Raw genomic sequence first — 72,089 nt, forward strand, 5'->3', positions numbered from 1 at the left:
CTGGATACAACAATATGCCAGAGATTAAATAAAGATGCCTGTTGGATTTGTGGGCTATTACACACTTTCAGCTCATCTAAATTACCTTGATGGGTATACCCCCTTCAAGAAGATGATTGGTTAAAATTCCAAGAGCTCATGAAAGCATGACAAAATGAAAATACCATTTTAAAGCTTGCTACCAGACCTAATGTTTTCTAGTGGCCCATAAATGAGACTTTATATCAAAGAGGCCATGGAAAATTTCTCTAAATGAGACTATTATTTATATGTGGCATTTTGTTCAACCTAATTTATCCCAAATTGTAGAGACATCAAAAATAAAAAGTGATAGTGAAAAATATTTAATGATACTCTCAAATATGGGATGAAAATGTCTGGATGACACCCATTATAGGACAGCCTCTTTGCTGGAGTAAAAAAAAGTCTCAATTATTTGATTAATTCCACCCATAAACTGGGATGCATTAGTATAGATAATTGCAATTTTATGATTATATTAAAGTATACTGATTGGATTACCACGAATTAGAAGTTAAAGGCAGGAATAAGATGGACAACATCTAGTGACACCCAATGGCTATATGGCACCAACCACTGGCCATGGCTACCTCCAGGCTAAATAAGAAGGTATACATTGGGATATCCCTTGGTACCTGGATGTTAGACTAAAACTACTGAAGGTCCAGCCAATTTGCTAAACCTACAAAGTTGGTGGACAAGATGATTTTCACTGGTATGATCATTTGCTTTCTTTGTTACCAATATTGGGTTTGAAGATGTAATATGGTATATAGAATCCTTTAGTAAATTAGTAAATATATACAAAAGGCTTTAAATGACACAGCTGAGAGAAATTCACTAATAAATAATGAAATGCAAATTATGAGGAAGACTATCTTACATATATCCTTGATAATTCTGAAAATGTGCCTTCTATAAAGGTCTATAAGACTTTTGCTCCAAAATTAATAATATGTTGATTGTCTTAAGTTTCAGTGATGTAATTATGTCCTGGTTCTCTGGAACATCTTTATGGAGTATAATTCTCATTTTCTTGGCCAGTAGACTTTGTATTGGAATACTCTTCTGTTGTTTGAGTTATTGCTGTTGGGTTGATATTGCATGTTTATGCCTTATTTTCCAGAACATCAAAGGACAATGATTCTACAGCCAAATAACACTGGCCTTCCTATGTCTCTTTTAGACCAGTGAGGGCACAACTTCTGGTTCTCATGTAGGGAGAGCCTTCATCCCTTGTCAGTGTTGAAGCTTTGAAAGATGGACTTTGACCTTCATAAACTCTTACGATTAAGGGATTAAAGTCTCAAGGGGGAAATGAGGTAGGAGAAATAAAATGTTAGGTAGAGAGGACACAAACTGGGAAGAGAGGAAAAATATAGTTTTAAAATCTAAAAACTTCATAATCCTTAACGTCACTTTATAGGGTCTACTCTTTAAGTGAAAGCCCTTAATAGACCATACTTTTAATGAAAATGGTCTATCTTCACACCTGAACTTCTTTGGGTGCTTGGCAAGCCTAGGATCCTTAACAGAATTCATATCTTTTGCTGAGGCCAGGTATCACCCAGCACCCACCAATGAAATGGTGAGAACCCAAAGATTCAAAGAAAGGAGACCAGTTACCTCACATGGTTGGGAGTCCCTAACTACTTCCTCTCAGAGTTCCCTATAAAAGGGTTGTAAGGAAGCCAGGAGTGGTGGCGCACGCTTGTAATCCCAGCATTTGGGAGGCTGAGACCAGAGGAATGCAGTTTGCAGACAACCTCAGCTACTTAGTGAGGTCCTCCACAACTTAGTGAGACCCTGTTTCAAAATAAAGAATAAAAAAACAGGGCAGGGAATGTAGCTCAGAGGTCAAATGCCCCTGGATTCCATCCCCAGACAACCACCACCCCCACCCAAAAAAAAAAAAAAAAAAGGATTGTAAGGGTCTGTGAACATGTATCCCTTTTTCTAAAAAAATCTTTGTCTCTGACTGGCATGTGTAGAAATCCTTTTCTGACATAGAAACCAAGGACCCCAAAATCCTGAGGTGAGTTTCCCTTTCCTGAACCTGGATATTCCTCAGGACTCTCAATAGAAGTATTGTGTTTTCCATGACAAAGCCATTTAACAAGCTCCAATACCTATTCACTTTAAAAACAGAGAATCTCTCCTTCTATGAGGCCAGTATCACATTCATCCCCAAACCAAATAAAGATACCTCAAGAAAGGAAAACTACGGACCAATATCCTTAATGAACATAGATGCAAAAATTCTAAACAAAATACTAGCTATACGCATTCAAAACTATATCAAGAGAATAATACATCACGACCAAGTCGGTTTCATCCCAGAAAAACAAGGATGGTTCAACATACGCAAATCAATACATGTTATTCACCACATAAATAGAACCAAGAACAAAAACCACATCATCATAGCAATAGATGCTGAAAAAGCATTCAACAAAATCCAACACCCATTTATGTTAAAAACACTGCAAAAAATTGGGATAGAAGGAAAGTACTTCAACATCATCAAGGCAATATACTGCAAACCCAAAGCCAACATTATAGTGAATGGGGAAAAACTGCAAGAATTTCCGCTACAGTCAGTAACAAGACAAGGATGCCCACTATCACCACTCCTTTTCAATATAGTCCTTGAGACTCTTGCTGCAGCAATCAGACAAGAGAAGGAAATCAAAGGAATCCACATAGGAAGAGAGGAAGTAAAATTATCCTTATTCGCAGATGACATGATCCTTTATCTGGAAGACCCAAAGAACTCAACCAAAAGACTTCTGGAGCTGATTGACAAATTCAGCAAAGTCGCAGGTTACAAAATCAACCTAAAGAAATCAGTGGCCTTTCTCTATGCCAACAACGAATCCACAATGAAAGAAACAAAAACAACAATTCCATTCACTATAACCTCAAAACCAATAAAATACCTAGGAATAAACCTAACCCAAGATGTAAAAGACCTCTACAACAAAAACTATAAAACATTAAAGAAAGAAATTGAAGAAGACCTTGGAAGATGGAAAGATCTCCTGTGCTCATGGATAGGCAGAATAAATATCATCAAAATGGCCATTCTGCCAAAACTGATCTATAGGTTCAATGCAATTTTCATTAAAATACCAGTGACATTCTTCAGAGACCTAGAAAAATCAATCATGAACTTCATATGGAGAAAGAAAAGACCTAGAATAGCCAAAGCAATTCTCAATAACAAGAAACACGCAGGAGGCATTACAATCCCAGACTTCAAACTATACTATAGAGCAATAGTAGTAAAAACAGCATGGTACTGGCACAAAAACAGATATACTGACCAGTGGATTAGAATAGAAGATACAGAAACAAACCCACACATCTTTAGTCGATTAATCTTTGACAAAAGGGCCAAACACATACGCTGGAGAAAAGACAGCCTTTTCAACGAGTGGTGCTGGGAGAATTGGCTAACCATTTGTAAAAAGATGAATCTAAACCCCTATATCTCACCTAACACAGGAATCAACTCAAGATGGATCAAAGACTTAGAAATTAGACCTGAGACTGTGAAGTTAGTAGAGAAGAACATAGGTTCAACACTACAACATATTGGCACAGGCAGTAACTTTCTCAACAAAACCTCCAAAGCTCAGGAAATTAAAGCAAGAATAAACAAGTGGAATAACATCAAACTAAAAAGTTTCTTCTCATCAAAGGAAACTATCAATAACCTAAAGAGGAAGCCTACAGAATGGGAAAGGATCTTTACCAGCCACCATTCTGATAGGGGGCTAATATCCAGACTATACAAAGAGCTCAAAAGACTCTACACTAGCAAAACAAACAACCCAATCAAGAAATGGGCAAATGAACTAAATAGACACTTCACAAAAGAAGAGATACAAAGAGCCAATAGATACATGAAAAGATGTTCTTCATCACTGGCCATCAGGGAGATGCAAATCAAAACTACACTGAGATTCCAATCTAACCCCAGTCAGACTGGCAAGCATAAAGAAATCAAATAACAACAAATGCTGGAGAGGATGTGGGGAAAGAGGAACTCTTTTACACTGTTGGTGGGAATGCAAACTAGTTCAACCACTATGGAGATCTGTGTGGAGATTCCTAAGAAAGGTGGGAATAGATCCACCATATGATCCAGCTATACCACTCCTGGGTATCTTTCCAAAGGGGTTGAATTCAGAGAAATACAGCAACATATGCATACCTATGTTCATAGCAGCACAATTTGTAATAGCCAAAATATGGAACCAACCCAGATCACCATCAACAGATGAATGGATAGCAAAACTGTGGGAAATACACACAATGGAATTCTATTCAGCCATAAAGAAGAACAAAATTATATCATTTGCAAGAAGATGGAAAGCCCTGGAGAACATCATGTTAAGTGAGATCAGCCAAGCACAGAAGGAGAAGATACACATGTTTCCTCTAATATGCCCAAACTAGAAAACACAAAGGATACCAGTGGGACTCCAGATATTAGAGGGGAAATACTACCTAAGTTTTAATGGAAAGATAGGAGAGGAGAAAGGCCGATCTTGATTAATGAGGGTCTACACCTGAACATGTGTAAAATTATGAATAAGACATGTTTAACCTGGACAACCATTGGTGGGAGGGGGGAAGAGAAAACGGGGGCGGGGGGGAGAGGGCACCAAATATAGTGTAAATGTATACTATTTATGTTCAATAAAAAAAATTGTTTAAAAAAAAACCAGAGAATCAGAGTAGAAGGAACTGACCTCAACAACACAAAGGCAATATACAATAACCCACAGCCAGCATCATATTGAATGGGGAAAATTTATGAAAATTTTCTTTAAAATCAAGAACAAGAATGCCCTCTATCACCATTCTTTTCAACACAGTACTCAAGATTCTATCCAGAGGAATAAGGCAAGAGAAAGAAATCAAAAGAATAGAAATAGGAAAATAACTGAATTTATTTCTATTTACAGGTGACATGATCTTATAATTAGAAGACCCACTAAATCAAACCAAGACACTTTTAGAACTCATTAACAAATTCAGAAAAGTGTCTGGATACAAATAAATGTAAAAAAAATGGAAGCGTTTCTATACGCCTGCCATAAATCCACTAAAAAAGAAAACCAGAAAGTAATTCCATTCACAATAACCTCAAATACAATAAAACAGTAAGAAATAAATCTAACCAAGGAGATAAAATGCCTCTACAAAGGAAATTATAAAACACTAAAGAAAGAAGTTGAAGAAGATCTTAGAAAAAGAAGGATTTCTCATGCTCTTGTTACAGAGAACATGTTTTATATTCAGGTAGGTCATCTAGGGGCAAAACTGAATAAGAAGTTTATGAGTGACTGATTTAACACATATTTTAGACTGCCCTCATTTGGCATAGTTGTAATACTATACCATAGGTAATCGTTTCCTTTATATGGACCAGAAAGAATTTACATTAAAACATTATTCATATTTGGTGATTATTTTATTACCACATATTACTGTATACAATTTTATTTGATAATAAGAGCATTACATATCATACTTTAAACCAACCAACAAACAAAAACTATGTAGGCCATACAGAGGCAGTAACATTTTGAAGGACAGAGAAAAGTCATGAAAACTTTTTCCTAAAATTGATTAATACTGAAAAATGCTAGTTTGTGCATAGTAATGATTGAAAGATTCATAAAAATACACTGGAACTCTGCAAAACGTTTAGGTAGTATAAGAACAACCTAGTAAAGGAAAAATTCAAATCAGACATATCCATATCCAGAGAAAAGTATATCCCTTCACTATAGAAGTATATTAAGCATTCTTTCTTTGGCACTTAGCAATAGAGACAAAGGTATATTTGGTTTAATGTGACTTTATTATTCTTAGATAAATTTTAGTTGTTTTATATAGATACAATATACAAAAAATATACAATATTGCTTTAAAATTTTTAAAGTGTATAGTTGATTGTCATATTAACAATTTCAAAAACTTACATTTTAAACTTTACAATTCATCCAATAACATGAGGAAAAGACTAACAAAAATAGTTTATATAAAGACTTTTAATAAAAAGTTTAAACATTAAACTAGAATTATTAATCTAGACCACTGGTCTAAATCCTTAGTGATAACTCACATTGAGAACAAATTATGAAATGTTTAGACAAAAATTTTTTTACATTTAAAATAATCTGAAAGATTCAAAATTTTGGCTGAAAAACATAATTTGTCTTGCCTGAAACCATGTTTATATAAATTAACTTACTATGAAAATAAATGAAAAATATTGTATTTTAATACATCTCGGTTTGGGATTCAATCAGATCTCAAATAGTATAGGCAAAATGTGTCTGTACTTTTTAGATGTTAAAACAGAAAGAATGGCAGATGGTGGCATTTTTTTCCTTTAAAATACTTGAGGACAGTAGGTTGGTAGAGTGATTAATTTGTCTTTAGAACATGGGTTGTTATATCATAAGCACAACGTAATGTTTGAGAGCAAACAAACTGGGTATTATTTTCATAATACAAACTTAAAAGCAATTCAATTCATTACTTAACTTCTTAAAAAGATGCACTGATAAAATATGTAAAAGCCAAATTATTTGTGTGTACACGTAAGATATGGAATACTCTTAAATGAAAACCTGAAAATATTTTACAAATAACTTTGTTCATTATACCTATACAATGCACCATTCATTTCACTCAGTGTTTGCACTAAACACTGCTATCTTCAATCAAAACATTCCTCAAATATGAGAAAAACAAAGTTTCCACTGTTCTACAAGTGAAATTTATAAAGTCAATATAATATAACATAAAGGATAACAGAGGAGTTTTTAAAGACAATTTATACACATTGAAATGAGTGCTTTACTTAATTAAAAAGCTAGACATGAAGCTGCGTTCTCCTCATTGCAATTTACTTCTATTGTGTGTGTGGTATTGGGGGGTAGAACCCAGGGGCTTTCTAACTCTGGGCTGTACTCCCAGACTTATTTTATATATATATATATATATGTTATTTGAAAACAGGGTCTCACTAAGTTGCTGAGAGTCTCACTAAGAAGCTGAGGCTGGCTTTGAACCTGTGTGATCCTCCTATCTCAGCCTCCCATGTGGTGAGATTATAGGCATGTGCCACCACTCCTGGCTCTCATTGCAATTTAATAAACACAGTTGTATATTACAGCAGATTTTTTCACATTGCACAATACAAATATCATTGCGGATATTTTAATAAAGGTAAACAGTGGTATTTCTCTTTCTTTTGAAAACACTGTTGAAATATAAGTGCTACGGTCTTAATATGTATATAAAAATGTAGAAATAATTTGGAAAGATATGGAATTTTGAATTTTTTCAACATAAGGCACATAGAAACATTTAAAGCTTAGAAGCAACTAGAATATGTAGTAAATAATTATCATTTCAATCATTATTTGCCCTTTACCTGAAGTCAGAGGGTGAATAGTGCACTGAAAACATGCATAAATTCATAAAATGATTGGACTAAGGGAAACAAGTATTTGTGTGCAGAGAGAATGTTACAAATTTAAAAAAGAAAAAAGATATGTTTTAAATAAAATATGCAATCTACAGTGTAATGGGTAGGAAAAAATGTGAGGCACTTAGATTAACAGTGCAGGAGGAAAGCATTGAGATTATGTTTTTATGAAAGCACCAAACCTTTTAACATCGGAGATAAAAGCAGAGTCTAAAAATAGGAATAGCTGTTAAATTTGCAACTTTGTATTTAGTATACTAACGGGAATCAGGAAGTTTGAAACTCCAAGTATTTTACTTTTATTCTGACAGACATAATTTACATACAGAAAGTTTTCAGATTTAAAAAGTCTAAAGCTGCCCTGAATGAGTTCTGTGTGTTCTTTGGTGCTCCGTGATGGGAAATGAAGACGGCCCTCCCTTACTGTGTGGAGGCTGCATGCTGCCTATCTTAATGGCCATAATGTATAATGCAGACATTTACTTCTTAAACTTTTTTTTAAAGAACTAACGTTAAAAATTTTGTTTGGAATAACAGTGTGAACATGGTGCGTCAATGCCTCTAATGTGAACTTGATAACATCTAACCTGAACAGTTTATTATCCTGTGATCCTTTGAAAACTAATTTGATCCAAAACTCGAGGTGAAATTTGGGCTCGAAATTACAAGAATCCAGTGGGTGGCAAGTCAGGGAAAGGTCTAGCTTCTGAGGGATGATGAAGAGGCTGACGATGTGTGGCAGGCTGAGGGTTGTTTATGTCAGGTAGTTCAGTGGGATATGTTTCATTCAAAATTGTTCCATTCTGAAACTGAAAACAAAGATAGTAATGTACTTTATTAGTACAGATCTTCCAAGTGTCCTAAGCCATTTAATAACATATTAGTATATATCTAAAAAACATTCTCGATGTAAAATTTTGCATTCCTTTATTGCTTTTGAATTTTAATCTTTCAGTGAAGATATTTGAAGAACAAGTATGTAATAGTTACATATATAACCTTTTGTTTTATTCATTAATTTCACAAGAAAATTTGAAGATGATACTGATTGTCTCACTTCATATTTCCTTAAACAATTTCTTATTTGTAATATGCTTTTAAAGTGCTATCCCAATTATAGAATTGAGTGATCAAATAAAAATGCTATTTTCTTGTCTTCTTACATGGAAACTAGCCTAGTGTCAAGAACCTCCATTAAAAACGAGAAAGTGAAAAGATAAAGGAAGGAAAGAAGGACGTGGAGAAATATAGTTTTGATAGTTTTATAAATTATAGAACCCTGACAGTATAGGAGTGAAAGTTGTGGAAACTTTCAAACACTGTAATTATACCTTGAGTTACTTTAAATAAACTCTACTTTCTAAAGCCTTTGTAATGTTAGGCTTCACTAATCAAAACATTGATTATTTTGAAGATCTCTCAAAACATATATTTGACATATAGTAAAAATCACATATGTCTCTTCAAATGAGTGACAATTCTGTCAGGTCTTTAAATGAAAAGTAATATTGCTTGCTCAGGTAATATGGATTTTAAATGAAATTTTCTCATCATTCATGATACGATATATATTCAAACAACTACTCTCTTTTAACTATATTGCACAGAGTAGTGTCACAACAGAAACATAATGTGAGTCATACTCATAACTTTAATTTTCTAGTAGCCAAATTTGAAAAGGTAAAAAGAAACAAGTTAATTTAATACTTTAACATAATAAAGACAAAATTGATCATTTCAACATGAAATAAAAAGGACACAAAATGTTCAGACTCTTTTTTCAAGTTGAGGTTTAAAATGCACTGTGTATTTAACACTTACAATACATCTCAATTTGGACTAACTAAATTTAGAGTGCTCAATAGCCACATGTAACTAACTAGTGGCTACCCTGAAAGAGTTATGTAGGTCTATAGAATTATTGTTTACCACAAAAACGTTACATAAAGTAGCATGTGTAGGACACTATAAAGAACTCATGTGGTATGGGTTACTTTTTTAAGAATGCTGGGGAAAGGGGACACCCTACCTTAAAAGGATAAAATGGGGACTGGGAGCTTAACATACAAAATTGCAATCAGAGAATATTGAAGGGCCTAGGACTAGATTCCAGGGATAATCTAGGACAAAGGCATTCTAAGAGACCCCATTTACTTGTGATTTAACCCCACTTCAAACATGTATAAAACAACTGAGCTGTAAAGAAGTAATTTTTAAAATTTCAAATATACTTTAAGGAAGGTTTCAATTTTTAAAATGCCATATAATTTTTTAAAAAGACAAGAATGATGCTGGGCTTGGTGGCGCACGCTTGTAATCCCTGCGCTTGGGAGGCGGAGACAGGAGGATCGTGAGGATCGTGGAGGTTCGAAGCCAGCTGTGCTGGCTTAAGAGGACCTGTTTCCAAATTTAAAAAAAAGTATAAAAATAGGTCTGGGAGTGTAGCCCAGAGGTAGAAGGGTTTCCAGGAACCCCAGTACCACCAATAAAAAAGAAAGAAAGAAAAAGAAAGAAAGAAAGAAAGAAAGAAAGAAAGAAAGAAAGATCAACCAAACTGTATTATATAAATGGTAATAACTCTCCAATATACTCTATATATGGTACTTTAATAATTAATTTCACCTGGTAGTATATCTTACAGTAAGATCACATTCATTTTTCTCTGGTCTTTGATTTATTTCTCCTTCATGATTCAGATAAATGTGACATATAAGAAACATATGCAAAATTGAAGGCTTATAAAATGGTAGAATTAGATATACTATCTCCATAAATTCAAATAGATTAAAATCAATAACTGACGCACACACACAATTTTAACTCCTGTCTATTCATAAGGTAAGAAGAATTACCGAAAAGGCTTATTCAACTCTACAGGACGCTTACCTTGTTTAAGAAGGCCTGTTGGCCTGGAACTGCTGGACTGTACAGCATCTGGTCCACATGGGTGTGCTGAGGTTCTGGCTGGCACTGGTACATTGACATGGCCCCAGCGTAACACATCTGAGGAGTTACCATGGTGGGCTGTGGATTTACTCCGTGCTTTTGGTTTCCGGGAACTTGTAAACAAGTGACAAAGTCTTCTAAATTAGAAGTCGTAGGGTATAAGGAGGGTTCAAAATTGCCTACGGGAAAGTCTAACTGTGTACACTTAGACTGCTGGGGCAACATAGACTGGTTACAGGAAACAAAGTTCTGTGTGTAAGGCATAGTGTCAATCTCAGATTTGTAGGGAAACTCCTGGCTGGTCCTAGGCAAGTCTGAAAAGACACTGCACTGCTGTAGGTCTTGCTGAGGACAAGGACAAGGCACAGACTGCTCGGAGCTCCAGCTGGCCAACATGCCGTTCACTTGCATGTGTTTCATCTTCTGGCACAGCTGCTGCTGCTGAGGCTCCCCGGCTACTTGACTTTGGTGGTGCTGCAGCTGCTGCTGCTGTTCCAACTGCAGGTGTTCCTGTACCATACAGCTGGAGGTTGAAGCCACGGGCTGCTGCTGTTGGAAACCTGAGCCTGGGAATGAAGAATTATTTAAAGAATCTTGGACATACGTCAGGATTTCATCCGTTATGTCGATGTCTCTGAAGTCAACCTCACCAGAAGAGTCAGTTCTGAAAAATTCCTCATTCTGCATGCGTTTGATATCTTCAAAATCAATGCCGAGGTTTTTCATAATGCCGTACAATTCACTATTTTTATGATCTGTGTGGCCTCCAGAGACGGCTGGGTTCATTTCCTGAGCCTGTCCCATTTGCTCATGTTTCAGGATATTATCATTTCCCATTGGTGTGATACTGCCTTGCCAACTACTGCATTCACTTACAGATTCCTTAAACAAACTGCTCTCAAAAGCACTGGAAGCAGGATAGAGATAAATGGACTCATCTTGTTGAATCATGGCACCCAGGAGGGAACTGGGATGGAAAGAATCCTTGTTTGGGGTTGATGTGGTAGCACAATCTTTTCCACTGGTGCTGCTCTTAGTCCTTATTGGTAAGGGGTCCATTATGGGAGGAATAGGGCTGGTGACCTGATACAACACAGCTTCTCCAGTGGTGAACATAAAAGGCAGTGTCAGATTTCGCTTTCGCAAATGCTCCCTTCCTTCTTCATCTCTGCATTTGTGTACAAAAAGGTTTACATGTATTAGAAACAGTTTTATCATAAGCATCAGGAACAATATGTTAAAAAGAAGAAAAGCAAATAAAATATATACTTTTGAGTTTGAAAGCAGGGGATGTAGTTTATTATTTTAACCTAAATTAGTCTCATGGCTGGTGCTATATAATTGTTTCTTAGGAAAATATAATTAAATGATTTAGAATTTTCCCCAAACTTAATTAGTAGTTAATTCCATGCTTAAGTTATATTCCTAACCTGATATCCTGCAGAAAAAAACTGAATGTCAGCCGGGCGTGGTGACACAAGCTTGTAATCTCAGCTTTTGGGAGGCTGAGACAGGAGGATCACAGTTCACAGAAAGCCTCAGCTACTTAGTGAGAGACTAATAAATTAACGATTTATTTTTGGTTGAAGGAGAGAGCACATATTTGAATGACACATACATACCCATGCATGCATACTTTTCACACTCAAGTACTTATATGGGTATGTCTATACATTCATTTAGTATTATGTTCATGGGCTGGATGACTCAGTATTACAAATACTTAATTCTTCCCCAAATAATCTACAGTTTCAATGTAATTTCATTAGAAATTCTAGCATATATTTTGGTGAGAATTGACAATTAATTTCTAAAATGTATGCAAAAGTGTAAGTAGTAAAGAAGAGCAGAGGCAATTTTAAAGGAGAAACAACAAAACAAACTGAAGACATGCACTCAGATGTCAAAATATGTAATAAAGAGAGTAATTAAGACAATGTGATGATGTAAAATAGACAACTAGCTCAACGGTCTAGAAACAACCAGACGAAATCCTCTGACTGGCATCCAGTAGAGCGGGGAAAGGATGGCCTCTCAACAAACTGTCTTCTCACTAATTGGTACTGGTCCACTTGATACACATGAAGAAAAAACATCAATCTTCATCCTTACTCACCTCAAGCATTTTCAATGCAAATACTTGACAAAGGACTCATTTCTAGAACATATAAGAAACTTACAACTCTCCACTGGGCTTAAAGAACTTGTTCTAAAGGAAGCACTGTTTTATTCTCCTTTTATTTTACAATGGCACTAGCTTTTCAAATTTCCTTCCTAAAGTTAGAATATAACTTCAGAATTTTCTTTATTTTCTTTCAGCAGCTCTATATAGTCAGCTGCTCAATAGTCAGTTAATTCTATCTTTTCAATGTCTCTCACCTGTGCCTTCTTTTTTTTCCATACAATCAATTTGGATTTTCAGACTCAGTTGCCTTAGAACTTATTTTTAAGCTTTCATGTAAGAGGATTTATACACTAAATTGTTATCAAAAATGTGAAAACAGAAAATATTCTGTCTTTGTGCTTACGTTAGAGGTCTCTGGGTTGCAATGATATAGTCTGGTCTTCCATTTTTATAAACCAAACGTGCATTAGACTGCACCCACGTCCACCGATTGTGTTTTGCAAGAAGCCGGAAGACTGTCATACCACTTTCTCCGGTCTTAATCACTAAAATAAAATTTAAAAAGTTATCAAACTGCAAATTATTAAAGAAAATCTCTGAAACAAGGCCCCTCTGATATCTTTCTGGATACATTTATCACCAATTTTGATAAATAACTTGATAACTTTTAAAGGCAAAGAAAGTTCTTTAGAGTCTTTTTATTTTTATTTTAGATTCAGTGTAACATTTAAAATGTTACAAGGAAGACTAAGTACCAGTTGAAGGATTTTAGTAGCACACATGAAATACAAAAGGGTAGCTTGTGTGTGGAGGGGGAATAAATTGTTTTCATTTTAAATAGGTAACATTTTCCTATAGCTAAATATCTTATAATGTTAAATTTTAAATAAATTTTAATATATTATGCACTAATAATGATGCCACTAAAAAATTCTTAAGTAGAACTTGGCCCCGCCGGGCGTGGTGGCGCACGCTTGTAATCCCCGTGCTTGGGAGGCGGAGACAGGAGGATTGCGCTGGTTCGGAGCCAGCCCCGCTGGCTTAAGAGACCCTGTTTCCAAATAAAAAAATATAAAATAGGTCTGGGAGTGTAGCCCGTGGGAGTGTATCCCGGAGGTAGAAGGGCTTCCAGGAACCCCAGTACCACCAAAAAAAAAAAAAAAAAACTTGGCCCCAAATGGTTATTTTAATAGTAATTAAACCACATCTGGTAGCAGCTATAGAGAAGTTAATCAACATGAAGAATAGCTCTGGTTATTCAAAATGATATACTAAGAAGAAGTTTATTCAAAGAGTTTTCTTAAAAACATAACCTAGTGTAATAATTTGAAACATGTACTAAAGTATATGCCTTTTTTGAGATAAATTTATTACAACTTACTCCGGATATGGAATTCAGCACAATAAAGCATGTCAGCAGCATGAATAAATTGGTAGCCTGATCCTTTTGTGCATAGTTCCGTTTCAGTATATCCTAAAACAATTTGTCCTCTGTTTTGAAAAAATGAAAAAAAAGGGTAGAATACAAATTAATGAGAATTTAACATAAGTAACCAAGATAAATTTATTGGTTATATGCTATTTTCTGCAATATGTTTTAAGTCGTATGTAGAATTTCACCTCAGGAGGTGAAAAAAAAAAAAAAACTACATCTATCTAGACTGTTCTCTATTGCTTATGGTTATAAATTTAAGTTTCAGCCTATTTTTCTTCTCCTGAATAAAACCATGAAAACTGGCGTAGCTAAAAATGAACCTAACAGCATACTGTAAATACTAAAAACAAGTCTTTAAAAGATAACTAGCTAGTATTTCATTTTGGGGGAGTACAGAATTTGTTAAGTTACTTTTCTACATTTCCATATAAGATTAGAAAAAAATATATAAATGTTCAGTACCACTCTATTACATGATTTTTTAGAAAGTTACTAAACTTTTAGGGTTAAAAATACTTGTTAAAATATAAAACTAACAGTAAACATCAAAAGAATGAACTGTAAGTTCTATAAAAATACTAAATCATTAGATACTCTGTGAGTCTGATGCAATTCCCTTACTTTAATAGGATACACTAAAAGAATATGAAATAATAGTAAGATAACACAATAATTACTATTAGAACCTACACTAAGCCGGGCGTGGTGGCGCACACTTTTAATTCCAGCATTCAGGAGGCTGAGACCAGAGGATCGCAGTTCGAAGACAGACTCAGCTACTTAGTGAGGCCCTCTGCAACTCAATGAGACCTGGTTTCAAAATAAAGACTAAAAAATAGGGCCGGGGGTGTAGCTTGGAGGTCGAATGCCCCTGGGTTTCATCCCCAGACTCACACACACACACAAAAAAAAAAAAAAGAACGTACAATATATATTTTGCTGAAAACAAAATACACACTTGATGAAATAAAAGTGGAAAAGTTGTTTCACTTACTTGGCATCACAAGCAGTAGGTGTAAAGTCTAGTTTGTGTTTGGTTCTAAAGATGAAGTTTTTGGTTCGGATCTCAAGTATGGACGGTGGTTGCAGTGGTGTAGCTATTGCAAACAAAGCCAGCTGGGGAGGGAGTATTGAGCCATCTTTCCCCTTCTTGTTCTGTCCATGAAGGTACTTTAACCTTCCCTGGAAATTCATTGCCTTAAAAACCAAGAACAGTTCATTAAAATTGACAGCAGTAAATAATTTAGTTTCCAATGTTTCCAGCACAGCTGTTACCAGGATTCTTCATGCTACATAGAAGTTCCTGAGGTTGAGAACTGCTCTTTCTTTCGCTCTTCTCTCTGCAGGAAGCCCATTAAAACGACCCCAAAAGGCAGAGTGAGGAATATTCTAAGGTGATTGATCAGTGAACCACTCTTGCCTCTAAGGATGCTAACAGGAACATCTGTATCATTTTCTGAGCTTGCATTCACCCTATCATTTTCACTCACCACTGCACCTTGCCCACCAGCAGTACATGTTTCCTGAGTAAATGAATACTGATAAAGCAATCAAGTAAACATTAGTTCCCAAACATACATGAGCTATATATATACTGCACAGAACATAACAATCATCCCTACAGAAACAAATATAATTCTATTAAATTACTAAAGTGAATTATTATAAAATCATATGAAGAATACAGAGCTTTATTGAAGTGAAAGAATATTTTTAGAAGTCGTAAGAAAATAATTTAGACATGCCCATAATCAATTAGTTGACTAAAACATCACCATCCCAAGGGATGACTGTAACACAATCTGATAGCAGCACATGGTAGAAAAGACTGGTTTGCATACAGAAATACCACCTCGGAAATCTGTACTCATCATGAGCATCAGTATTAGAAAATTACCTTGAAGCACACCTCTGACTCTGAGTAATCAAAACTATTTTCAGAAATACACACATACTGCTTATAAAATTTAATACTTTTGCCTGCTTCAAATTCCCAATAATTCACAAAAGAAATATGCAACACTTTGTTCTCCTGAACTTGGTGGAATGAGCTGTGGGAACAGACCACTTACACTTTAAGCATCCTGCCTCCACTGTCTCTTCAGTGATATCAGGTACATATACAGACTATTTATCAAAATATCATTTCCTATCAGATGATGAGCATGCAGTCATCACTATGCAATCATTATTTCTATATGGCAGTTATTCTATATGGCGATTATTTCAGATGTGTGAAAAAAGACTTACTTTCCCCATCTGGTGGGTACTATACCCTAAGATGGTAAGCATCTTCCTATTAAAGAAGGTCTAGGTAATTCTGTTAGACCTAAAAAGTCCAAAAAATATTCAAGATATAAGGTTCCATGTTATTTCACTCTATTTTTGTTACAGTGTTCTAATGGTCGGGGCTTTACATTTGGGAGATATTTAAAATCTAAAATAATGATTTTTTTTTTCTTTCCTACTGGGGATGGAACCCAGGGGCATTTTACCTCCCGACTATACCCCCACAGTCCTATTTTTTATTCTTTATTTTGAAACAGGGTCTCACTAATTTGCAAAGGGCCTCATTAAGTAGCTGAGGCCTCCTGTAAACCATGATCTTCCTGTCTCAGTCTTCCAAATTCTGGAATTATAAGCATGTGCCACCATGCCCAACTTTGAAATAATGGTTAAAAAGTTATTTTCCTTCAACAAATTTTAGGTAGATTTTTAATACTGAATTAAAATATAACTAATGAAAATTTGCTTTATTCAACTTCCTGTTTTTGTTATTTGTGCCTTTATAGTGAAAGTAAAAGTGATTAGACTCATAGAATCATTAGAATCATTAGATTTTGAACCATACCAGAAACCCAGAAGAATTATCCAACAGACACCTTAGTCGGCAAATGAAACACCTCTCCATAAAAGAAGAATTCTCTGGAGGAAGCTGGTCTGGGGTGTAATAGACTCCTGGCTGGGATTGGCTATGGGTTTCTGTAGAAATAAAAGCAATAAAATTATATTTTCCATTCTGTTATAAAATTAAGCGTGTGAATATAATTTGTCAACTTATAAACTGGAATCAGTATTCTAAATTTAAAAAATAATTTTAAAAAATGATTCATAAGAACAAAAACTTATTAAATAATACTTTATTGCATAGAACTTTACTTAATATGTTTATTGAACTGTGGCTGTCAATAATTTCTATTTCTAACATTTTTTTGGTTTTCTTAGCACTTGCACAGATTTCTGCAAACACTGCTAACATGGAGAAAAGTTGCTTTGTACTTACATCTGCCAGTCCAATTTTTATTTGGCACATTTTAGTAAGAACAATTTATAGTCTAGTTTCAACTTTATACATTCTTCCCATCTTTCATGATAGTACAAGTTATTTTTATAAAATCTATTACTGAGTGTGGCAACACTTTTTTGTGTCAAAACACTCATTTACTCATATTCTTAGGTCATGAGCTCCTGTGACTTGGTTCTTGCCTATAGCTCTGGCCTCATACCTGTCCACTCTTCTCCTATCTTCAGCATGGATTTCTACGCCCTAAAGGTTCTCAGCCTTTTGCAGTAGCATATTCTAAATCCACCAGCACTAGATTTGATAAACATTCTTACCATCTATCCCTTGTCCAGCATCTGAACACTGGGAAGGGTTCAAAGCCCAGTGTAGCTGACGCTGAAATTCAGCTCGGTCTTCAGTATGGATAAGTTCATACACGCTCTGATGTATGACGTCAGACTACAGGAACAAAAAGAAGATAAAAGTAGTGATGAAAAGAAAATCATGTTACTTACTAAAAAAGTATCTTCAAACCCTGTCTAGAACAGTGGGTGTTTATTAGCGGTGATGAATACTAAGCACGTGATTGTCAAAGTTCATCAATCACCTCAAATTGAAAAAGTTAGAAAGACTAACATTATAACTGATTGGTCCCAACATTACTTGCCATCGCTTCTTAACATGAATGTTCTTGTTCACATAGGTCATCTCTCTATTCTTCAAGTGTACCATATTAAAAGCAGATTATTTTTCTTATTCATTTATTGATCTTTTAAATATGACCTCTTCCATTAATTCTTCTATAAAGGAAGGATTAACTTTAATAGAATTCATTTTGTTTGTCTTTCATTGTTCCCTAAATTTTTTTTGTATTACATTTTCATTATAAGTAGATTCCATAAGAATAAGAAGAGTAAGAGATTGTGATGATACCATATCAGAGTCCCTCCCCTCTTGCTGCCTCTCAGGATTTATTGCAGTGCTGAGCCCTCAGCCTTTAGAGTTTTTCTTGCCTTTTTTCTACAACTCATGGTAAACACTTTTATGTGTGATTATATTATGCATTCTATATTATTTTATTTCATTTCATCCTAAGCAACTAAAAAAGAAAGTTTGGTGGCAATACATTATATCAACTGCATTTTTACCCACTAGTGGGTCACAACTTGCAGTTTTAAAAATAGTGCCTTAATCCAACTCCGGTGTTGATATATTTTTTAGAGAATATCCAGGCTATGCATAGGTGTGTGAGGAAAAAAAGTTAAATAGCTAATCCACTCTTATATTTTCTTAACGGATCTAAATTACAATACTGACTCATAATTGAGTTATGTAACTCACTAAGCTTCAAACAAGGTTTTCTATGGACATTCATATATTTCCTTTAAAATCAAAGAAAACTAAACTTTAGACTTTGTATCAGTAGCCAGATTCCATTACTTTAGTCATCTACACTTAAATCTCCCTATGAACTTAATCTTTTAGCATTAAATTATCCATTTAGTACACGACTGCTAGAATCATCCTCTGAAATGGAAGTGAAAATACATATATTCCCTTTGACAAACATTATTTGCTTCTATAGTATATGTAATATAGACAAAACTACAGCCTATATAACAGTATTATACAGACAGTATTATTCTGACTGGCAGCCCTAATAGATCATTAAAAATACAAATTAATGGGTCACACTATGACCTACTGAACTAGAACATCTGAGAATGGAGCACAGAGATTTCATCAGGTTGTATCAAGCCCTTCTGGTTATTCTTATGCCCATTGCGATGTGAGAACCAGATATATAAGAATGGCAAGCATTCAAATGTACTTACAATATGTTCTCAAATCATATCAGATGTTCTTGCCCAAAATTCTTTGTAACTTCATGTATTCAGCATTCATTCAATGCTGTTACATAAGCAGAACACTCGTTTCCTCTACTGACGTCTAGTCTCTTGGATACAGTACGTCTACACCTTCCTAGGTTTCTCTGACCACACATCTGAGTACTAAGCATTCTTTATTTCAGCTTGAGGCCATTTACTTTAGAGTATTTTCCATAATCCACATAAATCAGAATTAAAGGTACAAACCACAGTATTCTACTTGTGCGATTTCATAGCAGCTCATTTGTTTCATAGTTGCCATGAGTCCTCTGCAATCCATATGTTATTTATTTATTTATTTTGCAGGTCTGGGAATGGAACCCAGAGACATTTGAGCTCCGAGCTACACCCCCTGCCCTATTTTTTATTCTTTATTTTGAAACAGGGTCTCACTAAGTTGCAGAGGGCCTCACTAAGTATCTGAGGCTGTCAGCGAACCGCGATCCTCCGGTCTCAGCCTCCTGAATGCTGGGATTACAAGCGTGCACCACCACGCCCAGCTAATCCATATGTTATTTGATGGCAAATGTTTTCTTCTCTGATTCCCTAAACTCTATCTGCTCAAAAGTTTCTCATATTGAATTAATTGATAAGTGAAAGAAGAAAAATAATAACCACAAAAATCATATAAAGTTTCAAGAAACCATAGTGGCATAAATTATTATTATTAGAAAATATATTAGCTGCAAATGTAGAATTCTATTATAGAATACATGCATTTTAATTGGCACTTTACATATACAAATGGTCAACTCTGTCCCTAAACTATTAGATATATAAAAGGTATAAAGTTTATTTTCTAATAAGTTATTTTAAATCACATAAAAGTATATTACTTGCTGAAAGCCCAGGTAATCTTGTATAGTAGAAGAAGCATAAAAGACCAAAGCATCTGTAGTGACAACCAATACAAAGCCATTCAGAGCCTAAAAGGGAAGGAAGTTGTAAAATTAGTAGTCGAAATTAAAATTGTTGCAAATACTGACTTTCAGATAAAGGTTATTACTTTCAACGGTGAAATACTTTTTCTCCAAAAACGATTAAAATTATTATAGCTCACAAACAGACACACTACACACCTTTGGGATGAGAAGAAGTCATTTGGACTTTCTGATGTGGCTGAGAAAAAATGGCTAAGTTTTAAGCTAAACCTCAGTAACTTCAATATTCTTCATGCCTCAGCTTTTTTCTTTTAAATATATTGTACCTATTGTTTCATTAAACATAAGCTACAGAGAAATCATTCACTATTAACTATCATACTGCTTTTTAGAGGAAGAGAACAGGCGATGATGCTTGATGCAAACCCTTAAAGAAAGAAAACTAGATAGAAGAAAAGAGATTTTGTACAAAGACATTTCCAGCTCTACAGTGATTTGAAACTGGGATAGTTTCAACGAACTATACAACATACCATTTTCATTGGAAAACAATGTATGTAAGACATATATTTAACTGAAATATAAGGCACATAAAAATATAAAGCAAAAAAAATTTGATCACTAAAATATAGTTACTGATATATTTATGTTATAATCATTTTATATGTGACACTTCTGTTTGTATGCTTCTTTTTCTCTTCTTGCCTGCTTTTGGCCAATTATGTTTTATTATTCTATATATTCTTATCTTCTTCTAGCGTGAAAGTTATTCCCTGTTTTTTCTTTTTGTTTTTGCTTTTGTTTTTGGGCTTATGGTGTTGAGGAAATCTCTAGCATATTAATAAGTCACACACTGCTGCTAAGTTGAAGTGTTACTTGCAACATATTTTAAGAACAATTTTTAAGTATTAAATAAAATGCAGTTAACTATTTTAATTGAACCACATCTCTGTAAAAGTATGTGTAAATCCAATGTCTTAAATGAAAAATCTTCAAAATAAACTAGGAGAGTTCTTCCTATTTGAAAAACTACAATAGGAGGTAGCTGACTAGACCTCTAGTTGATCCACTTATTTTTTTATTGGTGCACTGTAGTCATACATCTTAATGGGATAAAAGACTTGTGGAGACATACTTGCACACAACATCCAATTAGCCTTTACCTGATCCCCACCACATTCCCTCCCCATCCCTCCTTACATAATCCACTTTATCATATGCTAGTCATAGATATCACTGCTGCAGTTCAAACAAAAGTAGCATAAAATATAAGAATCCTAAATAAACTGGAAATAATTAAAACTGATTCCACTTGTAATTGTTTTCAATTACTATTTAGTATTTACTAAAACTTACCTGTAATAAGAATTCTCCTTCTTGCAAGTTCAGGCCTTCTCTAAATTTTGTTCTAGAATTATCCTGGTTTCCATTTCTCTCTGAGGGAGAGGATTTTAATGCAACTATAGAAAAAAAGAAAAAGAAAAAAAGACATAGAAGGTAGATTTAAAAATAAGCAATACTAAGGGTTATAATAAAAAACCTTTGAACACCAAGGAGACCATTTGAAATACTGTTTAATACTGGTACTAAAATGACTATGTAAATAATCAGTCTGCAAATGGGTGGTTTCAAATTCTATGCTAACAATAAAACTGAAGGATCTAATTAATTTGTCAATTGACAAATTGTTAAAAATGGTTCTTCATTGATTTCCCTGTGATTTTACCACATAAATTAGAAGTTTCAAAGAACTGCATGATGCAGTCATAGCACTCTTTCCCCATTGCTACTTACTTATGAGACTGATTCCTTATACTGTAACCTATAAAAATGAATTTTACATCTAAGTATCAGGAAACTAGGGGTGGTGAAGAGAACCAACCATATGCCTTATTAAGAGATTTGCTTCTAAGAAGTGTAAAATCTACTTACCTAGCTTTTGGGCAAAAAACTTTAACACTGTTACTAGGTTCATGTTAAATTTATACATGAACTTGCAGAGAATTAGCATCTTTATGATACTGAACTATTCTTTCCAAGAACATGTATGTTTCCAATTTGTTCCATTTTATTAATGTTGGAGTGCATTAGTGTCCACAAAAAAGATCTGCATCATTATTTTGATGTTTGTTCTTGGGTATTGTATCTTCCAAAATGGTGCCTTCTTCATTGAAGCTTCTAATGGCTTGCGGATTACATGTATGCAGAAAGTCTGATGTCATGGCGGAATGCTTAACTCCTGGAGGCAGGATGCTGTGATGCTAATTCCCGTCTTTCACTCTGTGTGTGTGTGTGTGTGTGTGTGTGTGTGTGTGTGTGTGCGCGCGCGCGCGCGCGCGCGCACATGTACAAGCAAGTATACGTGTGTGTATGTGCTACTGAGGAACAACTATAATCACAACTACCACTTTTACTTAAGTGTTTTATCAAGCATTTTCAAGTACCTCATTTTAAATCATGCGTCTAAGCCAGGCATGCACACCTCTAATCCTAGAATTTGAGAGGCTGAGACAGGAGGATCGCAGTTCCTGGACAGCCTCAGCTACTTAGTAAGGCCATTTGCAACTCAGTGAGACCCTGTTTCAAAATAAAGAGTAAAATATAGGGCTCTGGGTATAGCCTGGAGGTAGAATGCCCCTGGGCTCCATCCCTAGTACTGCAAAATAAATAAATAAATAAATAAATAAATAAATAAATAAATAAATAAATAAAATCATGTGGCTGTTTACTAAATACGCAAGCTCTGTGAGCCTGTTTCCTAATATGTGAAGTGGTAATTAAAAAAAAAAATCCTTCCTGAAGGGTTGTTGTGAAGAATAATGAGAATGTGTGTGAAGTCCCTGACACACTGCAGAACCACAATTCAGTAAATCATAGCTTCAATTATTAGCAGTGTTGGCCAGGGCTTAACAAATGCCTTGCTTTAAAGTATAATCTGCTAACTATTTCCCATTTTTCTGATCATTTTTAAACCTGTGGTATTTAAATCAAAGAAACCATTAAGCATATAAATGACTTGGAAGTCCTTTTAAGACTTCTCATTTTATTAGAGTTCTATGTGCCAAAATAATCTTGCTCAGTGGAAAGCATGATTTACTAATAACTAGATTTTCTCTCTGTTTCAGCAAAGCATTACATAGATTTCGATGTTTTCTGGTAAATTGTCTGTGCATGTGTCACACCAGAATCCTATGCCAAATTCTTGCCTTTGTAGAAGTTGAAAGATATCTCTGTGAAAGAAGAGGCCAGAAGCTTGGCCTCGGGATATAACAATTCCAAAAGGCCAGAGAACAGATTTCCTTAGGCCAAAAAATAGTGTGGGGTAAACTGATATGACAGTTAATCAAAAGGACTTTATTTAATCTTTTTTCACTGGAAGGCAAGAGAGAGAATGGCCTTTTCTTCTTTTCTATTCTGTAAGTTGTGTGTTGCTTGCTTTCTATAATGGCTGAATTTGCTTGAATGCATTAGAACTTCATAAAGCCAAAGTTAACTATTCTCTCACTTTCCAAAATGTTTTAGTATGAGGCATGACTTAAGAGTAGAATCAAGTAAGATTAAATGTTCAAGAGAATATAACAAAACCCAATCCCAAACCCTTAAATTTCAAAATAAATCTAAAAATGGATAATGGTAACTGTCAAATTTATTGTCTAGATTACCATTGGGAAATTTTCTAAAATTAATTTTTAATCAAACAATAGTCATTAATTGGAGGAAAAGAAACACAATAGGAGATAACTTCTTGACCACTGAGAAGCTGAATAAGAAATTAAAAAGATTAGTCATTACAGAGTAACTTATCATTTGCTCTTGGGCGTGGATTAAGGGTATTGGTCACTGTAATTAGAAGTTAGAAAGATCCTTCCTTTAAAAAGGGCATCTAAGTTATTGAAATAACTATAACCATGTCAAATATATTAAGTGACAAAATTTAGTGAAGTATTAAATAAACTTGGAGATGAAAAATTGATATCAAAATCTTATAAAATAACAATGCTTATAACTCTAAATGTTGGAAGGGCAATGTTTAATATTTATGACTGCTGTAAGTAGAAAAAAGAACAACTGCATTTTGGGAATTACCACTGCAGGGTTCTTACCAAAAACAAGTACTTCTGTTCCTGATGGTAGTCATTGGTAGAGAATTTAAGTAAGTATTGTGTAAAGATATTTTTATTACACTGAACCTCATTACAATGTATAACTGCAATGTGCTAATAAAATAATTTTAAAAAGATGAGTCTAGGCTGGGCGTGATGGCACAGCACGTGCTTGTCATAACAGCATTCAGGAGTCGGAGACCAGGGGACGGTGGTTTGTGGACGGCCTCGGCTACTTAGTGAAGACCTTCACAACTCAGTGATATCGTATTTCAAAAATAAAATAGACTAAAACATAGGGCTGGGGGTGTAGCTCAGAGGCAAAGCCCCTGGGTTCCATCCCTGGTACCACAACCTCAAATAAGAAAAAAAAAAGATGAGTCTAGGAAGAGCTCTAGCCTTTTTAAGTGTCATCCTAAAAACAATACTGTGATGGGGAGGGAAGAAGGGGAAAAAGGGCAGGATAGGAGGGAATAATTGCAATCCATAAAATACATAGAAGTATAAAAAAAATACTATTGTGACTTTTCAGAAAACTTATTTTATGGTGTGGCTTCTCAACCCAGACTGTAATTTTTACCTTTCTATGAACTTTTTCCTCTAGTTGATTATCTCATACCTACTACTTTCCCTTCTTAAAATTACTATAAGCTGGAGCTGTGGTGGCACACTCCTGTAATCTCAGTATTTAGGATTGCGAAGACAGGAGGATCACAGATATAAGGCCCGTCTCAGCAACTTAGCAGGAACCCCACCAACTTAGTAAGACCCTGTTTCAAAATAAAAATAATTCTTGGGGTGTAGCTCAGAGGTAGAATGTCCCTGGGCTCAATCCCCAGTATCAGAGATTCCTGTTACAGGGCTGCTTCCTAACACTGGAGTAAATGTAGTTGCTTAGATATAATAAATGACATTTAACACCTATTATATGTCCCACACTTTTGGTGTATTACCTCTTACTGAATGTCCACTTATGAGACTGGCAGAGCTGTTCTTTGACGATATTAAAAAACTGAGACTTAGAGAGGGTAAAGGAACTTTCAAGACACAGAGCAGGGTACAGTAGTATGGCCTGGATAAAAATCCAAGTAGCCTGACCCCAGTGCAGGTGATTATCAGCCACCTTCAGGCTTCTCCTACCATGCTAGCCATCTTTCACCTTTAGTTTCCTCATGTTCAAATGATGATAATTTTACATCTAGAGACAAATTCTGTGAGGATAAAGTAACATGTAGAGGATCTTGGCAGGTCCTTAAATCAACTGCTGACTTTCAAAAACAGAGACACTATATCTATGCTGAATTTTCACATCTAGAAGCCATTAATAAAAATTTATAATAAATTACACATCAGGGGATAGGGTTAACTGAGTATTTTCTCATCTTTAAATGGAAAACATTAATGAGTATCTAAGAGGGGTGGCATAATAACTATACAACATAGATTTCAAAGTACTTCAAAACTCCACGTTATATAAATCATGTGCAGAATCAGATATATAAGACTCATTTAAACATTATACCACTGGAATTAAATATGTGACTATTCATAGAAACAAAATATACCCCAAGAACAATTCATCAGCTGATTCTGCTACTTGGGAAATACCTGCTGTACTGTAATAAACATTTGTTAAAATCTTCCCCACTGTGGGATATGCACTACCCAAAGTAAGAGAAATACAGAAACAGTAATAGAAAAATAGGAAAATGCCAAGATCCTTTGGTTATTTCTCAGTGAGTGGGCTATGAAGTAATCACGTTACAAAAAGAAGAATTTAATCTAATCAGGTAGAATTTAAAGAGTAAATGTATCACAGCATTACGGCCAAGATAAGTGATATTCCAGATGGTTCAAGTATTATTCTGTCATGCATCTACTAAAACCCATGTTTCCTAATACGGTACTTCCTTATACATTTAGGCTCAGATTTATATTTCTCCCTACAAGACAAATACTTCCTCTTCAAATATTTTGAATTGTTTGAGACAAAATTCATGAGGAAGAAATATTAAATTGTGGTAAACTATATTTTGCACTTTGTTACTATAGTTTGCATTTAAACAAAAAGGTGACATAATAAATTTTGGCAAGGAAAATATATGCATATGCATTTTAAATTCCTAATTGTTGCTATAAATTCAATTTATTTTACAATAATATTTATTATCTCCTTTATTACTTTGGTATGGAGAATGAAATTCCATTCCTGCACTGACACAAGCATAAAAAAGAGCAAAGCAATGGCTTCTTATAAAACTGAATAAATGACAAAATTTTTATAAGAGAAAGGGTGAAAAAATGCAGTATTTCTTAAAGTGGAAAACATCTCCAGTAGAGTTTAGTCTACTATGAATGAGTATATGCAAATAATTTCCAAATAATACCTTAAATGTGCTTAAAGAAAGCTTTTTCTACATATTTAGGGTAAAAGATACTTGTTCCACCTTAATACATACAGTTTTCTTTTGTAAATAAAGAGCTTTTGCGGGAAGCAAGTAACTAAAAGAAAATGAGATTATATGCTAAGTTTCTAAAACACAAAGATTAGATCTCCATAGTTTAGTAACTTTTGGTAATACTGACAGATTTTTTTTTCTGCCCATAAATTCCTAATCACCAAAACAGAAAGTAAATTGTTTTTAAAAGATGTTTTTAAAAAATACAAATACTAGTTTATATATATTTATGCTCATAAATTGAGAAACTGGGTAGTTACTGCCTTTTTAGCAATCTAAGAAAACATTATTTCATGGTGAAAAAGGTTTTAAGTGAGTCCAATTCCAATTCTCAAATAGAAACTGACTTCAAAAGATGTTACTTTATGGTCTTCCACATTCAGTTATAAAGGATTCCTCTGTAACTATATGTTATATTTTTGCATTAATGGAACCCACAAGAGCAGTTGGCTTAGCTTTTCAGTGCAGGAATGAGTTGTATTTAACTTTTCACATATACAAAGGTGGAATTCAATTCATACATCATAATGGGGTAAAAAGCTTGCACACATCACCCAAACAGAAACCTAAAACTCTACATTTTGCATTGCTAACAATTCCCAGGTGATGCTGAGGACCAGTACAATTCTTGAGAATACTTTAAGGATTCAGAAAATAACTTAGAAATGCTCTGGATCTAATTTCCCCATATTTTCAAGGTATTATTTTTATGCCTAAAGAGTATACTTATAAACATGGATATTAGTAAATAATAACTCCAATACCAATTTTTCAAAGGCAATAACACAAAAGCACACTATGTCCACAGTTCATGTCTCCCCCAGAGCAAGCCATGTCTCCTATCCCTGAACAAAGTATCTAGATTTGAGTATGTGTCACTTCTGAAGAAAGATAACTACAGAGAGAAGTAAATTACCACATTTCTTACCAAAAGTCTGAAAAAGAGTTTATTAGCAATTTTCCATCTCTAATACAAAATCAATTCAACAAAGAGATTCTCAGATGATATTAATATGAGGTCTGAAGGTCCTTATGCATAGTCAACTTAGATGACAAAAAGTTCTCCACTTAAGTAAAATAACATTAGTCTGCAGAAAATAATCATAATTTATATGACAATAACAATTCCAATTATAAAATTTACTTCACAAATCTTTCTTTTTTGGACCATTCTGCTATAAATCTAAAACAGCAGGCAAGCATTATTATTTTTCATACTGCGAAGATAAAACAGTGAGGTTAAAGGTCTTATCAGAAGCCAGAAAGTTAGTTAGCTACATATCCTGCCTGAGAATGCTTCCATTACAATAAGCATTCCTTGTAGCCGTCTTGACAGAGACAGAATGCTATCTCTATGACACAGAAAACACACTCTAACTAGACATGATAAAAAATCCAGCTGAGAACAGAACCTTCTATAAAAACTGACAATAAAAAGTATGCCTCACATCATGTGGGAAAATTTCAGACTAGAAAAGATCAAGAATTCAAGATGGACAATTAAGTCAACAGATTCAATGGACTGTCTGTCTTCTCTCAACCCCCTCCCCCACTTTGGACACTAGAATGATTTTATGACTTTGATGAACCACCTAGGACCAGAAAATACCTTCTCTAACATTACTATTATTCTTCATGGACTTTTACTTCATTTTATCTTACATTTTCATGAACAGTCTTTTCTTTTACCCTTTAATCTAAACTTGACACACCAAATGAAGGCATCTTAAGTGAACTCATTGCCATCTCAGTCAAGTTTCTATCCATATATCTGTTTTCTCCACCTCACACTTCCGTGTGAAAGGAATTACAACTTTTCTTTGACATTTCCCCTCTTAACTCTATTTGTAGTACACTTGCAACATTCTACCCATGTCCATGGATTAAAACATTATTCTAACCATGTTATATTGACTCAAAATCTAAATCTCCAGCTCTGAGCAGATAAAATCTGAGCTACTGAATAAAATCCATTAATCAAAAAGTCAAAAGGCTGTAAGGGCCGGATTTAAAAATAACACATAAATACTATTACTGAAAAAAATGATCAGTGGTAATGTAACTGTTTGTTTATAGATTTTAAACTGAATATTTAATAATATGCTAATACTGTTTATAAACCACTATAACAAAAAGATGTGTACTTCCATTATCCAGTTTACATATGCCTCAAAAAAGATAAAAAAGAAAACTCTAGACATATGAATGTCTATAAATTTAAAAAACATTGTTGAAATTTGGCTGGCTTTACCATCCTAATGGCAGTCTTTCCTAAAAATCAAAAAAAGAAAGCTAAAGAAATAAATTTACAACTAACTAGAATTATTCTTGGTCAAACATCAAGGATACTAGAACCATGTGACATGAGGTTACAATCAAAGAGAAATTCATTAATCAGAAAGTTTAAAAGGTAGAAAGAAAGCAATATTTGCAATGCACAATGCAACCAGCTTAGGTTCAATCTGAATCTTAGATAGGTATGTGTCACTGTGATTTTTAAATACTTGTCAATGTAAACAAAATATTCAGGAATGAAAGTATATAAAATTATCAAGTATTAGATTTATTCATACATTCTAATGAATCATATAATATATACTGGGATATCTGAGGAAAAGACCGATTGACTCTGTAATCCCAAAAGGTCATAATAGCCGGGTGTGGTGGTACACGCTTATAATCCCAGTACTTGGGAGGCTGAGACAGGAGGATTGCACAGGTTTGAAGCCAGCCTCAGCCACTTAGTGAGGCTCTCAACAACTTAGTGAGACCCTGTTTCCAAATAAAGTATAAAATAGGTCTGGGAGTATAGCCCAGATGTAGAAAAGCCCCTGGGTTCCACCCCCAGTACCATACACAAAAACAAAGGTCATAATATTAAATGTCAGAGTCAAGATTTAAAAACTCACCCAATATGAATACTCTCTTATTGTTTTTATTCATCCATGATTAAATCTACTTGGATTTTGTTAAAGTCCATAAATTAAAATCTAAAAGAATTCTAGATTTACCTAGTTTTAGCTATGGAAGTTATTGTGAATCTTATAGACTTCTGTGCTTTAGAATGTGAATTCAGGAAAAAAAATACTCAGTTAAATTGCAATCTAAGATGAAAATTCCTATGGGCAAATGAACCACACAAAAAATCATTTTACTTAACAGTTTTGAATGTGCTAAAGTGTTATGCAAACAAACCTACTTGAGATATTCCTAGAATTAAAAAACCACATTTGCTGTGATACTAAGACTTCTGTAAATTACTTGGCATACTACTCTACAGTTCTGTGTAATTCAAAAATTATAGCAAAGTATATGAAATTATAAAATATCCATGAATGAAAGCAGAGATGTACAAATCCATTAGACTTTATGAAACATCAGTCCTTAAGAGTGCTTTATTATTTAACTCATTCTTATTACTCATTCAAGCTTATTCTTGGCAATAAATATATTTTCAAGAATCATGTCCTGGTTTAAAGAGATATCAAAACAAGACTGAAAGTCAGCCAAATGCATAAGCTGAAGATGAATAAACACAATAGCTCTTTCAAAGCCCAATGAACTGAGAATGCACAATGCCAGAGTCTGCAAAAGGAAGACCAAGAAAAAGAGCACTTGTGATTTATTTAAAATAAAGTCTACAAAGACCCACAATAAACAATAAGTTCAAAAAATGCTAGATCATATCTAACTTCATATTTAACATTACCTGGAATAAGTAAGACTCACATTTAATAAGTAAACTGTCATTTGTATTTGTTTGGTTAAACCCAGAAGCATTCTTTCTCTCACATATACTCCTATACTCTCAGTCTTTCACTCTTTTTTTTTAAACAAGGTCTTGCTAGGTTGTTGAATCTCACTTTATTGCTGTGGTTGTCCTTGAACCTACAATTCTCCTGACTCAGCCTCTTAAATATTGGGATTATAGGCATGTACCACCATGCCCATTTCATCTATATTTTTAGATTTCATGAACTAAAAAATAACTATACTTTATAAAATTGGGATTATATCAAGCCCACTGAATCAAAACTCTGATGTTTCCCTATAGTACATGGTTTTGAAAATAACCAGAAAATCAATTCCTTTGACAGTTGCAAACATAGGACTTTGGAATTAGAAACTCAGACCTGCCAGCCATACTTAATGGTAGTAAAAAGAAAAATAAACCTTAAGAATTAGTACTTGCTTAAATTTCTCTGCGAATAAAGGGGTAGACTGGTCAATAAATCCAACATCTATTGTTTGACAACTGTAAGTGACACCATATAGAAGGAAACAATTCTTTCTCTTAATATTAACTAATTTCAAGTGATAAATTGCAATCACTCAATCCTAGTCTCTATAAACTACTATTGATCACATTCATTAAGTTATTTAAGTTTTTAAAATACTTTCCATTTCAGAAATAATGAGATAACTGAGCTTAGTAGCTAAACAGTATCAAATAAACTGCTTCAAACTTCAAAAAATGATTAAGATCTGCTCAGGTATGTGGTAGTTATATTTTAGAATCTTTCAATTAATTACAAATGAGTAAATATGACCGCTACACTTACAATTTAAACACTGCTTTTCAGACAGCCATAGCAATATAATCACAGCTCCAAAATTTAAGAAGATCCATCCAAGTTGGATTGTTTAAACTTGCAATAAATAGGTGTATTTTCTTGGAAAAATATCTATTGTTATAGTAAAACTTGAGTTTCCTTTTTATAACAAGATTGTATGATTACTCGTTTATATTGTTCTTTCCGCAGGAATCTACACACCCCCTGTTTGCATCCTGTTATTCATTTTGAGCTTCCCTTCTCTTTGCCATACTGTTTCCCTAACAGTGTGTGTGGGGGGGAGGGGGGTCTAACTGTGCACAAAAATCCTAAGCACTGCATGCTCCAAGTCTCCTAGCTTGCATTTAGCATTTATTCAGTTCTTAAGGGTTATCTTCCAAATTTTGTTCTCTATGTATTCTGGTTGTCTAGAGAAGACTTTGGGATCATTTTGTTTTTCATAAAATTTTCTCCCTTACCTTCCATCTAACTCTATATTCCTGTATTGAACAACTGAAGGTACTACTTAGGATATATACACAGCACTGAAACCCAAGCAAACACATTTATAGTCTTCCTAAAATTATATATGTTTAGATTTTTCCTTCTGAAGGCAAAACAAATAATTTTTTAAACTATTTAAGGATAACCAAAGCCAGGCTCTGTGGTAGACTCTGTTGCAAGTTTGTTAAAATATCAATTCCTAGGTTTTACATAAAATGTATTAAATCAATATATAAGAAGCATGCCCTACAATGTGCATTTTGATAAGCTTTCCAGGTAAATCTTACACACACTGGTGTCTGGAACCACTAACTAAATGTACTTGATGAGGGAATGACACAAATAGGCAACGATATCCTACTATCAAATACACCAAATTAGAATAAAAAGAAACTAAGGAAGAGATGGAAAATACTTTTAAATATGTAGGAACTTCATGATAAGCCCAGTTACACTATAACATTCTTTATAAGGTAGATTTTGGATATCTCCTTTATTGTGGCATTCAATAACATGACACATATCTAATCATCCATATATGTTAGTTCATGTGTATATGTTTATATACACACATATATAATACTCACACAAAATATGTGTGCATATTTGTGTTTTCACACACGTATTTATCTGACTCGAGGATAGTAATTATGTTAGTAATTAAGTGTTGCACTGGTTATATAAGCAACTTCATTCTGTTCCATTATTTCTATAAGTAGGGAAGAATCTACATTTTTTTTTCTCCTTTAAACATATATAGTTGGGTTCCCCTTTATGAAGGATTGGGAAATGGAAGAGTAAATTGACTCAAGTCAATAAATCTTTATCAAAGGACTATAGCCACCCATCTAAGTAAGATTATTTAAGCTTACAATAAAGATGCAATTTCTTTCTTTCTTTCTTTCTTTTTTTTCATGGTACTGGGGATGGAACCCAGGGGCTTTCTACTTCAAGGCTGCAATTCCAGACCTATTTTATATTTTATTTGGAAACAGGGTGTCATTAAGTTGCTGAGAGCCTCACTAAGTAGCTGAGGCTGGCTTCACACTTGTACGATTCTCCAGTCTCAGCCTCTCAAGTACTAGGCATTCAAGCATGTGCCACCACGCCCGGCTAAAAATGTAATTTCTTGGAAAAATATTTATCGTGAAAGTGAAACTTGAATTCCCTCTCTAATAAGATTGTATGATTACTCATTACTTGAATAGAAACTTTTTATCTAAGGGTGAAGATGATATATTATATGCCACTGAATCCCCTCCCCATAGTCAAGCAGGGAGCATAACGAGTGAAGAAATGCTAATGTTCAGAAGAGAATTCCACGTTGCTGGGTGTGGGCTCCAGGTTACACTCTACAGCAGTGATTTCAAAACCTCACTATACAAATAGCTCCACGGCCTGTTTAGGATTCCCTAGGTCAGTGGTGAGGCCCTAAAGGATGATGATGATGCTTGAATGGGGACTATACTCATTAAACTAGATCTAAGGGAAAGTCTTCAGAGCACTGCTATATAAGAGTTTCTAGACAAGAGAAGTAATTAAGATACAGTCAGAAAAACACAATATAAGAAACCCAGTTACTTGAGTTCTAGTTTTAACTCTATCAAAAAAGACTATATAGCACATAACTCACACTCATAGATACATCACTGTGTACTGCATAAGCCATCTCCAAAATGAAGAGTTTGGTAAGATGAAACTTAAAAATTACAGATGCTTCATACAGATAAGAGAAAATTATGAAACTTAACAAATATATAACCTTCCCTAGAATCTCTCCTCTCAAATCAGTGTATAATGCATAGACCACTGTGTTATACTACTACATGGCTTTTGTCCAAAAGAAAAAGCATACAAGCAAGCAAACAAATGAAAAGATGCCCAGACTAAACACATCAAATGATGTAAACATATCTAAATGAAAACTGTTTTGCAATATTCTAAATGTGAATTACAAATTCAAGTATCTGCAAATATGTTGTCTGAGTGGCTAGTGACTGAGACCAGCACTGTCAGCATCATCTGAGAGCTTGCTGGGAACAGTCTCTGGCCACGCCCACACCCACTCAATTAGAATGCATGTGAACAAAATCCCCAGGTGACTGCAAATAAGCTGAAGTTTATGCAGCACTGATGTAGGCCATGGGGACTTTTACCAGTAATTCCTTTGCTATGGTTTAATATATTACATTTTAACAAGACCATTTCCTTAAGAAAAATCTAGTTTTGAGCAGGGCGTGGTGGTACATGCATGTAATCCCAGCATTTGGGAGGCTGAGACAGGAGGATCTGGCTTCCTGACCAACCTCAGATACTTAGTTTTGCAACTCAATGGTTCTATTTCAAATAAAGAATAAAAAAATAGGGCTGGGGGTGTAGATCTGAGGTAGAATGCCCCTTAGTTCAATCCCCAGTACCCAAAACAAACAAAAGTCTAGTTTTAATTAATGAAGATATAAGTGAAACATTAAGCAATTATTTCGTGTGCAAAAAATGAGATATTATTTTCAACCAAAAACTTCCACTTAAAATACTCTATGATGATGAAATGCTGTATGACTAAAAGGTTACACATATCACCACGCACTGAGCTCAAAAGCCCAGCCTTCACAGTGGAGTAACAGGTACAGGATATACCTGGGTGGACAAAGTCAAATAGTTTGTCACTGGCACAGTGGAGAATGAAACCCAATTCTGTTGACTCCCATACTTAAGAACTCTTTCAATCAAAGAAAAAAACTTTACTTATTTTTTTTTGCGGTAACCATACATTAATATAAAGAATTAGAAGTATTTTGAAAGGATAAAAGAAATGACATAACCATAAGAAAAGAAAATCCAGCCCTCATCTATCCCAGTACTAATGGGTGTTCTTTTCTTGCCATATGTGCTTATGTTTGTATCACTTTGAATCACACTGTGACATGTAACTACAATGCACTAATAAAAGTATAAAAAACTGAATTAGAAGAACCTAAATTAAACATATGTAATTAGAGAATAACTTCTAAATATATGCTTTTCAAATAGTGATAGTATATATCATTTCAGTGGCTCCGAATGAAGAATAAAACTGAAAAACTGATTTTAGGAATTATTAGAAATTTGTTCTTGTCACTTAAATTTGACTATATAGTAATAAACAAGATTTTTTCACATACTGCTAATTTTTATAGTTATCAACACCAAAAAAGCTATACTTAATGTAAGTATTTTGTAAGTTACTGTAAGAAAAGCAAACCCTGCTATCATACCATCAAAGAAACTCTTGGCTCTCAGGTAACTGACACTGAGCCTGAGGACCGAAAGTTTGTCCAACTTATTAATAACATCTTGTGGGAAAGGCAGCAGGCTAGCCAAGCGGTCCAACTCTGTGTTAAGTCGGTCTCTGTGTCTCTTGGAAGGATTTGACTTGATTCCTTCAGCCGGGATTGGCTTTACTCTGAAAAACAAAATACCATAAAAATCCTTAAAAAGCAGAAAGTAAACACTTATACTGCCTTATAACAGCTCCCAAATATTTCTCTAGTATTACAAACTTTAAAAACCGACTTATATAAATCTTTCCCAAATCTTCCTTTCATGTCTTAATTAAGAAAAACAAGAGAATGGAATAAAATTCATGATGTTTTATTAAAAAGCTAATGAAATAATCATAAGTAAATGCTATATATATATATATATACACATACATATATATACATACATACATACATACATACATACATACATAAACACACATATATTTGTGATACTAAGGAGGGAACCCAGGGGCATTCTACATTTTAGCTACACCCTCAGCCCTATTTTTTATTCTTTATTTTGAAACAGGGTCTCACTAGGTTAAGAGGGCCTCACTAGTTAGAGGGGGATGGCTGTGAAGCTGTGATCCTCCTGTCTCAGCCTCCCGAGTACTGGTTTTACAGGCACATGCCACCACGCCCAGCTTGCAAAATATATTTTATAAAAATTCTCCCATATACTTCATACATATGCAATGTACTAAGTCCCAGTTGACAAGTCAACTAGGATTCATTTCTCCTGCAACCAGAGTCATTATTAAAGAACAAAGAATAAATCTAGAGTAAAATATGTGAAAATCATACTTTTTTTGCTATCTTCTACAAAAGGCATCTCAGCATCATTTATATTGTAGATAAGCAAAAAAAAATTAAGAATTTATCTTTATCTTCCTCAGCTTCCTATAATTACTTATATACTTTCATCCCATTAGTAATAATTCCCAAGCTCTCCTCATATTCGAGAATGAGCCTTCAGCCATCTAAGATGATCCTCAGATATTAAAATAAGAATAAATTTGGACTTATATTTGTTGAATGACAAATGTTAGAGGTTAACTGATTATTTTTGTTGTGGTAACCCTTGCTTTCATTACTGTTTAGCAATGCTACTTGTTAGAAGAAATAATTTATGTAGAATTATGATGAAAATTAAATATAGAATTTTAATGTTTATTACACTGTCCCTAAGAAGTAATTTTAAGCACTTTATTTCTATATTTCTCTATTATTCTCTTAAGAAAGAATAACTAATTCTTTAGTTATTCTTATAACTAATAGTAAAGTGGTATACAGATAAAAGTCAGTATTTTCTCTAGACTGTACCATTGCATATTTAGTAGAAACTGGTACCTGTTTCTCTGGTTATTTTCTCCTACTATGCTGCACTGATAATGAAATTCAAGTCACACCTTATTACTGCATTTCTCCAACTAGCCAACAGAATTTCAACCTCCGCTTATAAAGCTTGTCCATCTCATTATACAATTCTCTACTGTTTAATTCATAACTTGTTAACAAATACCTATTCATATCTATCATGTCCTAGACAGCCTAGGAAATACTCTCTTACATATTCAAAAAGTATTATGGGAGCTAAGTAAAAGGAGAAACTACTTGAAAAATATTTTAAAGGTAGTACCTGGGATGGGTCCTAAAAGATGAAGAAGGTTTCCTGAGGAGGCAGAGCTGGGGGATGAGGCACTAGGAGAAGTTTCCTGTCTTAAGTGTGAAGCACAGGTGGAAAGAGAAAAAAAGAAGGCTGGGGCCACATTCTTCAACACACAGTGAGCAAATACCTCTGTGCCGGGTATGGAACACGTAGCAGTAAACGAAACATACAAAAGCTCCTATTCTCACAGAACTAACATTCCAGGTGGAGGACAGAAATAAACATATAGCTTTTCCAGCTAGGGCATGTTAAAAAAACAAAGTGAAATATGGAGTGAAGGTGGTATGGGTTCTGATAGCCAAGGAAAGTCTTTGGTGTGATGTTCTAGTACAGACATGTATGAAATGAAGGAGGGAGCCATCTAATGTACAAATGTTCAAAATGGAGGAAACAGCAAGCCTTCTCAAAGGCACCGTAGCAAACTAGACTTTGGTATCTCGAATTTCTCTTCAGCTTTGAGCTGGGGTCCTGTATTTTACCAAGTTGACCTTGGTGATAGATAACATAAAAAGAAGGACAGGGTTCACTAATGTTAGAATTCTACCATCAGATTTCTTTTCTTCCTTCCTTCCTTCCTTCCTTCCTTTCTTTCCTTTCTTTGTACTGGGGTTCCTGGTGAAACCCTCTAACTTGGGCTACACTCCCAGACCTATTTTATACTTTTTTTTTTTTTTAATTTGGAAACAGGGTCTCTTAAGCCAGCGCGGCTCGCTTCAATCCTACGCGATCCTCCTGTCTCCGCCTCCCAAGTGTGGGGATTACAATCGTGCGCCACCGCACCCAGGTTCATCAGAACTTTCTAACATACAAGTCTGACCATGTTCCTCCTCTGATTAAAACCTTCTGGTATCTCTGGATTGTCTATGTTCCATAACTCAACATACAAAACCTTTCAGGACCTTTCTAACCTCTCCCCTATGCCTTGGGCTTGGGCTGCCTTTTTCTCTAGACAAAGTCTTCCTTGCCCATTATACCCCAAAGCTAAGAAATTTATTATAATTTAAACATATACTTTGGTGGTTTCAGGAAAACTCCTAATTCTGTCTCCTTCAAATCTCCACTCAAGAATTGACCTGCCTTATAACGGATTACTCTGCTCCATGTTTCTGTGTATCTTATATAGATATTTTGTACAACCATTAAATTAAGAAATATTCTTACAAATAACTACATAAATTGCAAATGTATATACAATCCAATCCTGCACTCTTGTTGGCTTTCCAGTAATGATTCTGAAATACTGAGAAGAGAGTAACACAAACATTAAAGAAGACAGACTGATAAGGTACAGAGGGAAATAACCAGCAACTTAAAAGTCCTCCTCCATGTGGCACTACTGCCTATCGAGGGCGGGCTTTTTGTAGTACTCAACCCTGTAACAGATTCCAAGGCTATTTCTTTACACAATATAAAACTCTCCATATCTCTAATGTATTATCATGTTCCTTATGGAATATTTAGCATGCCACTGGATTTCCAAATGTTAAGTGTTAAGTAACCTAATTGTATATACTTGTTTGTTGCTCTTATTTCTGTGTAAAATAATCACTTTTGCATCCTCGGTGCCGAGTGTAACACTCGATACAGTGTAGACTCTCAATTCATGATTTCTGGTCAGAAGTGTTTGGAAAAGAAATGATCAGAGCCTGGCCAAAGGCAGTAATTGACGATGAGGGTGGTAATAAAGGACAGGCTTGAAGAGAGGCTTAAGTCAGACTCAAATAAAAACCATGCTGACTCCATATGGAAAGTAACAGGAGGAAAGCATGACTGAAGAGAGGTTGCAATGACTCTGGGATTTATAGCTTAAAAACACAACTACAGAGTTGGGTGTGGTGCAGCGCACCTGTGACCTCAGTACTTGGGAGGCTAAGATAGGAGGATTGCAGGTCTGAGGCCTGCATGCAGTAAGTTACTGAGACCCTATTTCAAAAGTAAAATTAAAATAAGGCTGTGGATGTAACTTGGAGGTTGACTGCCCCTAGGGTCAGCTGAAGTTCCCAATGGGAGATATGATACCAAATAAAGAGAAAAGATGCTTGAGTGACAGGACCATTAAGGTACAAGGTTGAGGAAGGTACAGGTAGGAGTGTGTATGCTATCAGTTATCACCGAGGTGGGATATCAGACAGACAAGAAAATAACTAGGATAGTGTAACTGACAGCCACAGAAGAAAGTCACATTTACAGAGAAATTAAATACATCTGGGCTGAGAAATTCTCACTGGACACAGCAATTCAGACTAAGTGTGTGTGTGTGTGTGTGTGTGTGTGTGTGTGTGTGTGTGTTGTATTTTTATTTATTTATTTTGGTGCTAGGGGTTGAATCCAGGGAGCTTATGTCTCTAAGCTACACCCCCAGCTCTTTTTATTTTTTGAAACGGTGTCTAAGTTGCAGAGGCTGTCCTTAAACTTGCAATTCTCCTTTCTCAGCCTCCCAAATACTGGAATTACAAGCATGTGCCTCCACAATTGGCTGCATTTGAAGCTTTTAAACTATCAGATCGTTAAAGCTAAAGTAATATTTTGTGAAAATATTTCAGATATACTCATATGTATGAACAATGCACAGAATAATTACAAATAGAGGATACTAACTTACTTAAATTATACTTACTTTTACTTTTATATTGTTTTCACTATACATGAAAATAAAAAAGGCTACATTTTAATTATAGTTGAACATCCCTATAAAATTAGATTTGGGAGATGTGGAGTTCAGACATCTCCTGAAATAGGCCATAAGATATCAGTGAGGCAAAGAAGCAACTTACTATTGTTTTTTTAAAATCTTAACCTCAAAAATCCTGCCCCAACCTGTCAACCAAAATTGTTGTGAAATCAAGGCTCTTTCTGACTCCATGCCATGGTTCCATTTTAGAAACCGTGCACAAAGAAAACCACTGGTGGTAACAGGTCCAATAGTGTGCCAATGCCACTCTGACTGCTTTATTTATAGCCTTTTAGCATCCCAACCTAAAATGTCTGTTAGCCATCATTTGTACCTGATGCTTGAAGCAAAGTAGAAAAAAAACAACAATTTAATTTGGCCATAAATTAATGTAGCTGTAAATATTCTATATAATATCTATCATAAAACCAGAAAATGATATGCAAAGATACAGTTTCAGTAATCCTATATAACTAAATTGACGTTTCCTTTCTTTTTTTCTTTTGTGGTAATGTGAATTGGACCTAGGGGCTCTATGTTATTTTATTACTTTGAAACAGGGTCTCACTAAGTTGCAGAGGGCCTCACTAAATTGTTGAGGCTGGCCTTGAACCTGTGATCCTCCTATTTAAGCCTCTCAAGTACTGGGGTTACTGGTATGAGCCACCACACCTGGCTAAAGTGACATTTTGTAAAAAGAGATGACCTCCTAAGAGTACTGATCTTGCTCTATTAGCTCTCTCCTCTGGATGATTCAATCTATTCCCACTGCATCCGCCTATCTACCAATAATTACAAATATCTTTATTTGCAATCCCTGAACCTGAATGTTTCTATTTAGATTTCCTATAACTTGGGTGCTCCCTTTTTAGTGCATACTATACTCTCCCTTGACCAGCAAGGGAATGCTGAGTGTTTCTCAATTCAATCCCTCTAAATTTTTTTTTTTTTTTTTATGATCCTGGGTACTGAACCCAGGTGTGTTCTACCTCTGAACTATACCCCCAGCCCTATTTTAATATTTTTTTAAATGAAACAGGGTCTCACTAAGTTGCAGAGAGCCTCGGCTAAGTTGCCGAGGCTAGCCTAGAACCTGTGATCCTCCAGTCTCAACCTCCCAAATAATGGGTTTACAGGTGTGTGCCACAATACTCAGGTAAAGCCCACCTCTTCATAATTTTTCACTTCCTCTACTCAGTTTCAGAACATACTTACTTGTCTGAATGAGGATTTTGAATGTTTAAAATCACAAATTATGTGCTTAGTATAATATTACAGAGGTGATGTATGTCATAAATATGGTCAAATTTCATTATTAGGCTCAGTATAGGTAGGTATTTTACTTCCCTGTATGAAGCAAAATACAACCAACAACAACAAAAAAAGACAAAAAATCAAAATAGACAAATAAATAAGCCAACAAACACTCTCAAAATCTGTAAGAACTTCTGAGAATTCTGGTTGGAAGCCACTTTAAGCAAGTCGGAATTCTCCTACCACTGTCCTGTCGGCTGTTTTCCATCTGTTATGGAGTCTTTGGTCCCTGTTTGCTATATGTAAGGAGAGACCATGAGGTATAAGCAGCACAGTTTCTGTAACAATACATTAGCAATATAAACCACAAAAATTAAATATGCCCTAGAAGGCACTATTCTTTCCACAATTAAAAAAATATTATGAATGTCCTCTTTTTTTCCTTTTCTATGCGTATGTGCTTTTTAAAAAGTGTTATCCCTTGAATCTATATAAATATTATACCACACTTACTACAATATGAATAGAAAAATTTTAAGTGGTGAACAACTGTTAAATTAGTACATCTCAAATACCTAATATGTACATGGTGCTAGGAAGCTGTGAAGCTACATGACAAAAGAAAGACAACCCTGTCTTTAAAGCGCTTACTTTTTCTACTAGGAAGAAAAGCCTTCTGTAACAAAACACATCAAGCATAAGATAGTATTCCTGAGTAACAGAGGTGAGAAGAGTGATGCTTCAGATGCTGAGATAAAGATGTGTGTATCTAAAACGGGTCTTAAACAGAAGCAGGAAACTTCCAGTTTCATAATGGGAGAATATATAGCTTTCTACAACTACCTTGTTCTTCAGAAAATCATGCTGAAATAAGACAAGGACAAGAACACAAACCCTGTCTCCAATCAGCCTATGAGACAGCTAAACCTAGATGTAAATAAATATGAAGATGGAAAACAGGAAGCAAAGAAGTTAGCAAAGGCCTGGAACTAGAAGGAAAATGTAACCGTAGCATACTGCTTAGCTCAGCAATCAAAAGTGCATTGTCAAAAATAATAAAATATTGAAAATAAATTTAATTCAAAATTGTGAGGATGGCGAGAGGAGAAGGTTGACAGACGAAGGAGTGATAAAATTATTAACTGCCACAACGATATGTCAAAGGATAATGCCTTAACATGCCAAATTTGAGAGCACGATGTGTTTGTGTACGTAATGAATATATTTAAAATGTGTGTGCATTATTTTATAGGAATACACTTTTAAAGAATATTTCAGTTAAGAAATATAAAAGAACAAATTTAACTAAACGAAATGAGAAAGAACACATTCAAAGGTAAAGAACACTCCTCCAGTAGAAAATCTGCAAACCCATATATTTCTACTACCACACATAAATACAATCCTAACATATAAGTTCAATTACTTCTCTGTCTTCTTTTACCTGTGAAGTTAACAGTATTTCTTAAGCAAAAAAGAAAAGATAGAGTCAGGTCCATAGACTGCCAATAAAAATATAATTAGCAATTTTTTAACATAATGTGACACTATGAGTGTATAATATTTGGTTCACTCTTAAAATTATATGCTTACCTTTCTAGCCCAAAATTCCAATTACAGGAATTCTTTCAAAAGACATGAATAATTTGCATACAAATCTACATATCTCAAGGGTGTTCTGTGAAATGCTAGTTAAAATACTGAAAGGTTGGAAGTAAACACAATTTCCTCTCAAATGGATAAGTGAAATGAATTATGGAATAGAATAGTATGTAGCAATTAAAAACAATGCTTTTAGCTGGGCATGGTGGTACACGCTTGTAACCCTAGCATTTGGTAGGCTAAGACAGGAGGATCACGGTTCAAGGCCAGCCTCAGCTACTTAGTGAGGACCTTGAAACTCAGTGAGAGCCTGTTTCAAAATAAAGAATAAAAAAATAGGTCTGGGGATGTCACTTGGAGGTAGAATGCCCCTGGGCTCCATCCTCAGTACTGCAAAAAAAAAAAAAAAAAAGCTTTTAAGGGAATAGGAATAGGTAGGTAGCAAATCAGTAGGAGAGGAAGAAAAGACTCTACAGGGGAATGAATATAAGCACAAGATGGGCAATACAAATTATGAATGGGAAATGGTAGATGATGTATTTCAGTCACAATACTATTTAAGGAGAAAGAATGAACAGCAGGATATCCTGACAAGATGGCTATACCATATGCATCGCAGATCTTGTTCACCTAGAAAGTGCTGTGAAGCTGGTAAGAACGCCTTTGGAACCAAGAGGCCTGGGTGAAAAACTCAGGTTTTTCATTGTACCATCTGACCAATTTTCAATCTGAACCTCAGGTCCCTATGTAGAAAACTTGAACAATACCTTTTCCTTAGCACTACTATAAAGTAAATGGAGCATGTAAAACATCGTGCTTAGTGTTTGAGTCAAAGTGAGTGCTAATACAATGTTTGTTACATTAAGCCGCTATGCCAAAAATTTTTTAAAAATTAAAAAGCATGGAAATATTAAGGTACTGATGTCAAAGAACTGCTTAATTTCTAATTTCTTTAACTAATAGTTGAATAAGCATGTGGTATGTAAGTTCATTCACCAGTGAAGTGGCACGTTTTTAACTGTATCTGTAATTGAGAACATAATCATATACTGCCTCTTACTGTTTCATGGGAGAATTGATTGTTCTGTGAAAATATAAGCTAAAGCTATCTAAAGAAAGGAGCTTATGTTTCCATCTCATCTGTGTCTTTAGCAGTCTTCAATTTATAAAATGCTTTTTTTTCGGTTAGTTTTCTATGATACTGAGAGTGTAGGAGCAGACTGTCCTACTTTATTCATCAGAGACTTGACAACAGTGAGGAAATTAGCCTTCATTTACTTTACATTCAGTGCTCTTGATTTTAGGTTTCCTCTTTTTGCCATTTAATGTTACTTATAAAAACATATTGAGGTATTTCATAGCTACAATTTGCAAGAGCATATCTATAACTATAATATATAAGATCTCTAGTTAAAGCTGTCTGAGAGAACAATGAAGATGGAGGAATAGGTAAATAGCAGAGACAACCTATATTTTATTTCAGATGCTATTTAGAAAATGGTATCATACTACATCTATAAGAAACATTTAATGAAACATTTAATTATATAATATAAAATTCAGTTATTTATATGAATGAGGTTCATGATGTTTAAAGGGAATGAAATGAAATTTAACAAGAAAAGCAAGACAGACAACAACTTATGTTAATATCAGTATGTTAATAGAGTCAAATATTTCCTCACTATGAATTTTAACAGAGGACTGCCTGATGCTCAAAAGTAATTTTCAGTCCTGACATCCCATGATGGCTGGCTTAATCACGACAACTGATGGTGTCATCTTAAAGTATAGATGCCATTTATTCAACACCAACTTTTTGCCACCACTCAGAACTAACTTCTTAGAAATATGACAAATTGAAATCATATTAAATCTTTTTCTGTATTTCTAAAACTTTAAAACACATTCAATTATTATGAGTGATTCTTCTTAATTTTGTAGCAGTTTTTTCAACTCTCTTCATGAGACAAAGTAACTAAACAAATACATAGAAACACTTTCATCTCCAAAATGAATAAAAGAACAGGATTTAAATAAGAATGTTTGTTCTTTTTTTGATCAGGTTTACTAAACTTGGGACAGCATTCTAAGAGTTATAATAGATTTATTCCTAACCTTATCTTTGAAATTTTCTTCTTGAAGGGTAGGAACATGGATTAGATGTAAAGTTGCTTCAGTTTATTTCTTAACTTTCATTACTCCAAAAAGAATGGAAACATCTATTCATAATCTATACAGGATACTTTAGTGGAATTAAATGTAACATTTAAAATGTATTGCCTACTAATAAAGATAATTTCCAATATGAGGCCTGCCACTAGAGGGAGTTTATTTTGCTTAATAAATTCAACTGAAGATTGAAAGAGCGTCAAGTTAAAATTATGTCACTTATTTTATTTCAAATTTTTATGAAATTTTATATTTAATATCAATATTTTAACAGTTCTATAATTATGCTATCGTACATTTTCTCTGGGTATAAAATGAAATAGCTATAACTTAAAGGGTTGTCAAAGTTAAGTAGATCTGGATGGCATTTTCAGCTCATACAATATCTTTCCCAATGAGCCACAAAAGAGTAATTTAACTCAAAATTATATGAAATTTACTATTAAGTTTAATTGCTTCATTCTTAGAGTAAACTTGGATTAACTGCATTTTTTATTCAGTTAAAAATAACTTACTGGGTATCCCTTTCACCTGATAATGTAAATGCCAGCACTAGTCATTTCTTATAGAACAAATGCTCAGTAAACATCAGATAAACATCTACAATAACTAAATAAAATAAAATTCAGATTAATAAGGAATTACTAAAAGGTATGAAGTACAAATATATTGGCTAGAAGCCAAAAATATTAAACTTTTTAATGAATATAAATGTCATTTACATCTGTGTACAAAGCAATGTATGTCCCTTTATAACATTATTAAAGCTTAACATCTTAAAAACCCATCAGGGCTTCAAATGATATAGATATATAGATAGATATCCCATGATCCTGTGTTACAAATTATGCTAAATAATTTGGTTAGTAAATACATGGAACAAGCATTGGAGGAAAGCCTCTTAATTTTAACCAGCAAAACAAAGCCAAATTAGACAACCGTTTTAATACACAAAGCCATTCTACAAATATAAAAAGTATTGCATACCAATGTCTCAGAACTGCCAAAACAGGAGGTTGCTGACTCAGCAATATATCTGTGGAACTGTACCATATTTTAACTTCCAAATTTTAATGTCTATTTATAGATAATCATCTTTAACTAATGTCAATTTATAAGTCTAGATCGGAAAACCTATGATAATTGAAATTCTCAAAGTAAATTAAAATTATAGAATAATAAAACTCTTAAACTAGCCACTAGAAATACAGTATAAATCTCGAGCTATTATTTTTCTGGGTTCAAAAGTAGTGACAGTTAAGTCAAATTTTAAATAAAATGAGTATTTCCGATCCCTCTGAGTAAATGTTTAAGTGTTGTTAAAATTGATAAGAAATTGAAAATGCTGATGAAAAAAAGAAACAATAACAAAATAACACATCAATACAGCTAGCTCACAAAAGGATATGTCTTTTTCTGAAAAAAAAAAAAAGCTTTAAGTATCTGCCATCTCACACAAATATTGCGCCCAAACAAACAAAACGTCCAAGTTTGTAATGACAGTGTTAGAATTAACACATTTCTGAAAAGGGGGAAGAAGGAATTACAGGCAGATAGTAAGAATAAAAACTTCTCTCTCCGTAAATCAAGTTCTGAAACTTTTATCTTAACGACCCTAAAACCACTCCAAAAGAAGAAAGCTTCCCAAAAGGTGTTTAAGAATCGGAACCCTCCACTCTGCCTGCCCACTGCACACTCCTGTCTCTTCCCATCACTCTACACCTCACAGATACGGTCACTACGAAAATGCTGCCTAATAAGTAAACAACACCACGCAACCAAAAGCCAATGTCTAAAGGACAATAACAACAACCAAAAGCAAACCTTCAGAGGCACTTGGCGCCTTCCTTCAAGACTGCACGTGTTTAGTTCTTGAAAACATCCCACCCTACCAAGCTTTCTTACCAATTATAGGAATTAAAACTGTCCTCTAATCTAACCCATGGGGAAATTTAGACCGGAGAGATGTCAAGACAGGTTTCTGCTAACGAATCCAGGAGACCCACAAGGCACTAAAGAGTTGTCGAAAAATTAGGATCAAAAAAGAGAGAACGGAGTTGCAATTATGAGAAGGTGCCCTGGTGCCCCGAGGTGCATTTTTTTTTTTTTTTTTTTTAATGGAAACGGGAGGATCGCGGTCCTCGGCTCTCGGTGGCCTTCACCTCTGGACCGAGGGCCGAGCGGGCGGGCGGGGACCTAATCCCGGCTCGCGGGGATTTGGGGGCGGGGTGGGCGCCGCGGACACTCACGCTTTCTGTACCGGCTTCCGCCGCTTGCGGCTGGCATAGGTGATGTTGGCGCCGGCGCTGCTCATGGTGCCCAGCTGCGCTCAGCCCCGCGCCCGCACGGACGGCCCGGCCTCCGGGGCTCGGACGCCAGGTGCGCGGCCAGGTGCGCGGCGGCCGGGCGCCGGGAGCCGGGCGGGACGCGAGCGAGCGCGAGGCGCAGGTGCCGTCCACGCCCCGGGCGGCCGAGGTGCGGCGGGGAGGAGGAGCCCGGGCCGCGGGAGCCGGCCTGGGGCTGCCGCGCCCGCGGAGGGAGGCGCCGCGCCGCTCCCGGGCTTCCCGGTGCCCCGAGCGTCCCGCCCGCCGCCAGCCCCGGGGCCACCGGCTCCCGTCCGGCGGCAAGCCTGCTCGCGGTGTGAGCCCGCAGCCCCCGACACGCTCCCGGGACCGGGCGTCGAGCGGACGCCCCCGACGCTGCCTCCCGCCGCCACGCACACCGGTCGAATAGCAGAAGCGTCCCGGACCCTCGCCAGCCGCGCCCCGCCCCGCCCCGAGCCACCGAGGCCACGCCCACCGGGTCGGGCCACGCCCACCACATCTCCCTGGAGAGCCACGCCTCCACCGAACACGTGATGACGTAGGACGTAAGGACGCCATCTTCGTGAGGTCGGGGGAGGGTGTCTAGGTGAGTTTAAGAGCTGGGCTAGAGGTGTGGCACAGGTTATGCCTAGGCAGAGTTCTTTGTAGCTAGACTACATCCAAGACAGGCCACGCTCTGAGCTTAATTTCACTTTTGATAGTGAGTCATCTAACTTGGTTAAGAATTATAGTGAGCTGGCAGATGATCTGTGGAACTATGAATGTTTTACAGGGAAAGGCTTCGGAAAACTACAAGTGAATGGAGACCTGAAGGCTAGGAAGAAGTCTTCTTGGCTTTTTCTTTTTCTTTTTTTTTAATGTGTCTTTATGCTAGAAAATACAGTATCATTTCCTCAGATTTTAGTATTAGAAGGAAGGAAGCATGGGGATGTTTAGGGAATGAAATGTTGGGGGATTCTAAATAATCTGGTATAATTGGAGAGCGGAGTTGGAGTAAGTCTGGTAGAGTTGAAGAGAAAAAAAACCAAAGATAATATTCAGGAATTCTATGAACAAATCATAAAGCCATGATGAAAAGCCTATATTTTATTCTGTGGGTAGCAGAAGCCTTTTAAAAATATTGATCAGGGCTGGGTGTGGTGGCAAACGCTTGTAATCCCAGCATTCTGGAGGCAGCGCTCTTCGCAGCCAGCCTCAGCTACTTAGAGAGGCCCTTCACAACTCAGTGAAACCCTGTTTCAGAAGTGAAAAAACTAAAAATTAGGGCTGGGGGTGTAGGTTGGAGGTACAATGCCCCTGGGTTCCATCCCTGGTACTGCAAAATAAGTAAATACACACACACACACACACACACACACACACACACACACGATCAGGAAAGTGGCATTCTGGTGTCTTGGTAAACTCTGGAAGGGAGTTGCAAGCTGGAAAACAGGAGAGAGAGACTGAACACAGCAGAGTAGTTAGGAAGCTTATGTAGCAGTTCAGGTAAAATTCCAAGAAAGGAACAGTGGGGCTAAGAGAAGAGAATAAATATGTATAGAAGATGACAGAAAAAGATAAGGAATGAGGGGATTGGAGAGGACAATTGAGAATGAATCCAAGAGTTCTCACTTTTTATCTGCTATTAACCAGTAGTACAGAGAAGTATGTTTGCTTGTGGGGGCTCAGCGGGCACTCAGATTAAGATGAAGATTCTTAGAAGATATCATACCATACCCATTCCTACTTCTTAAAATATCTTCAAGCCTGTCAGTCAGGCTTGTGAGTTTGCCACCTAAAATTCAGTGCATTAAAACTCAACTTGTGGTATTCTTCACCTGTCCTCACCTTGGCCCTAACATTCTCCAGATCCATTCTTCAGCTCAACCTAGAAATCATCTTGAACTCCACTATCATTACATCTACATCTCCTAACAAATACTATTGAATTTTGTTCTCCACAATATCCACAAATTATTCCCTTCCACCTCTTTACCAATAATAACAGTAAGATAGTGTCCAGCTCAAATGTCACACCCTTCCAGATTCCCTAGCTAATTACAATGTCATTCTCTTCCATATATTAATCTGTTCAAAGATAGAGTGGGAATAGCTACTCTGTGCCAGAAATCATGCTACTGCTGGAGAGTGGCAAAAAAAAGGGAAGAAATATACCATGTTCTCAGGAATGAAGGATATAGAGAATGCCCATAAATGTAACAGGGCAAAAAAGAAGGTATTCCTGAGAAAATCATTGAGTTGATGTCTAAACAGGAATACCTAGGGAAAGAATATTCAGTATAGGTAATAATACTCTGGTGTCAAGGAGATTAGTAGGTGTGGTAGATAAAAAGAAGTTTGGTATGAGCTGGATGCTGTGGTACATGCCTGTAGTCCCATTATTTGGAAGGCTGAGATAAGAGAATGGTAGTTCAAAGCCAGTATAAGAAACTTAATGACATCGTGTTTTATATTTTTTTCTTTTGTTTTTAAAGAACTGGGGGTGTAGCTCATACATAGAATGTACTAGGTTAAGAACCTAGTACAGAGAGAAGAGAGGAGAGGAGAGGAGAGGAGAGGAGAGGAGAGGAGAGGAGAGGAGAGGTTGATTAAAGAGGGAGAAGTCAAGTGGTATAGTTAGAAGCAATGCTCCTTAGGAAACCCTTGCAGCACCCCAGGGAAGAGGTGATAAATGTTGATTCTAGAGTGAAGAGTAGAAATAGGGAGACATTAATAAAGTTGATAAATACTTGAGAGGTATTAGACAAGAAGATATGTAGGCAATGAAGAAAAACAGGTATCCAGGATGTGTGTTATGTACATATGCAGAATTAACAATACCAATCTCAGAATCATGTACAGTGAAGGGGAGGGAGCAAGATAGGAGCTGGGGGAAGCTCACCAAATGCTGTGTGCATGTCTGTCCCTAGAACTCTGGACATCATTATGATGTATGATTACAGTGCACCAATAATTTTTTAAAACTATGTAATAAAAATAGTTTTCTGGACTATGTATATTCCTGGGAAATAATAGCATACACTAATGGGGGTAGGAATTCTTAATCTAGCCTCATACTTCTTATGTTTGAGGTGCTTTCGAAGCATCCAAGAGATGTCCAGTAGGCCAAGCAAAGAAGTGATATAAGCTAGAGACAAATTCAGAAGTCAAGTACATGTAGACAGAGCATGGAAGTGCCATGTAAGGCATAAATGTACTAGAAAAGAATACCTAGGACTGAGCCCCAAGAAATGAAGAGTTCTATAGTAGAACTCTATCTAATAGCTGGATAGAAGATGTTAGTCCTATAAAACAGATTGAAGGAGTCCCTAGCGTGGTAGTAGTAAAATAAGGTGCCTACAGTGTCACTGAAATGTTGGGAGCGTTTAACATCATTGAGTGTTGAGTGATTTAGATAACACGGGATATGAAAATGTCATTTTGAATTCTCAACATGGGGGCATAGATGACTACAATGAATGCTGTTTTGGGGGCAATGGGCCTGTAAGTCACATTGAAATGGATACTGAGAATAGTTAGTAGAGGGAAGTGGAGAGGGGAAAATGAGGCTTGCGGAAAGGAACACTTAAAATAATGTTATGTGCATATATGAAGATATCACTACAAATCTCACTAACGTGTGGGAGGGAGAAATGGGAACAGGATGGGACATGAAGGGAAACACACCAAGTGATGTGTGCCTGCTTAGGTATCACTCTGAATCTTGCCATGATGTATTAATAATAGCACACCAATAAATGTATTTTGAAAATCCAAAAGAAAAGGAAATGGGGATTATTGAACTGCAGATGATTTTTTTTTTTAGTTCTAGGGATTGAAACCGGGGTCTCATACATGCTAGATAAATGATTTACACGGACGTACACTCCCAGTTCTTTCCATTTTTATTTTGAGACAGTCTGGCTAATTTTCCCAGACTCACTTCCAATTTAGTGAGATTGTAGATATACACAACTATACCCAGCCAGATGATTTTTGAAAAAAGGTTACCAGGGCTCGCTTCAGCAGCACATATACCAAAATTGAAACGATACAAAAAAGATTAGCATGGTCCCTGCACAAGGATGACACGCAAATTCATTCCATATTTTTAGATAATGGAGGGAAAATCTCAGCAAAGCTAGAATGGAAGGACAGGAGAGGAAGAAGGTTGAGGTTGATTAATGGAGGAGCTACATCTGAATATGTGTAAAAGTATGAATGTAGTATGGTTAACCTGGACACTCATTGTTGGGAGGGGTAAAGGGGAAGGAGGGGCAGACAGCACCAAGCACAGTCTAAATGTATATTATTTTAAATATGTTCCACATATAAATAAAAAATAAAAATAAATTAAAAAGGTTACCAGTGAATGGAAAAGACACAAGAAAGTAGGTAGGAGTGAGGTTTTGTTTTATTTTGGAGCCAGGCACACCTTTAATCCCAGGTACTTGGGAGGCTGAGGCAGAGGAATCCCAAATTTGAGGTCATCCAGAGCAGCATAACAATACCCCCATCTCTAGTTATAATAATAATAATAATAATAATAATAATAATAATAATAATTTTGCTAATAATACATTTTGTTTTGAGTTTGTAGTGGGTGATGTTTCTGAAGGTGAGAGAGACTGAGTGTATGAGCAGGATGAGGAGAGAGAAGGAGCAATGGATATTAGTAAAAGTGAAGGCAGGAGGGAATGAATGCCAAGACATTAGGACTATAGTAGATTCCATAACAGCAGAAACAGTCCTTCAATGCTTTGTGATTGAAAGCCACCCATAGCTCCTTATGGGTAGGTATTAATAAAAATGCAGAATCTCTGAGTCTTTTTTTTTTTTCAGTATCAGAGATGGAAGACAGGGGCATTCTACCTCTGAGCTACACTCCCAGCCCTATTTTTTCTTTTTTTTTGAAACAGGGTCTCACTCTCACTGCATTGCAAAGGGCTTCACTAAGTAGCTGAGGCTGGTTGAGAAAGGCAGTCCTCCGTCTCAGCTCCCAAAATGCTGGGATTACAAGCATGCATGATTCTTCTTAACGAGTAAGAATTTGAATTTAACAAGCTCTTCTAGGTGAATTGACTGGAGCAGCAGCTGGAGGAAAGAAGGACGATGAGAGATATATAGTAGACTGGTTAATTTTAGATCAGAAAGACGAAGATGTAATGGTGAAGATGTTTTAGCCTAAGTTGCTAAGGAAGTGGCTAATAGTTTTTGTTTTATTTTTATTTTAGAAGAACATAAATTATCTGGGAAGTGGAAGTTAACATTAAAACTTTATTTGAGATATGTGATAATAGAAAATAAGTAAAGTGTGCACCATTTGGGAGAGCTTATAGAAACTAATATCCTAATGGGAGAGCCAGCTTTAAGTTGAAGGCAAAAAAAAAAAAAAAAAAATCTGAGACAGGAGGATCACACAGGTTCAAAGCCAGCCTCAGCTACTCAATGAGGATCTCAGCAACTTAGTGAGACCCTGTTTCTAAATAAAGTATAAAATAAGTCTGGGAGTATAACACGGAGGTTAAAAAAAAAAAAAAGACCCTGGGTTCCACTTTCAGTAACACACACACGCGCGCGTGCGCACACACACACTCCCAAAGAAGATAGTATAAGTGCATGCAGGGAAATATGCTTTTTTAAATAATGGATTAACAATTCTAGAGAGACAGAGCCAACTCTCTATTTCTTACCTTCTCTTCCATTTCTTCATCTCTATATAAAAATACAGGGTCTGTCTGAATTATATAAAGTATAAGAGTAATTTTCTCCCAGTCTTGTAACTTTAAAGATAAAAATTGCACATCAAAATATGGTTTATTGGTTCTGTAGCTTATCACTCTTCTTCAAAAAAGGAATGTACAAAATCTAATGAACTAATATTTTAGTAATTTATAAAACATGTCTACTCTTTTAGGATTGTTAGCACTTGGTACAATTGTTTTCTCTCTTTTTACCCGACTTTCATACCTTGAATTTTCTATGTTTGACTTTAGAACTATTTTCATTATCCAGAAGTAAAGTCATGTTACATTCTTTTACATAATCTTAGTTAAATAATGGATTTTTGTATAGCCGTGATTAAACTAGAAAGTTAGTCAGGTTTCTAGAATTCACACTTTTCTAGTATGTTAATAAAGCTAATCTTTAGTGAAAACCTATATTAAAAATAAGCTAACCCTCTCTAGAAACTATTGCTTTTTACTTCTGATGACCACTGCAGAATATGGTTCTCAAAGTGTGGTTTGTGGTCACCCACTAAGATTTTTAAGTTTTGTATGATCAATTTTTAGGTAGCAACATGATTTTGTAATTATAACAGTTTGCTTGTAGAAGTTCATGAACATTTGACTGCCTTACCCCAAAATAGCCACCCTTTTAATTAGCTGAAGTGAGCCTACCATCTGAGCTTTCAGACACAGCTGTATGTCCAAGGGTCCTATTTTTCCTTATAAATAAGATGAGAAAAATAAGTTAGTTTTAGAAATAATATTATAAGTAGCAGTTGCTCTAAAATAAAGAAAAATTACTAAATGTATGTCACAATATATACATTCCTTTATTTTAATGAGCAAATTCTATTAGCTGCTTTAAAACACCAGACATTGTGTAATATGGTGACATCAGACATGCGCCTACTTTCTTAGAACTTAGAGTACAATGAGACAACAGTTAATCCGTAGTTGTATAAATAAATGTATAATTGCAATTTTGATACTTTTCTGAGCCTCTGTAATAGGTAGATTTGGCATAGGGGAAGTTCTCTGAAGAAGATTGAGCTGAATCCTAAAGCAGGGGTAGGGATCTTGTAGGGAATGTGGGGAGGAAGAGTTAATTTATGAAGATAGAAAACGTGTCACTTTATTTATTTTTTTTCCTCTGCAATCCTGCAACTCCTTACTCCTGGCTTTCAGAATTATCTGTTTCACTCATACTCTGTTTCTGTGTCTTGCATCACACATTCTAGCTAGATCAAACATTTTAGAGAGCACAGACCATGCATTCTCTTCTGTGTACTGAGGTGGCTAGATACGCCATGACAGACTCAAAGGATTTGAAATACTTTAGCTTTTCAAGGCTCACACAGGGACGTCAATTTGCAAAAAACGCAAAGCACTAGCTTGAAGTTGTTCAAAGATTCAACATTAAGTTGTATCTATTTCTTTGGATCACAGTGTTTCAGTCAGCGTTCCCACTGCTGTGACCTAAAATACCTGACAACCATAACCTAAAGGAAGGAAGATCTATTTGTTCTCAGTTTTGGAGGTTTCAGAGCTTTCGATTCATTTAGACCAGGTCATGGCTACAGAGGTCAGGTGATGGTGGGGGAGAGAGAGAGAGAGAGAGAGAGACAGACAGACAGACAGACAGACAGACACTGAGAGAGACCTGTGGCCATATATTTAGTCCCCCAAGGCATCACCCATAATGACCTACCTACACTAGCCACACCCTACTTACCTAAGTTATCACCCAGTAAGTCCATTCATCCATCAATGGGTTTATCCACTGAGGAGATTATAACCTTCATAATTCAATTATATCACCTCTGGAAAATTTGTATTGCCATATAAGCTTTCCCAAAGAACATTCTGTAGCTAACCCATAACAGACATTACATCTTTTTGTGAGGCTGAGTTTCTATAAGTTGCTATGATAAAATTCAATTGACCAAGTGGAAATTATTATGGAAAAGGAAATAAAGCTAATAGTCCAATCTGATATAAAAGTTTGAGAAATTGTAAGGTGCCCAGTAGGTGTGCATATTCCATTAAGAACAAAAATTTAAAACTAAATGTATGTGTATTACTTTTTAAATAGCTGCTAAGTTTTTAGAATAGACACACGTTTGGGCCTAACTACTTAATAAATGGAGCTATTAGGGTTTTTTAAGTTGCACGCCATGAAAATATTACTGAGCCACTAAGAATACCAAGAACTGAGGAGATTTTGAACCTTGAAATATCTAAAGGTGAGAAACCCCAAACTCAAGGTCACAAGGAAAGAAATCCTTGAGTCTAAGTATTCTGACTTCTATTCCTGTCCAAAATATATTCATTTATCTCACTGCAAACTAAGTCCTTAAAAATAGTTTACACATCATGCCTTGACTAACACTGAAGACTCTAACTGAGATATAAATATCTTAGGACTATTTCTAAATATTTAATGATTTTTTTTACAACAATACTATAATCAGAAGCCACAAACAAGTAATAGATGTTGAAAAATTCCATAAGTATGTTTTAAGCTGATTGTAATCAACTCAGACAAGAGATTTACAATAAAATATAGGAATAACAGTCAAAATCATTTTTATTCACTTAAGGATAATGCTTTGTTGTAAAAAGTTAAGATTTTTAACATGAAAGAACATTGTTTATAAAAATGTCAACATACATTAAATTTAGATTTTAAATTTTACTTTCTGGACCTTTTATTCTCATAAATGTAAAATTTGATTCTGGAAAAGCTTATAAAAAGCATTATGTTTCACATGCTAAGATTAATATCTGATTTATTAAACATTTTATTAGAACACACATATATAAAAATAATTTCATATAAAGCTATTTAACTTTAGAGATTATAAATATAATTGTGCTCTACATAGGAATATATAGCTTCTGTATTTTAAATTGTAATATTTAAGAAACTGAAATGAAGATTAAATACATTTATTTTAAAGAAAAAATTATATTAACTTGATTTTTTAAAAGCTTAATTAAATGTAAATGACTGAAATGCCAGTCTACATTTTAAATGTGCTAAGCCTTAAAAGACTAGCACATATTCACATTAAAACTCCCAAATAATGTACTCTTTCTTAAAAGACAGATGTCTAACTTGAATTTACTTCATCCATAAATAATAGTTCTTCACCTTTGTTGCATATTGTAATCATTTAGGATTTTTTTTTTTTTTTGCAGGTCTGGGGATGGAACCCAGGGGCATTCGACTTCCAAGTTATACCCCCTGCCCTATTTTTTATTCTTTATTTTGAAACCAGGTCTCACTGAGTTGCAGAGGGCTTCACTAAGTAGCTGAGGCTGTCTGCTAACTGTGATGCTCCAGTCTCAGCCTACTGAATGCTGGGATTACAAGCATGCGTCACCACTCCTGGCTCATTTAGGATTTTTAAAAGATACTGATGCCCAGGCTCTCCTTTTATAGATCGTCATTTAATTTGAATTCATTTAGTTTGTATCTTTGAAATTGTTTTTATTAGGGTAATTGTGGTATTATGATATTCTTGAAGATGATCCTTATTCTCAGGAAATGCATGGTACATTTAGGTATTCGTACATTGTGAAGGGCTTACAAAAATTTATTGTATTCTTTCAACTGTTCTATATGTTGAAAATGTTCACAATACAAATAAAAGCAAAAACAAAGAATGCAATAATTAAAAGAATGCAATAATGCCCATTAGTTATTTCATTGGGAAAGGAAGTCAGGACTGATATGTTAGGCACACAGTTTTATAAAAAGATAACAATTTAAATAATGCTCTAACTTTTGACATTTTAGGAAAGAGATGGACAAGAAATGAAAGAGTATTCAAATGAAATTTCTGTATGTCTCCAGTTTTGGAACAAAGAAGCCCCAATTCCATTTTGTAGCATCTGTAGACTAAGGAACATAGGTAAAATTAGTGCATTTCAAGAATTTAGGTGATTTATTCTAACTACAAATTATTTATTTTTGTATCCTTCCATCAGTGTGTGTGTGTGTGTGTGTGTGTGTGTGTGTGTGTGTGTGTGTGTATATACATATATATATATATATATATATATAGTTTCTAATAACTTACATATACTTTTTTACCTGTTCTTATACATTGGAAAATTTCAACTTGATCCACTATTTTGTATATAATCACTGACTTTTCTAATTCTTTGCAATACATAAGTGATTAGCATTTATAAAGCGTACCTACTAAAGTAATAGCTTTAAAAAAGATTTTGGAAAAAATGTTAACTTGTAACACAAGTTAATTCTTTTCACATGAGTGCTATGCAAAACAGGTACTCTTAAATAATATCCTTAGAACCCTCACAGTCTAACTCTATTCCAAGCATCTGAAAAATCTGCCCTTACCTGACTGGTAAGTTGATAATGATAAAGGGGATCTGGTTACATATTTAAGCAAGGGGATGTAGTTGAGGGTGGAGTGTCCTGTAAAACAGCATGTTCTCCGCCCTTCCCTCCCACAGGAGGCTGGAAGAATTTCCCTTGTAAAACTTCAAACTTTAGTTGAGTGGCTTTCCTGCCCAAACATAGATGAAATTCCCATCTGCCTTTACAGAGGTAAGGAGTTCTGATGGAAATGGCTTAGACAGATTCTATGTATCCCCAGTTCTTGGACTCATCTCTAACGTTCTTCCCATCTGTGCTCTGAGTTCAATCCTTTCCGATTATCCAAGTCTATATACATAAAGAGTCACAGAGTGCTGGGGTGTACCTCAGTGGCAATGAGATTGCCTAGCATGTAGGAGGCCCTGGGTTTGATCCCCAGCACTACAAAAATAGATAAATAATCACATGAAGCAAATGTGTTTCAGGAAAAAAGAAATGCATATAAATCAAATAATTATTTTGGAGTACAGTGGTATTTAAAGAAATAACAAGTAGACTCTTTTATAATGTAAATGATCCATATCTAAATTCTAGAAACCAAGATTTCCAAATGCTTAATTTCTAAGATATTTATATTTTAATTTTCCTTATTATTTACTTAAGATTTTTATTTTGTTAGTAGTCATATTTATGAGAAACTCTTATATGACATTTTAAAGCAAATCAACACCAAAAAGAAGTAAACAAACCCTTGTTAAAGTAAAAACAGCAACCTGAATCTTGCTAGAATGTTTTGATGCACATGGAAAATATATGAAATATATAAAATGAAATATTTTACTCTATTTTTCTCCAATAGCTCATATTCAAGTGTTAACTTCTGCAAAAGTGGTATTTTCAAAATGATGAGAAAAATGGAAGTCAGTATCCCCTAACCCCAGTTATAAAATTTGCCTTATTTGGGGGCATAAAAAGTTGCTATTCTGATAGAATTTCCTTAAGTATTTATAAACATGCCCTACATAAAATATTAATAAAGGAAATCGCCTTAGATGCAGCAGATTGTACTTTAAAAGTCAATTTGTTTATACTCAAGATATTAACCAGTTATAAAGTAGGTTGTGGTTTTTAGGCACACAAGTTCTCAGTCTTTGTCACTAAATGCCCTTATTATCAGTCAATCTAAAGAAGACATTTTTTCAGCAGTAACATGAAAAAGAACTTGAAATAGTATGTAATAGATATAACTTAATAGCCCTTTCCTTATCTTTTAACAGCCTTTCAAAAAGGAAAAAAAATATCAGTATTAGAAACTATTCTGTGTGATTATATCTTAAAGGTTGAGTCTCTAAGTAGCAATTTGTTTAAATTTTTTTGGAAAATTTACAGTTTAGTAAGTGACTAGAATAATGATGGCTAATTTAGTAGTAGGCTTCTTTAAGCCAGTAATTTTTGAGCTCCATATTACTCATTTCCTTGTTAACATGCTCAGAAAAAGAAATAGGTGGCAAATATGTATCAACACAGAATTTTTGATTTTCTGTATTTTATACACTGCTTTTAATGTATAGCCAAAGAGTAAGAGAGAAAAAAAAAGTCAGAATGAATGTCAAATGTTTAAAATGTCATATTTTTAATTAGAATCATCTATGCCTCATCATTTTACCTAGAGAATAATGAAAAATATTGTTTTCTGGCACTAAATTGTATAGTATATATAATTATCTTTCAAGAGTGAAAACATTCGTTCTTTATAAAAAGTAGGCTCCAGTATCAAGAATGTTCAGTTTTTTCTTGGGTTCAATGAGTTTTTTCAGGTGAGCCCCCAGAACTCTCTGAGATAATAAAAACTTTCATATTTTATATGTTGAATAGCAGAGGTCCTTTTGTTTAAAATTGTATCCAAGTATTATAAATTTAAAATTCTCTTTCTCTTATTAACATGTTGAGAAAACAATCTCTAATATTGATATAACCTAAATTACTCAAGACTCAGCTTGTTATTGGTCATTTGATCCTTAACAACCACATAGATTATTTATTCTGTGTGGTTTGTTGGTTGGTTTGTTTATTTGTACTGGGGATTGAATCCAGGGCATTCTACCTCTGGGCTACACTTCCAGCCTATTTTATTTCTTATTTTGAAATAGGGTCTTCTGGAGTGGCTGAAAGTCTTGCTAAGTTGCTGACACTGGCTTCAAACCTGTGATCTTCCTGTCTCAACCTCTCAAGTACTGGAATTACAGGTGTGTGCTATTGCTCCTGCCTCTCTATGCTCTTCATACAAAACTACTAGCTTTACTTCCATCAACTACTTTGGCCAATAACGCTACTTCCTTTTTAAAGAAAGCAAATGAATCTGTTACAACTAACTATAGCAACAGTATTCACCCTTCTTTTATTCCTTTATATGAATGTAATCACTTCATTAGCTTTAACATAGCATTTTAAAATCTAAACAGAAGAGTATATAGAAAACCATAGTATATTTTTCTTTTAAGGTATAGATTAGGAATTTTTGTACTTAGATCATTAAATTTACATATAAAACACCCAAAGTTACTTTAAAACATATTTGAGATGAAAGTGCTGGTGTAATTCAGCACCAAAAGATATTACAGATGCATTAACATACTTTTATATCATCAGATTATCATATTTTCATATTTTACATTTCTATTTCAATATTAAAGTGTAAATCTAGGAAGATTTGCTTAAAAGAGCTTCCATTCTATTATTATTTGATGTATGATTAAAATCCAAGGGGATTTGTCATCCCAAATATTTCTTTTTAAAATATTTTTTGTATATACTCAGCAGAAAACACAAATTAAGTTAAAGAAAAGGTTACACATATTGCCATATTGCTATTTTTACCCAGCAAAAAGAAACCCAGTAATGCAGCCTCTGATAATGTTCTTTCCCTCTTTCCCCCATTTTAATAAGAAGGTTGGTGTTGTGCTGACATTAAATGGATTAAGCAGCAAGCCTGCTGAGAAAAATACTGAAAGGTATTAAACCCTTGCAGTGTTGGTTTAACTGTAAGTACTGTAAAATAAGATTAAGTCTGAGTTTGGAAGAAGAACTTGGTTTGACATGAGACTAAAAGGTAACAATATTCACAGAGGCCTGAATTAATGCTTCAGTGGAAAATATAATTAGCACAAGATTTGAAAATATGTCTCCTTTGGCAAAAGTCTTCAGAGAGTAATCAGTGTCGTAGACTGATGTAGTGGAAAGAACACTGGGCAAGTGGCCAACATCTTTGAAATCAAGTGTGTTGCTATAGCATTCCCAAGTTCTGTGACCTTGCATAAGAAGTTTCTCAAATCTCTGAACCTCCCTATGATGGATATGGCCAATTGGTAACCATCATCACTTCTTTATGACATATATTTCTGCACTATGAAGGCTGGAAGGCTATATAAAAGGCATTTTCCAGATTTCCGTGCCATTAAACTTCCAAATGCACATTCGCTTCAGCCAATTAGAGGCATTTGTTGAGATTTGGAGCAAAAGTCAAGTGGTTGTCATCTTCCTGCTGTTTCCGTTGTTTTCTGCTATGTGAGATTAGGGAAGCATGGTTTTTATGTGATAAGTTCCAGCTTCCCAATTATAGCAGGATGGATTTGAAAGGCTCTTGGGGCGGCAGCAACAGTGGTGACTCCCCATATTTTTCTGTAAATATTGTAGTGACTTCTGGACTTCTTGCCTTTCTGATTGAAGTAGAAACAGTAATTCCCCTTATAGTTCTATGGTATTCTGAAAACACTCTTAGATGCCCAGAATAGAGCCTCTATCTATAGACTTCCTAATTATTTTATAAGCTTTTAATTCCCTGTAGTAAATCTCTGTCTACTTAAAATACCTGGAGCTTATTCTGTTTCCTACTGAACCCTAGTTGACACACATAAGCAAATTTCTGTCTTACCTTACAAGGTTTTTGAGAGAACCAAATGATTGTTATTGCTTACTCTTTTGAAATATGAGTATTCAGAAGGTTATAGAATACATTTCTTGTATCTGAAATGGGAAGTTTCCACTTTCAATTTTTTATACTTTTATTGGTGCACTGTAATTATACATCATAGGCCCCAAGTGATACAGACATACATCCATGCAGTAGTTGGTGTGCTTTCCTCCATAATCCACCCTACTCCCCCACTCATGTACTAGTGAGATTGGCAGTGATACCTTCATATATGGACATAGAAGTATTTAAACTTTCTCCTTCATTGCTTCTTCCTTTACCCCTCCACAATTCCTTCCCTCGATTGCTTTCTATTCTTTTAGTGATCTCTCTCTTCATTTATATGAGTTGTCTTTTGTTTCCTGTTTTTCTCTAGCTTCCACATATGACAGAAAACATTCAAACCCTGACTTTCTTTCACTGGCTGATTTCACTTAGCATAATATTCTCTACTTCTACCCACTTTTCTGCAATTACATAATTTTGTTCTTTGTATGACTGTATAAAATCTCATTGTGTGTATATACTACTTCTTTTTTGTCTGTTGTGGGACACCTAGTTTGGATCTATAACTTGGCTATTGTGAATTGTGCTGCTTAAAAACATGGACATGCATGTATTACTATATAGTATTCTGACTTTAATTCTGTTAGAAAGATATTGAGAGGTGATAGAGCTGAGTCATAGAACAGTTCTTCCTAGTTTTTTGAGAAACCTTCATAGTGTTCTCCACGGTGGTTGTACTTTCAGTCCCACCAACAGTATATATTTTCCCCAAAACTCACCAGCATTTATTATTGTTAATATTCTTGATTATTGCTATAATATTCTTGATTATTCTAACTGGAGTTCGATGAAATTTCAGTGTAGTTTTGATTTGCATTTCCCTTGTTGCTAATGATGTTGAACACTTTTTATATACTGTTGGTCATTTGTGTATTTTTGGGGGAAATGTCTAGTCAGTTCAGTTCATTATTGTTGAATTTTTTTTGCTATTTTGTAGCATTACATATAGTTTTTTTATACTTCTGGAACTGGAGAACATTATGCTAAGTAAACTTAGTTACTTCTTCATATATTCTATATTAGTCCTCTATCAGAATTAGCTGGCAAAGCTTTTCTTCCAATTCTATAGGCTTTCTCTTAAGAATAATGATGGCTTTCTTTGCTACAAGGAGCTTTTTGATTTCATGTCATTCTATTTATTGATTCTCTATTTTATTTCTAGAATTTTGAGTTCTTACTAAGTCTCTACTAGTGCCTACATGTTGGATAATTTGTCATATGCTATCTTCTAGTAATTATAAAATTTTTGGTCCAGTCTCTAGGTATTTTATCCATACTAAGTTGACTTTTGTACAGGATAAGAGAGAGAGGTTGAATAAATTATTCTACATATGGATATCGGGTATTCCAAATATCATTTGTTGAAAAGGCTGTCTTTTCTCAAGCATATGTTTTTGGCACTTTTGTTAATAAATAAAATGGCTATACGTGTGAGGATTTGTCTCAGAATCTTTTATTCTATTCCAGTGGTCTGTATGTCTGTTTTCATGCCAATACCATGCTGATTTTGTTATTATAGGTCCAGATACTTTGAAATAGGTATTGTAATGCCCAACATGGTTTTTATTGTTCAGAATTGCTGTGGCTGTTATATTCTTTTGTTCTTTATGTGTTTATACAACTTTTTCTTAGCTCTGTAAAGAATGGCATTATTATTTTGATAAAGAGTGCACTGAATCTGTAAATTGTTTCTGGTAGTATGGCCAGTTTGAAAATATTTATTCTTCCTATCCAAGAACACGGAGGATCTTTCCATATTCTAAGTTCTTCTTCAATTTCTTTTTTTCAGTGTCCTATAATTTCCACTGTATACGTCTACCTTCTTGGTTAGATTTATTCCTACATATTTTTTGAGGCTATTGTGAATGTAATTTTTTTCTGGATTTCATTTTCAGTGGATTTCTTATTGGTACATAGAAAACTATTAATTTTTAATGAACTAGAAATAGATGAAATACTCCTAAACACATTTTATGAAGCTTATATCACCTGGACACCAAAACAAAATAAAAATGCATCAAGGAAAGAAAATTGCAGATCAAAATAATTGATGAATATAGATGCAAAAATTATAATAAAATACTGTCAATTTTCATTCAAAACCACATCAGGAAGATTGTGACCAACTTGGTTTCATTCCAGGGATGTAAGTTTGATCTATATAAGCAACTCAATAAAGGTAATTCATCACAAATAGAACTAGAGACAAAAATCACATGATCATCTCGATGGATGTAGAAAAAACATTTGACAAAATTCAGTGCCTATTCATGTTAAAAACACTGAAGAAATTAAGAAGAGATAGATCTTACATCAGTATCATTAAGACAATATATAATAAATTCAAAGTCAACATCATACTGAACAAGGGAAAACTTAAAACATTTCCTCTAAAATCAGGAACAAAACAAGATGTCCATTAGCACCACTTTTATTAATTATAGTTCTTAAATTTTAGCCAGAGCAATTAGAAAAAAGAAAGAAATTGATATATAAAAAGAGAAAAAAGTAATATTATCTGTTTGTGGGTGACATGACTCCATACTTAAAAGACCAAAAATTCAACCAGAAGACTTCTAGAGACAATAAACAAAGTCAACAAAGTAGCCACATACAAACATCAACTTAAAAAAGTCATTTAATCCTTTAAAAAATGAGAATTAGTGTTTATCAAATACAGGTTCTGTGCATTTTGTCTGTTTTTTTTCAGTTATTTTACAACAATCTTATGAAACAGGCATTTTTAAAAATTGAAATAAAATCATGTATAATAAGGTTTGCCATTTTGAAGGGTACAAATTAGTGTTTTTAGTACATTCACAGAATTACAAAACTATCAAAACTATCTCACTTCAGATGTTTTCATCCTGCTGAAAAGAAACCCCATAGAAATTAGTACTCACTCCACATTTCTCCTTCTGCTAGCTCTTGGAAACTGCTAATATACTTTAAAAAATATATATCCACTGTGGTTTTTTCCTTTTTTATACACTTTTATTGGTGCATTATAGTCTCATATTATAATGTAAGTCATGTTGACAGTGACATATCTGCTCACAGCACTTGGTGCGCCCCCCACTGCCTCTTTCCCATATAGAGTACTGAGATTGACATTGGTCAGCCTCTATGAATTTGCCTGTTAGAGATTAATGTATATGGAATCATCCAATATATGGCTTTTTGTGATTAGCTTCTTTCACTTGTTATAATGTTTTCAGTTTATCCATGTTTTAGCATGTATCAATACTTTATGCCTGCCGGGCGTGATGGTGCACGCATGTAATCCCCACCCTGGGAGGCGGAGACAGGAGGATCAGGCAGGTTCAAAGCCAGCCATGGTGGCTTAAGAGACCCTGTTTCCAAATATAAAAAAGTATAAAATAGGTCTGGGAGTATAGCCTGGAGGTAGAAGCACTTCCAGGAACCCCAGCACCACCACCAAAACAAAACAAAACAAACAACAAAAAAAAAACTTTATGCCTTTATATGGCTGAATAATATACTCATTAAGTGAATAGCTCATATTCTATCTACTCATTCATCAGTCAGTGAAAAATTGAGTCATTTCTCTATTTACCTATTATGAATAAAATTAAGAATATTCATGCACAAGCTTTTGTGTTGACTTATATTTTTATTTCTTGTAAGTATATATCTAGGAGTGAAATTGATGGGTTATGTGGTAACCCTATGTTTAACTTTCTGAGGAACTGCCAAACTATTTTTCATGCTATTGCTTCATTCCTAGCAGAAAAATATGAGGGTTCCAGTTTCTCAATATCCTTGTCAAGATTTGAGATTATTGTTTTTATTTTAGCCATTTTTGTGGGTATGAAGTGATGCTATATTATAGTTTCAGTTTTCATTTCTCTAATCACTAATGATATATGTATTCATTTATACATTGGCCATTTGTATATATTTTAAAAATAAATTTTAGCCAGGCATGGTGGCACAAAGTTGTAATTCCAGTATTTGGGCGGGTGAGACAGGAGGATCATGGTTCGCAGACAGCTTCAGTTACTTAGTGAAGCCCTTTGCAACTCAGTGAGACCCTGTTTTAAAATAAAAAAATAAAAAAATTAGACTGGGGGTATAGCTCAGAGGTAGAATGCTCCTGGGTTCCATCCTCAGTTCCATAAATAAATGAATAAATAAATAAATTTATTTATTTATTCATTTATTTATTTATTCTAATCCATTGCCCATTTAAAAGTAGGGCTATTTTATTGCTGAGTTATGGGAATCCTTTTTATATTCTGGATACTAGACTTTTAGATATATGATTTACCAAATGTTTTCTTCTACTCTGTAGGTAATATTTTTCACTTTTTTGATAGTATCATTTGATGCACTAAAGTTTTTACTTTTCCTTCATTAAGTTTAATAAAATCCAGTTAACCTAACTTTTTCTTTTGTTGCTTGCAGTTTTGGTGTCCTATCTAAGATACCATGTCAAATCCAAAATCAAAAAGATTTGTCTCAATAAATTTTCCTAAAAGTTTTATAGTTCTTAGTATTACATTTAGATATCTTATCCAGTTTGTGATAATTTTTGTAAGCTTCATAAGGTAAGAGCCCACTTTTATTCTTTTGCATTTGGCTGTCCAGTTGTCCTAGCACTTTTGTTGAAAAATTATTTTTCTCCCACTGAAGTACATTAGCACCTTCCAGTATTAATCAGTGTTAATTTTATTTTATTTATTTATTTATTTTTTGGTGGTACTGGGGTTCCTGGAAGCCCTTCTACCTCCAGGCTACACTCCCAGACCTATTTTATATACTTTTTTATTTGGAAGCAGGGTCTCTTAAGCCAGTGAGGCTGGCTCCGAACCAGTGCGATCCTCCTGTCTCTGCTTCCCAAGAGTGGGGATTACAAGCGTGCACCACCACGCCCGGATAATCAGTGTTAATTTTTTATAAAAATAAATTACCACTGACTTTCTCATGCTTCTGCTAATCTTTTCTTGCCTTTTATTATGGCCTTTCAGTAATTTTGTTTCTTATATAAATCAATTCTTATAGCAAGCATGCAAGCTAGGAAACATCATTCTATCATTATGTCTATGACAGTCTAAGTTTCCCTTCATATTTGTGTCAGTTTGTCAAAGAATTAAGAGTAACAAAACACTTCTAAAAGATCATATAAAAATATAAACAAAAATTTAAAACATATCTATTTTGTGAAGCATTTATATACTCTTTATAATCTATTTGTGGCAAAAATGGTGATATCAAAGTTATGTTCTGTATGTTCTGTTGAGGTTTCCCCTCTAAATAAAGATATTCAACATCAAAGGCAGATAAAGATTGAATAACCACTTATTATACAAATATATCAAATCCCTGCCCTTGTATTCTAGCCACTTTGCTCAGCATCACTGATACTAGAAAGATGAACATGGATCCTCTGCTCAAGGGATTGAATTAGGGGTGAAGACTGATCATGAACAAATGATTGTATCTAATTATGATGATAGAGATATAGTTGTTACAGAACAGGAAGTAACTAATTATACCTGAGTTAAGTTCCTTAGAGGGTGGCAATCATTTGAAAAGATCTCGAAAATAAACTCTTGTAAGAAGAAAAGCTGGAAGGACAAATGATTGTCCAGCCTGCTGGGTGATATACAAGACAGAGCAGCAGAAGAGAAAATGGTGTACTGAGAAGATCAGTAGTGTGGTACAACCAACTGCTAGAGTGAGACGGGCAATATGCTGGGAACTGAGGACAGAGAGGAGGCTGCGATCATACTACAAACTAGGCTAAAGCTGTGGAATGGATCATGTAGGCCACTAGAAATTATAGAGGGTTTGTAAGTATGAAATGATCCTGTGTTTACCATACTGTACACAGTATTGCAATGACCTGTTTCCAGCATGACCTAATGATCAAAAACTGAGACCCTAAAGACAGACAACGCCTATTTAAATTTAGTGTTTCCAACTAAGGGGTAAGGTAATTTTAAGTAGTTAATGTAATCTCTTTGAACCTCAGTTTCCTCATCTGTGCACCTCACAGATTGTGTGAGAAGAGATAATACAGGTAAAATTGTTAGTACAATTCCTAGAAAATGTTACATGCCCAGTAGGTGATAGTTGACTTACCTTTCCTGTGTCAAACACAGTGAGTTGGCCTTCAATCAATACTTTTTGGATTGCATCATGCGTTTAAGGGAACAGTCCAGCAGCATTTGGAAGTGCAGGTCTAAAGCCTGGAAAGTGAGATGGAGTGTGGGTACCGAGATATCATCCAAATGTAAATGAGAAATGAAGCTCTGACAGATAGAGATTGGACATATAGATCAGGTAATAAAAATATCAGAGGTTGGACATAAAGATCAAATAATAAAAAGTTGTAAGGAGGGGATATTGAAAAGAAAGCAACTTTTTATGAAGCAGTTTTACAAGGTTTTTTTCCCCCCCAAACATCAGAGCTTTCTAAAAATTAACAAAACTCTGCTTATTTCACAGGGAAAATATATACACATATAGAATGTTTTACATGAAATTCTAGGGCATGTGAATAATAAACTCACCCTAAAATATTTGATTTAAGAAATAAGGGAATAATACAGAATTAAAATATGAGTCTCAAAAGAAGAAGGGAAAGTCCATATGGGAATATGCGCGCACACACACACACACACACACACACACACACACACACACACACACCTATCACCAGTTAATAGCTAAGAGCAGAGAATTATTGCTGGTGATGTAGAATAAGAAATCAAAGATAATATTTGTTCAGAGTTTGGAGAGAAATTTCTATTTATTCGACCAAATATCTGGCAACCTTAATTGGATAAGGAAAATCTTTTTGCAGTGTTGACAACTTTATGGCAAAACATTACATGGATTTCCTCCAAGTGTGCTCGTCAAATTCTGAAAGTAGATATCAGGCAAAGCATATTGCATCCATATTGTTTTTCAAAAATATGTTTCTTGTCACCACTAGAATGGCAATTGTATAGAATACTTAGAGAATGATGTTTTATAATCCTCAAGTTAATAGGACTATCCTATTTAGACATAGCATTATACAGATAAAGTGGAAGAAAAACTTCCTAAAAAAAAAAATATATATATATATATATATATATTTCTTTTTTCTTATTAAGTTTTTTATTTTTTATAAGTCTCAATAATGGGGTCTCTCTATTTTTACTTTTTTTTTGTATTGGGGATTGAAGCCAGGGGCATTCTACCTCCCAGGTATACCCTCAACCCTTTTTATTTTGAAACAGGGTCCTGCTAGGTTGCTGAGGGTCTGGCTAAGTTGTTGAGGCTGACCTTGAACCTGTGGATTTCCTTTCTCAGCCTCCCAAGTACTGAAATTACAGGTATGCATCACTGTGCCAAACTTATTGCCTCCTTTTAGAAGCCATGGGAAGCTGGGCATGGTGGTACACATCGATAATCCCAGTAGTTGGGAGCCTGAGAAAGAAAGATAGATGTTTCAAAGCCAGCCTCAGCAACTTAGTGAGGCCCTCAGCAACTGAGCGAGATTCTGTTTTAAAATAAAAGATAAAAATAGGTCTGGAGATGTAACTTAGTGTGAGAATACCCCTCTAGCAAGAAAATAATGAAGAAAAAAGGAGAAGAAAGCTTTGAGAAAAAAGAATAAATACATTTTGAGTTCTGTTCCTGTTGTTAATTTTGAGGATATTCTTCTCTGACTGGATTCCATTGATCTCTATGGGCCAGAAAGCTTTAGAAAGCTTTAAATTTATTAAGCTAATAAATTTAAAGCTTTAGAAAGCTTTAAATTTATTAAGCTAATTAATTTATTGGAGGAAGTGCTTAATTATGCATCATATTTTAAGTGGTAGACAAATCATCATAGGGACTGAAGTCAGGTCCGGCTTTTGTTCTGCTCTTTATCAAACCTAAATCTAACTGGGATAAGAAATTGAATTGGGGTTGGAGGAATAGGCTAGAGGCAGGTTTGTGTGTATGTTTTATACATTACAGTAATTGTAGGATAATTTATTGCAAAAGTACTGTTCCCCTAAGATATGTTAGATGTTAAGAAAAACAAGCTTGATTTTAACACTTTCCTTTTGGCAAAAGTTCCCTCTTCATCTAGCTGAGGAGTAAGCCTGTAAATACTTATAATACAGAGAGAAGAAAAAGTTTTATTTTCTTAGGAGTAGGGGGATGTGGAATGATATGGTGTAAAGGTCAAACAAAAAGCAATACTGAAAAAAAAACCCTGAAAGTTATGTATGAACTTACTTGGAAAATAGAAAAGACAAGTAGGAAGGGGGATGAGAATTCAGGTAAAGAGAAGAGCATGTTAGAAGGCAGGATGGGTCATAAAAAAAAAGCACAGTATATTCATTGAAGTATTAGGATTGCTATGGTTAAAAAAAATGTAGTAAAGGATACACAGGCTGCCAAATACAATATACTGCATTTAATAAACAAATTCTCATGAATTTGCTAAAAAATCATGATTAGTGAGAATTCCAATGTTCCATGTCAATGTTTGCTGTGTTTAATTTTTTTAACAATTTTTTATTGAACATAAATAGTATACATTTAAACTATATTTGGAGCCCTCTTCCCCCCGCCCCCATTTTCCCTTCCCCCCTCCCACCAATGGTTGTCCAGGTTAAACATGTCTTATTCATAATTTTACACATGTTCAGGTGTAGACCCTCATTAATCAAGATCGGCCTTTCTCCTCTCTATCTCTCCATTCAAACTTAGCTAGTATTTCCCCTCCAATATCTGGAGTCCCACTGGTATCCTTTGTGTTTCCTAGTTTGGGCATATTAGAGGAAACATATGTATCTTCTCCTTCTATGCTTGGCTGATCTCACCATAATGTTCTCCAGGGCTTTCCATCTTCTTGCAAATGATATAATTTTGTTCTTCTTTATGACTGAATAGAATTCCATTGTGTGTATTTCCCACAGTTTTGCTATCCATTCATCTGTTGATGGTGATCTGGGTTGGTTCCATATTTTGGCTATTACAAATTGTGCTGCTATGAACATAGGTATGCATATGTTGCTGTATTTCTCTGAATTCAGCCCCTTTGGAAAGATACCCAGGAGTGGTATAGCTGGATCATATGGTGGATCTATTCCCACCTTTCTTAGGAGTCTCCACACAGATCTCCATAGTGGCTGAACTAGTTTGCACTCCCACCAACAGTGTAAAAGAGTTCCTCTTTCCCCACATCCTCGCCAGCATTTGTTGTTTGATTTCTTTATGCTTGCTACTCTGACTGGGGTTAGATGGAATCTCAGTGTAGTTTTGATTTGCATCTCCCTGATGGCCAGTGATGAAGAACATCTTTTCATGTATCTATTGGCTCTTTGTATCTCTTCTTTTGTGAAGTGTCTATTTAGTTCATTTGCCCATTTCTTGATTGGGTTGTTTGTTTTGCTAGTGTAGAGTCTTTTGAGCTCTTTGTATAGTCTGGATATTAGCCCCCTATCAGAATGGTGGCTGGTAAAGATCCTTTCCCATTCTGTAGGCTTCCTCTTTAGGTTATTGATAGTTTCCTTTGACAAGAAGAAACTTTTTAGTTTGATGTTATCCCACTTGTTTATTCTTGCTTTAATTTCCTGAGCTTTGGAGGTTTTGTTGAGAAAGTTACTGCCTGTGCCAATATGTTGTAGTGTTGAACCTATGTTCTCCTCAACTAACTTCATAGTCTCAGGACTAATTTCTAAGTCTTTGATCCATCTTGAGTTGATTCCTGTGTTAGGTGAGATATAGGGGTTTAGATTCATCTTTTTACAAATGGTTAGCCAGTACTCCCAGCACCACTTATTGAAAAGGTTGTCTTTTCTCCATCGTATGTGTTTGGCCCTTTTGTCAAAGATTAATTGACTAAAGATGTATGGGTTTGTTTCTGTATCTTCTATTCTAATCCACTGGTCAGTATATCTGTTTTTGTGCCAGTACCATGCTGTTTTTACTACTATTGCTCTATAGTATAGTTTGAAGTCTGGGATTGTAATGCCTCCTGCGTGTTTCTTGTTATTGAGAATTGCTTTGGCTATTCTAGGTCTTTTCTTTCTCCATATGAAGTTCATGATTGATTTTTCTAGGTCTCTGAAGAATGTCACTGGTATTTTAATGGGAATTGCATTGAACCTATAGATCAGTTTTGGCAGAATGGCCATTTTGATGATATTTATTCTGCCTATCCATGAGCACGGGAGATCTTTCCATCTTCTAAGGTCTTCTTCAATTTCTTTCTTTAATGTTTTATAGTTTTTGTTGTAGAGGTCTTTTACATCTTGGGTTAGGTTTATTCCTAGGTATTTTATTGGTTTTGAGGTTATAGTGAATGGAATTGTTGTTTTTGTTTCTTTCATTGTGGATTCGTTGTTGGCATAAAGAAAGGCCACTGATTTCTTTGGGTTGATTTTGTAACCTGCAACTTTGCTGAATTTGTCAATCAGCTCCAGAAGTCTTTTGGTTGAGTTCTTTGGGTCTTCCAGATAAAGGATCATGTCATCTGCGAATAAGGATAATTTTACTTCCTCTCTTCCTATGTGGATTCCTTTGATTTCCTTCTTTTGTCTGATTGCTGCAGCAAGAGTCTCAAGGACTATATTGAAAAGGAGTGGTGATAGTGGGCATCCTTGTCTTGTTCCTGACTGTAGCGGAAATTCTTGCAGTTTTTCCCCATTCACTATAATGTTGGCTTTGGGTTTGCAGTATATTGCCTTGATGATGTTGAAGTACATTCCTTCTATCCCAATTTTTTGCAAAGTTTTTAACATAAATGGGTGTTGGATTTTGTCGAATGCTTTTTCAGCATCTATTGCTATGACGATGTGGTTTTTGTTCTTGGTTCTATTTATGTGGTGAAAAGCATGTATTGATTTGCGTATGTTGAGCCAGCCTTGTTTTTCTGGGATGAAACTGACTTGGTCGTGATGCATTATTCTCTTGATATAGTTTTGAATGCGTATAGCTAGTATTTTGTTTAGAATTTTTGCATCTATGTTCATTAAGGATATTGGTCTGTAGTTTTCCTTTCTTGAGGTGTCTTTGTTTGGTTTGGGGATTAATGTGATACTGGCCTCATAGAAGGAATTTGGAAGAGTTCCATCTCTTTCAATTTCCCGGAACATGTTGTGAAGTATTGGTATTAGTTGCTCACTGAATGTTTTGTAGAATTCAGCTGGGAACCCATCTGGGCCTGGGCTTTTCTTTGGTGGAAGAATTTTTATTGCCGTTTCTATTTCTTTGGTTGTTATTGGTTGGTTTAGGCTTGCTATGTCCTCTTGGCTGAGTGTAGGAAG

At 35.0% G+C, this 72,089-nt stretch overlaps 1 protein-coding gene across 1 annotated transcript; it reads right to left on the reverse strand.

Annotated features, from left to right (window-relative positions):
* Positions 1-8,199: 8,199 nt before the first annotated feature.
* AHR (aryl hydrocarbon receptor) lies at positions 8,200-46,699 on the reverse strand (the record flags this gene model as incomplete). Its single annotated transcript, XM_080700944.1, has 11 exons — positions 8,200-8,346; positions 10,424-11,651; positions 13,012-13,153; positions 13,990-14,099; positions 15,038-15,240; positions 16,895-17,025; positions 17,662-17,785; positions 20,052-20,141; positions 21,453-21,556; positions 34,970-35,157; positions 46,635-46,699. The coding sequence occupies 11 exons, from the start codon at positions 46,697-46,699 to the stop codon at positions 8,200-8,202; spliced, it is 2,532 nt and encodes an 843-aa protein (XP_080557070.1).
* Between the last annotated feature and the right edge of the window lie 25,390 nt (positions 46,700-72,089).

Source organism: Muscardinus avellanarius, assembly GCF_963383645.1.
Source record: "Muscardinus avellanarius genome assembly, chromosome: 9".
Taxonomy (NCBI): Eukaryota; Metazoa; Chordata; class Mammalia; order Rodentia; family Gliridae; genus Muscardinus; species Muscardinus avellanarius.